The following is a 72,089-nucleotide window of genomic DNA, read 5'->3' on the forward strand; positions in this document are numbered from 1 at the left end:
AGGGTCTTGTTAAATCTCTCCACAAGCCCATTGCATTGTGGATGATTGTGAGAAGTTGGCCTGGTAGGGGATGTTTCCAATTCTGGAACCACCTACTACCTGACCAAACAATCCCCTTATGGTGTCTGGTTGTAAGTCAACCTTATTAGACAAGCTATCCTAGGGGTAGCATGGACTAAGCAGCCTAAAGGCTTAACTTAAGAGGTCGTGTTAAGCGAGCTGTTTTACCACATACAATCCTGTAATACCAAATGAAAGGACACCACACAAGTATATATTATAAAAATATATGTATTTATTACTAAAAACAATCTCCAGTATTCTTTATGAATAAAGGGGCACAAGCGTTAAATCAAAAGCACTGTTTAAACATACAAAGTTGCACAATTATGGATGAGGGTAGGGGCCACTCGAACCATATACTAAACAAGTGGTATAAGAGAGGCCACTCGAACAGTGGTTAGGCCTAGGGCCTAGGGAATCGCTGGGAGCAGTCAGGACAAGCAATGCTGAAGTCGGGAATGGCCCTCGGGATTCGGGAGATGTGCGGAAAGCGCACGCATGCACCAATGTTAACCAATGGTGCGTAAAAGTTGTAAAGTTAAAGTTAAAGGACACTTCCGCTGAACCTAGGAGTACAGAACTTAACACACAGACCCTAGAGGTGTGCACCAGTGTGGGAACACCGGCGGAGCAAAGTTACCTCACCCACAGGAAGCGGGTGCATAGGGTCGAAGTGGCGTCGGGTTTTGACACGCAGGCTCTTGGTGCTTGAAGCTGAAAGGGCTGCAGGCGGGTTGAAGATGAAGTGTCCGGTGGAGTCCAAGGGTGGACTCAAGTAGAAAAGTACCTGAAAGCAGAGGGGACAGAGTCTGGGTCACTCAGCAGTGACCAGGGTGGAACCAGGACGGAACCAGGCAATGTCGGGCGCAATCAGGTGGTCGTCGAGGAGCTTCTCTCCGCTGTCACGTGGGCTCTGGGGCATCTGCGACGTCCAGGAGCAGGTCACGATCTGTCCCACGCAGGCTCTCACCGTCGGTGCAGTCGGCTTCCGGTTTGGAGCAAACAAGCCTTGGTAAGAGCAATCCACGCGGGATCGGAAGATTGCTTCTCACTCGGACCAGGAAGGTCAGAGTCGGGGCTCCTTTTCAGGGGAGCTGGAGTGGATCTGGAGCAACCAGATTCACGAGTCTTTTTCGGTAGTTCGTCGGCACAGGGACCACAAGCCAGCTGGCAAGTGACCGGGCCAACGCGTTGAGCCAAAATGTGCCAAAGGGCCCCACGCAACACTCGTCGAGTGTGGAGGGCTGAACTTTGGCTCAGGAGTAGCTCAGGGTGGGGGCTTCTCAAACCCCGGTGCACAGCTTCGAGGGTCACTCGTGGGCTGCACGGTCAGCGTCTCGTGGTCAATTCAAGATGGCGTGCCCCACGCTTCCGGTCGCCTCCACGGGTCTCAGCTTTGCAGGGACTGTGGATCGGGCTGTTAGAAGCTGGGCAGGCTTGATCTCGTCGATCTCAGTCACTCGAGTTCCAGCGGGAACTGCAACTAAGTAGACGTCGAGGGCTGGATGGTGCCTGCTGCTGCAGGGTGGTCACTCCTTGACCACAAGGGAGATTCTTCGGGCTTCCACGTTGGAGTGGAGGTCCAAGGGTCCAGAGTTTCGTTTCAAATGTTTCTTCCAGGAAATCTGAAGTGCATTGGCACTGCTCCCACTCTTATTCGAATCTGGTGGGCGTGATTACCTGCTAGGTCCCCTCCTATGGGTGGGACCCAGGAAGTGGGTGGATACACCCCCTTCCTTTGATCCAGGCCGCCCTGGCACGAGGGCTGGAGTGCCCCAGAACCGGTTTGGCCGGATTATGCAAGGGGCAGCCTTGTGCGCCCCAAGCAGTGTCTGGTTTCTTTCAAACCTCCCTGCTACAATACACTATCTCCTGTCTGGAGGGCGGTGACACCCTCCTGTGACAGGAAACCCTTTGTCCAGGACCCCCTTGACTGAGTTTCGGTCAGCTCCAGGGGTCCAGACATTTGTCTGTGGCAGAGGCATCCATTTTGTGGATCTTAAGGCCTTTGGAGAAATCAACCGCATTAAAGCAAAGTAACATGTCCTACCCCTCTAGAGGGGTGGAATGCCATCCCCGTAGCCAGAACTGGCGAGGGGATGGTATTCCAAAGCGTATGACACCTTACACGACATGTTTTGATAAAGCCAAACCAAAGTTGCTAAATAACCGCGAGGATTATAAGGCACTTAATAGTATATGGTATGGCATTATCCTGAAACAGCTTAGGGATTTGTTCCCGACGGCTGCAGACAGGCTCAGCTCATGCTAGAGCTCCATCTCACATAAAACCACGCACTCAGCCTCCAGGATTGATGAGGCCTTTCTATAGGAGTGGCTCACAGGTTTACATGTGTCCAGATATAGGTTTAGACATAGGTATACTATATCTAAGCAAGGGGTGTGTACACCACCTTACCCCAGCTGAGTGATCAGCCAGTTGTGTCAATTTAAGAACCAGCCAGGGGTGGCAAAAGATATGCTGCAGCCCCTGGTAGGCCTTAGTGGCTCCTGTGCCCTGTGCACCTATAGTGCATTCTACAGGGGCTGACAAGGAGTCCATTTCCAATTGGTATGTGCCTATAGCACATGTGTCAGTAATTTAGTGAGAGAACAGCAGGCTGGGGGTCTGATCAGCAGGCCCACAGCCTCAGTAGTCGAAAACCAGTGAAGCAAAAAGCAAAAATTTGGGGTGACCATAGGATAGCAGACCCTACTCTCCTACACAACCCCCCCCCAAACGCAGGGACATTAAACTAACCTTGACCAGATAAGTCTTCATGTTCTAAGTGGAAGTACCTGGAGAGACCATCTGCATTACCATGGTCAGTCCCTGGGCGGTGCTCCACTGTAAAGTCCATCCCCTGTAGGGAAATGGACCACCTGAGTAGTTTGGGATTTTCACCCTTCATCTGATTAAGCCACAAGAGGGGCTTATGGTCTGTTTGCACCAGGAAGTGAGTTCCAAACAAGTAGGACCTCAACTTCTTTAATGCCCAAACCACAGCAAAGGCCTCCCTCTCAATGGCTGACCAACGTTTCTCTCGGGGAGTCAGCCTCCTGCTAATGAAAGCAATTGGCTGGTCTTGACCATCTTGATTAAGTTGTGAGAGCACAGCTCCCACCCCCAACTCAGAAGCATCTGTCTGAACAATGAACTGTTTGGAGTAGTCAGGACTCTTTAGGATAGGTGCAGAGCACATGGCCTTCTTCAGGTCTTCAAATGCCTTCTGACAGCTAACTGTCCACTGAACCTTTTTTGGCATCTTCTTGGATGTCAAGTCATTTAATGGTGTCACTATAGACCCATAGTTCTTCACAAACTTCCTGTAATACCCAGTCAGGCCCAAGAAGGCTCTGACTTGTGTCTGGGTAACTGGAGGAGCCCAGTCCTGTATGGCCTGGATTTTGCTCTCCAGTGGCTGGACCTGGCCTCCACCAACTAGGTGGCCCAGGTACACAACCTTACTCTGCCCTATCTGGCACTTTGTGGCCTTGATAGTTAGGCCTGCCTTTTGCAGGGCCTCCAAAACTTTCTTCAGGTGGATCAGGTGATCCTCCCAGGTGGAGCTAAAGACAGCAATATCATCCAGATAAGCTGCACAAAAGTCATCCAACCCAGTAAGGACTTGGTTCACCAACCTTTGGAAAGTGGCAGGTGCATTCTTCAAACCAAAGGGCATTACCACAAACTGATAATGCCCACTAGGGGTAGAGAATGCTGTCTTGGCCTTTGACTCCTCAGCTAGTCTGATTTGCCAGTAGCCAGCTGTCAGATCAAATGTGCCCAGAAACTTGGCAGAAGCCAATCTGTCAATGAGCTCATCTGCTCTTGGAATGGGGTGAGCATCTGTCCTAGTGACAGCATTGAGACCCCTGTAATCCACGCAAAACCTCATTTCTCTCTTTCCATCTTGGGTATGAGGTTTTGGCACCAGGACTACTGGGCTGGCCCATGGGCTCTCAGAGGGCTCAATCACTCCAAGCTCTAACATCTTTTGCACCTCAGCCTTGATGCAGTCTCTGACATGGTCAGGTTGCCTGTAGATCTTATTCTTGACAGGCAGACTGTCACCAGTGTCCACAACATGGGTACCATAGCAAGTGCCTCCAATAACCATCAGAGGCATCCCTTGGCGCTCCACTCTCAAAATAAGTTTAACACGATTCCAAGAATCAATCTTCAAGTAATATTCTGATTTAATGTTTTTCTTATCACATATTTGTTGTATTTTTTTCAAATTTCATTCATCACAAATAAACAGTATATTCGACGGTATCATTATGCACAAATCATAGTCCAATGCATTTCGGGCTATGTGCCCTTCATCCGGGACAAACGCTAGAAGCAAGATGAAAATAAAATCTATAAGTTTCACAAATTCAATAAACAAACTCCGTACCAAACAATCATAAATCATAGTCTCATAGATAATACATGTAATACGCGTGCAGTGCTCCCCTTTGTAATGTGTACATGCAACAAAAAAATCACATATATCTCACTTGTTGTGCGTGTAATCCTATCGCCAGGACATTTATCTGAAAAAGTTAAAACGAACATGAAACCACTGTTCTTTTCCCATCACACCCATAATTGACAAAATATCTGGCACTGTCATTTATTATTTCAACTTACTTGAAATACGCAAAATGCGTTTCTATGCTGTTCGTTCAACAGTTTGCTCTCAGCTCTGGCGCGAAAAGTGTTCAGAAGTGTGTGAGCCAATCACGCTAGGTTTAATAAAAACAGTCTAGATCTAATAGTATGGCTGGTTTCAATACGTTCCGACTAACTGTCACATGCTTCCCAACCGGCCAATCAATGGCAGGCATGGGTTGTTTACATATTTCATTACGAAGGCTTATCTTACCTGTATTATATGCATACATAATGGTATTAAAGTTCGGATATTGAAAAATAATAAATGTGGAACGCTTGGCTCAGGCAACATGACCAATATGACTAAATAATGTTTCACAGATAACATAAAAATTCAATGCGCTCATTAAGCCCAAAGGGCTTACTCGAGTTCAATAGATAAATCCAATGATTTTCTCTTTGTAGAAGAAAACGATTGTTGTTTCTTCCTTCTATTTTTTCTACAGTTTCAAGTACCACAAATTGTAGTTGAGAGATATTGTGGTTGGCCTCTATGAAATGCGTAGCAATGGTAGACTTTAAGCTCTTGGTACGAATATTTGATTTATGTTCATTCAATCTCGTTTTAATTTTCCGTTCAGTTTTTCCGACATATGTTTTGCCACACGGGCACTTCAGCATGTAGATCAAATTCATACTATCACATGTGGCATTCACTTTCAACCTGATTTTGTGTCCTTTCGTGGGATGGGTTATATAATTGCCTCTTATGATACTGTTACAATTCCCACATTGTAAACAAGGGCGGGTGCCTCTGTATTGTTTTTGAACCATTGTGGTATGTTTCAACATTTCCCCAAAGTTTTTGTTTCTAGTGAATGCAAAGATGGGTGGGTTTTGCAAGGATTGTTGGAAATCCGGTTCTGCCTTAAGTATTTTCCAATGATTAATGATAATCTTTTTGAATTTGAAGCTTGAGGTGGAATATTTAGAAACGATTGTCATTCTGTCTTGTACTGTCTTCTGTTTGACTGTTAATAAGTCTTTCCTTTGCATGGTCTCCACTTTGTGTGTAGCTTGCAGTATCAAAGGTTCCGGGTAACCCCTGTTAAGAAATCTCTCTCCCATGTCCTTGATGTTCACTGTGGCTTTTTGGGGGTCTGAAGTAATGCGTTTGGCTCGCATCATTTGTGATACAGGTAAATTTCTTTTCAGTGATTCCTGATGAAAACTGTGATAGTGAAGGGTGTTATTCTTGTCTGTTACTTTCCGGAACATTTCAGTTTCAATTTTTCCATTATTCAGAGTAATTCGAACATCCAGAAAGGTCACTGATTTGGATGAGATCTCCCAGGTGAATTGAATTCTTTCTTCTTGTGTATTCAGCTCGTTTAGAGCTAGTTCCAATAGTTCTGAACTGGCCTTCCATAAAATAAACACATCATCAATATAGCGTACAAATAACTTCAGATTGTCATGCCATTCTGCTTTGCTCAGGATATGTTGGGTTTCGTACATTCTCATGAACAGATTCGCGTAGACCGGGGCTGCGCTGTTTCCCATGCTCGTTCCAATTAACTGTTGGTACCAAGTGTTCTCGTATTTAAAGTAACTGTGATAGAGCGTAAAAATTGTAAGTTCCATTAAGAAAGATTGAAGTCTCCCATCATATTCAGTGGATAAGATAGCCTCTTCCATCGCCTCAATCCCTAGATTGTGCGGGATAGATGTATACAGTGATTTGACATCTGCTGTGCATAATATCAGTGTAGGAAGGTGGCTACCTGACTATGGTTACCCCAGATTTTTTGCCTGTGTTTAGCTGGTTTTTTGACTTAGTTGACCTGGTTCCCTGCTAATCAGGGCCCCAGGCCATCTGCTCTCTCTGTAAAATGGATTCCATGTACCCTAGGTACATACCAATTGGAAATGGACTCCTTGTCAGCCCCTGTAGAATGCACTATAGGTGCACAGGGCACAGGAGCCACTAAGGCCTACCAGGGGCTGCAGCATATCTTTTGCCACCCCTGGCTGGTTCTTAAATTGACACAACTGGCTGATCACTCAGCTGGGGTAAGGTGGTGTACACACCCCTTGCTTAGATATAGTATACCTATGTCTAAACCTATATCTGGACACATGTAAACCTGTGAGCCACTCCTATAGACAGGCCTCACCAATCCTGGAGGCTGGGTGCATGGTTTTTATGTGAGATGGAGCTCTAGCATGAGCTGAGCCTGTCTGCAGCCGTCGGGAACAAATCCCTAAGCTGTTTCAGGATAATGCCATACCATATACTATTAAGTGCCTTATAATCCTCGCGGTTATTTAGCAACTCTGGTTTGGCTTTATCAAAACATGTCGTGTAAGGTGTCATACGCTTTGGAATACCATCCCCTCGCCAGTTCTGGCGACGGGGATGGCATTCCACCCCTCTAGAGGGGTAAGACATGTTACTTCACTTTAATGCGGTTGATTTCTCCAAAGGCCTTAAGATCCACAAAATGGATGCCTCTGCCACAGACAAATGTCTGGACCCCTGGAGCTGACCGAAACCCAGTCAAGGGGGTCCTGGACAAAGGGTTTCCTGTCACAGGAGGGTGTCACCGCCCTCCAGACAGGAGATAGTGTATTGTAGCAGGGAGGTTTGAAAGAAACCAGACACTGCCTGGGGCGCACAAGGCTGCCCCTTGCATAATCCGGCCAAACCGGTTCTGGGGCACTCCAGCCCTCGTGCCAGGGCGGCCTGGATCAAAGGAAGGGGGTGTACCCACCCACTTCCTGGGTCCCACCCATAGGAGGGGACCTAGCAGGTAATCACGCCCACCAGATTCGAATAAGAGTGGGAGCAGTGCCAATGCACATCAGATTTCCTGGAAGAAACATTTGAAATGATATTCTGGACCCTTCGCCCTCCATCTCAACGTGGAAGCCCGAAGAATCTCCCTTGTGGTCAAGGAGTGACCACCCTGCAGCAGCAGGCACCATCCAGCCCTCGACGTCTACTTAGTTGCAGTTCCCGCCGGAACTCGAGCGACTGAGATCGACGAGATCAAGCCTGCCCAGCTTCTAACAGCCCGATCCACCGTCCATGCAAAGCTGAGACCCGTGGAGGCGACCGGAAGCGTGGGGCACGCCATCTTGAAGTGACCACGAGACGCTGACCGTGCAGCCCACGAGTGACCCTCGAAGCTGTACACCGGGGTTTGAGAAGCCCCCACCCTGAGCTACTCCTGAGCCGAAGTTCAGCCCTCCACACTCGACGAGTGCTGCGTGGGGCCCTTTGGCACGATTTGGCTCAACGCGTTGACCCGGTCACTTGCCAGCTGGCTTGTGGTCCCTGTGTCGACGAACTACAAAAGAAGACTCGTGATTCTGGTTGCTCCAGATCCACACCAGCTCCCCTGAAAGGGAGCCCCGACTCTGACCTTCCTGGTCCGAGTAAGACGCCATCTTCCAATCCCGCGTGGATTGCTCTTACCAAGGCTTGTTTGCTCCAAACCGGAAGCCGACTGCACCGACGGTGAGAGCCTGCGTGGGACAGATCGTGACCTGCTCCTGGACGTCGCAGATGCCCCAGAGCCCACGTGACAGCGAAGAGAAGCGCCTCGACGACCACCTGATTGCGCCCGACATTGCCTGGTTCCGTCCTGGTTCCACCCTGGTCACTGCTGAGTGACCCAGACTCTGTCCCCTCTGCTTTCAGGTACTCTACAACTTGAGTCCATCCTTGGACTCCACCGGACACTTCGTCTTCACCCTGCCTGCAGCCCTTTCAGCTTCAAGCATCAAGAGCCTGCGTGTCAAAACCCGACGCCACTTCGACCCTGTGCACCCACTTCCTGTGGGTGAGGTAACTTTGCTCCGCCGGTGTTCCCACACTGGTGCACACCTCTAGGGTCTGTGTGTTAAGTTTTGTTCCTCTAGGTTCAGCGGAAGTGTCCTTAAACTTTAACTATTTGACTTTTACGCACCATTGGTTAACATTGGTGCATGCGTGCGCTTTCCGCACATCTCCCGAATCCCGAGGGCCATTCCCGACTTCAGCATTGCTTGTCCTGACTGCTCCCAGCGATTCCCTAGGCCCTAGGCCTAACCACTGTTCGAGTGGCCTCTCTTATACCACTTGTTTAGTATATGGTTCGAGTGGCCCCCTGCCCTCATCCATAATTGTGCAACTTTGTATGTTTAAACAGTGCTTTTGATTTAACGCTTGTGCCCCTTTATTCATAAAGAATACTGGGGATTGTTTTTAGTAATAAACACATATATTTTTATAATATATACTTGTGTGGTGTCCTTTCATTTGGTATTACAGGATTGTATGTGGTAAAACAGCTCGCTTAACACGACCTCTTAAGTTAAGCCTTTAGGCTGCTTAGTCCATGCTACCCCTAGGATAGCTTGTCTAATAAGGTTGACTTACAACCAGACACCATAAGGGGATTGTTTGGTCAGGTAGTAGGTGGTTCCAGAATTGGAAACATCCCCTACCAGGCCAACTTCTCACATTGGTGAGCAGCGGTGCGGATTTGAGCTTGCTGTTGTTTTACCATTGCAATCTTTATATCAAATTGAAAGATCACATCAAGTACCTCTAGGTACATATAAAATCAAAAGCTTAGCATATTAAGTTCTACTGAACTTAGTAGTTGTAGGTTGAAGGGAGTAGCACACCCCTGACTACAACTCACTAGCAAGGTCCAGTAGGAAAACACTTAGTGTAGGTAAGTGCACCACTTACACCTCACTAGTAACCATGTCTGACACAGGAAAAGCCTCAGGGTCTGCTCCTGTGACAGTTGACCCTACCCAGGCAACTTTTGGATATGACAAACTAACCCGCAGAGACTTGATTGCCTTGTGCAAAGCAAGAGGGTTAAAAAGGGGCAGAAGCCCCACCTGCCTAATCCTGGTAGAAATCCTAGAACAGGATGACTTAGAGAAGGCAAAAGCAGCTTCCCTAGATACAGGAACTGGAGGGAACCCCCCTGTAGTTGATCCCCCTGAAGAGGAGGATGATGATGACTTGGATGAGGACTCAGATGGTGGGGACTCACAAGTACAGGATCAGGGTAGCCAGGTTCCAGTTGGTAGGCTTAGCCAGGCCAACTTGGACCTACTGGGGAATGGAGAGGGCCAGCACCTCCCCAGAACCCAACATATGATTCTCCCAGGCAACAGAAGAGTGAGATCTCCCTCAGGGGACTCTCATCTTTCTAGTGCCTCCAGAGAATCAGAGAGAGGCATGAGTGCTTCTCAAAAAGCTGAGCATAGGGCTAGAATGAGGGCTGTCAGACTCCAGATAGAGAGAGAGGAGGTAGCCCTGAGTCAAGCTAAGCTTACCTTAGCTCAAGCTAAACTTGCCTTGGCAAGAGAGCAGAAATTGTGTGGCTTAGATGCCACTGGTGGCAGCAATATTCCTAAAGAGAAACCCAGGTCCTATGATAGTAGAAACCTGACAAAGATTGTGCCCCCCTTCAAAGAAGGGGATGACATCCACAAATGGATGACTGCTCTTGAGAGAGCCTGCATGGTACAGCAGGTTCCTGAGGAACAGTGGGCAGCAATCTTATGGTACTCCTTTTCAGAGAAAGGGAGGGACAAGCTCCTCACTGTCAGACATGAGGATGCAAACAATTACAAAGTCCTGAAGAGTGTTCTGATAGATGGGTTTGGCTTAACCACTGAACAGTACAGGTTCAAGTTCAGAGACACCCAGAAGACACAGACTCAGGACTGGACTGATTTTGTAGATTGTGCTACTAAGGCTCTGGAGGGTTGGCTACATGGCAGCAAAGTACATGACTTTACAGGATTGTATAATTTGATTATGAGGGAGCAGATCCTAAGTAATTGTCAGAACCAGCTCTTACACCAGCACCTGGTAGACTCTGATCTGACCTCTCCCCAAGAATTGGGAAAGAAGGCAGACAAATGGGTCAGAACCAGGATTAGGCCTAAGAATCAGGACAGTAACCAGAAGAAGGAGTCTACCAAGCCTCAAGATAAGGGTGGGGATAAAAATAAAGAAAAGACTTCCCCAGGGCCCCAAAACTCCAAGGATGGGGGTGGGTCCCAAGACACTTCTTCAACTGAGAAAAAACCCTATTGTTATCCCTGTAAACAGGTGGGGCATTACAAAACAGACAGCTGTTGTCCCAAGAATAACAATAAAGAAAATATACCTCCAAAGCCAGCTTCAACACCTCCTGTTACTGTCAGCAGTAATCCCCCAGGAAGTGGAAGCACACCCAGGAATCTGGGTGGGTTTACTTTTGGAAATCAGGTGGACCCTGGCCTATCCAGGTCCCCATCACCCAATGATCTTGTTTATGAGGCTGGCATGGGGTTTGCCAACTTCTCTGCTTGCCCAAATACTTTGAGCAAGTATAGACAAGAACCCATCATCAATGGTTTAAGAGTTGAAGCTTTTAGAGACACAGGGGCTAGCATCACCATGGTGGCTGATGGCATAGTCCCCTCTAAGCAACTTTTACCTGGTGCCACATACCAGGTAATAAACATTGATGGCATCCAAACAAATCATCCCATGGCAGTAGTAAGTCTCAGCTGGGGAGGTGTCACTGGCCCAAAGAGAGTGGCAGTGTCCCCAAACTTGCCTGTAGACTGTCTACTGGGTAATGATTTAGAAATCTCAGCCTGGGCTGGGGTTGAACAGGAAATCCATTCTAGAATGGTAAATTCCAATGGAAAGGTTAGTGGGGCTGTAATGGCTACAGCCCCAATTCAAGATGTCCTTCCTGAAAAGGTTGGTAGGGCGGAGATACTCCCTGCCCCATCTTTAGCAAAAGCTCTTCCTGAACAGAATAGCAAAGCTGTTATGATAACAGCAGAAACCCAAACTGAGTCTCCTCCTGAAAAGGTTGGTGGGGCTGTGATGGCCACAGCCCAAACTCAAACTGACACGTGTGTTGTGAAACCTGAAATGATGGATAACTCCACACAAACTGAGAGCATGGAGGAGGAAGAGAAATCTCCCCCTCACCAGACTTTAGGACAGGATCAGCCTCCTCAGGGAACTGATCTTACCCCTGATGAAGGAACTGCCCCAGAGGTGGTTGGGCCTAGCCTGACAGAACCTCTGATGTCAGTGGACCCTTCTCAGGTGGGACCCAGTCTGGAGCAGGTAACCTGCCCCTCTCTCCCTTGCCTTAGCCAGCCCAGGGCTGCAGAGGACAAGAAGGACAGTGAGACCCAGAGGGCCCCCTGTCAAATAAAGCACCCCCATCAAAAGATTAGGTGCACCAAAACTAGTAGCCCTAGTAAGGTGAAAACTTTAAAAACTCCTGAGGGAGCCCCCTTAAAAACAGTTAGGGACCTCCCCCAGATGGATTCTGTTGGGCACAGCCAAACCTGGGACCCAAAGGGCCCAAACCTGAACTGTCCCTCCAGCAAGCCAAACAGAGGGACCCAGCCTCCAGCTTTAGGTAGCCAGAGGTTGACCCTGAGAGCACAGTGCAACTCAGTTAAAGAAAGAAAGGCACACCTGGTGGAAGATAATTGGAGGAAGCCAAGCCCTAACTTAGTAGAGCCTAACTTCAATACTCCATATCCAAACCAGCCTTTAACTTTGCATAAACACACCCAAGGTAGTGATTCCCTATGGTGGAGACCCTCTAATACCCAAAGGGTGAGGGACTGCTTAGTGGACCATGAGACAGGGGGTACCCATGCTAGTGCAGGTACTTCCTTATATGGCCACTCAGGCAATATAGGCTTACCTGGCCAAGGATAGCCTTATCTCCTTTCGTTTGGGGGGGGGTTATGTAGGAAGGTGGCTACCTGACTATGGTTACCCCAGATTTTTTGCCTGTGTTTAGCTGGTTTTTTGACTTAGTTGACCTGGTTCCCTGCTAATCAGGGCCCCAGGCCATCTGCTCTCTCTGTAAAATGGATTCCATGTACCCTAGGTACATACCAATTGGAAATGGACTCCTTGTCAGCCCCTGTAGAATGCACTATAGGTGCACAGGGCACAGGAGCCACTAAGGCCTACCAGGGGCTGCAGCATATCTTTTGCCACCCCTGGCTGGTTCTTAAATTGACACAACTGGCTGATCACTCAGCTGGGGTAAGGTGGTGTACACACCCCTTGCTTAGATATAGTATACCTATGTCTAAACCTATATCTGGACACATGTAAACCTGTGAGCCACTCCTATAGACAGGCCTCACCAATCCTGGAGGCTGGGTGCATGGTTTTTATGTGAGATGGAGCTCTAGCATGAGCTGAGCCTGTCTGCAGCCGTCGGGAACAAATCCCTAAGCTGTTTCAGGATAATGCCATACCATATACTATTAAGTGCCTTATAATCCTCGCGGTTATTTAGCAACTCTGGTTTGGCTTTATCAAAACATGTCGTGTAAGGTGTCATACGCTTTGGAATACCATCCCCTCGCCAGTTCTGGCGACGGGGATGGCATTCCACCCCTCTAGAGGGGTAAGACATGTTACTTCACTTTAATGCGGTTGATTTCTCCAAAGGCCTTAAGATCCACAAAATGGATGCCTCTGCCACAGACAAATGTCTGGACCCCTGGAGCTGACCGAAACCCAGTCAAGGGGGTCCTGGACAAAGGGTTTCCTGTCACAGGAGGGTGTCACCGCCCTCCAGACAGGAGATAGTGTATTGTAGCAGGGAGGTTTGAAAGAAACCAGACACTGCCTGGGGCGCACAAGGCTGCCCCTTGCATAATCCGGCCAAACCGGTTCTGGGGCACTCCAGCCCTCGTGCCAGGGCGGCCTGGATCAAAGGAAGGGGGTGTACCCACCCACTTCCTGGGTCCCACCCATAGGAGGGGACCTAGCAGGTAATCACGCCCACCAGATTCGAATAAGAGTGGGAGCAGTGCCAATGCACATCAGATTTCCTGGAAGAAACATTTGAAACGATATTCTGGACCCTTCGCCCTCCATCTCAACGTGGAAGCCCGAAGAATCTCCCTTGTGGTCAAGGAGTGACCACCCTGCAGCAGCAGGCACCATCCAGCCCTCGACGTCTACTTAGTTGCAGTTCCCGCCGGAACTCGAGCGACTGAGATCGACGAGATCAAGCCTGCCCAGCTTCTAACAGCCCGATCCACCGTCCATGCAAAGCTGAGACCCGTGGAGGCGACCGGAAGCGTGGGGCACGCCATCTTGAAGTGACCACGAGACGCTGACCGTGCAGCCCACGAGTGACCCTCGAAGCTGTACACCGGGGTTTGAGAAGCCCCCACCCTGAGCTACTCCTGAGCCGAAGTTCAGCCCTCCACACTCGACGAGTGCTGCGTGGGGCCCTTTGGCACGATTTGGCTCAACGCGTTGACCCGGTCACTTGCCAGCTGGCTTGTGGTCCCTGTGTCGACGAACTACAAAAGAAGACTCGTGATTCTGGTTGCTCCAGATCCACACCAGCTCCCCTGAAAGGGAGCCCCGACTCTGACCTTCCTGGTCCGAGTAAGACGCCATCTTCCAATCCCGCGTGGATTGCTCTTACCAAGGCTTGTTTGCTCCAAACCGGAAGCCGACTGCACCGACGGTGAGAGCCTGCGTGGGACAGATCGTGACCTGCTCCTGGACGTCGCAGATGCCCCAGAGCCCACGTGACAGCGAAGAGAAGCGCCTCGACGACCACCTGATTGCGCCCGACATTGCCTGGTTCCGTCCTGGTTCCACCCTGGTCACTGCTGAGTGACCCAGACTCTGTCCCCTCTGCTTTCAGGTACTCTACAACTTGAGTCCATCCTTGGACTCCACCGGACACTTCGTCTTCACCCTGCCTGCAGCCCTTTCAGCTTCAAGCATCAAGAGCCTGCGTGTCAAAACCCGACGCCACTTCGACCCTGTGCACCCACTTCCTGTGGGTGAGGTAACTTTGCTCCGCCGGTGTTCCCACACTGGTGCACACCTCTAGGGTCTGTGTGTTAAGTTTTGTTCCTCTAGGTTCAGCGGAAGTGTCCTTAAACTTTAACTATTTGACTTTTACGCACCATTGGTTAACATTGGTGCATGCGTGCGCTTTCCGCACATCTCCCGAATCCCGAGGGCCATTCCCGACTTCAGCATTGCTTGTCCTGACTGCTCCCAGCGATTCCCTAGGCCCTAGGCCTAACCACTGTTCGAGTGGCCTCTCTTATACCACTTGTTTAGTATATGGTTCGAGTGGCCCCCTGCCCTCATCCATAATTGTGCAACTTTGTATGTTTAAACAGTGCTTTTGATTTAACGCTTGTGCCCCTTTATTCATAAAGAATACTGGGGATTGTTTTTAGTAATAAACACATATATTTTTATAATATATACTTGTGTGGTGTCCTTTCATTTGGTATTACAGGATTGTATGTGGTAAAACAGCTCGCTTAACACGACCTCTTAAGTTAAGCCTTTAGGCTGCTTAGTCCATGCTACCCCTAGGATAGCTTGTCTAATAAGGTTGACTTACAACCAGACACCATAAGGGGATTGTTTGGTCAGGTAGTAGGTGGTTCCAGAATTGGAAACATCCCCTACCAGGCCAACTTCTCACAATCAGGGATTCATGTTCATCCAGATCTAGAGCACTCAATTTCGACAAAAAATCCGTGGTATCTCGGATATATGTGGCCATTTTTTGAACTGTCGGTTGCATTAGTCTGTCAATGAACTTACCGATGGGTTCATGAAAGCTTTGTCTAGTCGATACAATAGGGCGTAATGGAGGATCAAGTTGGTTCTTGTGTATTTTTGGCGTCATATAGAATGCAGGACTTTTTGGATAAGGAGTTTTCAAAAATTTACTTGTTCTGTCAGTGATAATGCCTTCGTTGACAGCTTTGTCAATCAATTTTGTAAGAATCATATGATATTCATTGGTGGGGTTATATTCAAGTCGTGCATATGTATTAGAATCACTGATATGTTCCTGCACTTTTTGTTTGTACATAGATGTGTTCATAATCACAATTCCTCCTCCTTTGTCAGCTTTGATAAGCATGATGTCTTTATTCGTTGACAGTTTTTTCAGAATATTCAGATCTTTTTTCGTCACATTATTTCTTTGTTTTGTCTGGCAATTGATCTTCAATAAATCTTGTCTCACTAAAGTCTCGAACAGATCGAGTGCTTTGTGGCTCGTAGGTGCCATGAAAGTGCTTCTAGGCCTTAAACCTTTGAGTTGATCTTCATCTTCATTTGGTTGTTTGTCAGGTATTTGACTGAAAAAGTGTCGTAGTCTCAACTTACGCATTAGTTTAAAGAAACTAATTTCTAGTTCTAAAGCATTAGTTCTGGTGGTTGGAACATAGGAAGTACCCTTCTGTAGTAACTTGCGTTCCTGCTCTGTCAGAGTATAGTCAGAGATATTTATGACTAGTTGGTTTTCAGTTGTTTTTTCTTCTCTTTCTCTTTCGTGATCGCTTTTCCCTGTTCTTTGGAGGTCACGCTTCTGGTGAGTGGTCATTCTTTTTCCCCTCCTGAGTCTTCGAGTTCTTGGTGACCCTGTTCTAAAAAAGAAACTTCCGAAACATTAGATGTGATTGATGTTGACGGTTCACTCCCTCTAAGGGGTTCAGTTTGGGGATTCGGTTGTTTCTTCATGCCTTGCTTATTGGTGAAACTTGGTCTGTTAGACATATCACTCCCTGATGAGGATGTATCTGTGTGTGACGCATATGGACGGTTTCTTCTTCGTTGGGCGTACACATCTGCCCATGTGTACACCTCTCCAAGCTTGTAGTCAAGCGTATCACGTCTGAATTTGCGGATCTTTCTTTCATTTATCTCTTGTGTATGTTTTTCAATTTGATCTTTTGCATCTTGTAGGAGAGTATCTAGTTCTTCTGTTGTTAGCATAGATGATAACTCTTCTGTAGTTTCATCTATTTCCTTTTGTAGTTCATTCAGGATTTCCGATAGTTCTACAATGATTAGTAGAATTAAGTCCAGCGAACATTTATTCAGAATAGCATACCATTTATCTCTGAACTTCTGAGAATTTTTACACAGAGAAGGTTTCAAAGCAATGCGTAGTCCCCTAGGTATACGCTGAAGTCTGTGGTACTTGATTAACGTGTTGGCATGTAGTTTTTGGTTAACATGTCTCTTGGATAAATATAAAAGTTGTTTCAGATTCTGTTCTTTAGTCTTATTGGATGATGTCGAGTCAACCTGTTCCCCTATGAGAGAATAGATTTTAGATGCTTCATCTTCTTTAAAGGCGAATGTTTCCGCCCTTGCTTCCGTGCTTTTGGCTATTTCATCATACTGCATTGTGAAAATTTAACTAATGTCAATTCTTCAAATAAGAATAAATGTGTACTTTTAATCAATATAGCGTGCCGACTGGTCGAAGACAAGAAGAAAGGTATACCAAAAGATAGTTGACTTGTCGCACAGCAAGTTTCAATTTCAGTTCAATGTACGTTAATGATAAGTTTGTCTAGGTAAATGAGGTTTGCAGCCCAGGTGTCGCCTCTCGTCTGGGACGACCGATTAAATGAAACCATAGCAAGTGCCTCCAATAACCATCAGAGGCATCCCTTGGCGCTCCACTCTCAAAATAAGTTTAACACGATTCCAAGAATCAATCTTCAAGTAATATTCTGATTTAATGTTTTTCTTATCACATATTTGTTGTATTTTTTTCAAATTTCATTCATCACAAATAAACAGTATATTCGACGGTATCATTATGCACAAATCATAGTCCAATGCATTTCGGGCTATGTGCCCTTCATCCGGGACAAACGCTAGAAGCAAGATGAAAATAAAATCTATAAGTTTCACAAATTCAATAAACAAACTCCGTACCAAACAATCATAAATCATAGTCTCATAGATAATACATGTAATACGCGTGCAGTGCTCCCCTTTGTAATGTGTACATGCAACAAAAAAATCACATATATCTCACTTGTTGTGCGTGTAATCCTATCGCCAGGACATTTATCTGAAAAAGTTAAAACGAACATGAAACCACTGTTCTTTTCCCATCACACCCATAATTGACAAAATATCTGGCACTGTCATTTATTATTTCAACTTACTTGAAATACGCAAAATGCGTTTCTATGCTGTTCGTTCAACAGTTTGCTCTCAGCTCTGGCGCGAAAAGTGTTCAGAAGTGTGTGAGCCAATCACGCTAGGTTTAATAAAAACAGTCTAGATCTAATAGTATGGCTGGTTTCAATACGTTCCGACTAACTGTCACATGCTTCCCAACCGGCCAATCAATGGCAGGCATGGGTTGTTTACATATTTCATTACGAAGGCTTATCTTACCTGTATTATATGCATACATAATGGTATTAAAGTTCGGATATTGAAAAATAATAAATGTGGAACGCTTGGCTCAGGCAACATGACCAATATGACTAAATAATGTTTCACAGATAACATAAAAATTCAATGCGCTCATTAAGCCCAAACGGCTTACTCGAGTTCAATAGATAAATCCAATGATTTTCTCTTTGTAGAAGAAAACGATTGTTGTTTCTTCCTTCTATTTTTTCTACAGTTTCAAGTACCACAAATTGTAGTTGAGAGATATTGTGGTTGGCCTCTATGAAATGCGTAGCAATGGTAGACTTTAAGCTCTTGGTACGAATATTTGATTTATGTTCATTCAATCTCGTTTTAATTTTCCGTTCAGTTTTTCCGACATATGTTTTGCCACACGGGCACTTCAGCATGTAGATCAAATTCATACTATCACATGTGGCATTCACTTTCAACCTGATTTTGTGTCCTTTCGTGGGATGGGTTATATAATTGCCTCTTATGATACTGTTACAATTCCCACATTGTAAACAAGGGCGGGTGCCTCTGTATTGTACAGCAATATCATCCAGATAAGCTGCACAAAAGTCATCCAACCCAGTAAGGACTTGGTTCACCAACCTTTGGAAAGTGGCAGGTGCATTCTTCAAACCAAAGGGCATTACCACAAACTGATAATGCCCACTAGGGGTAGAGAATGCTGTCTTGGCCTTTGACTCCTCAGCTAGTCTGATTTGCCAGTAGCCAGCTGTCAGATCGAATGTGCTCAAAAACTTGGCAGAAGCCAATCTGTCAATGAGCTCATCTGCTCTTGGAATGGGATGAGCATCTGTCCTAGTGACAGCATTGAGACCCCTGTAATCCACGCAAAACCTCATTTCTCTCTTTCCATCTTGGGTATGAGGTTTTGGCACCAGGACTACTGGGCTGGCCCATGGGCTCTCAGAGGGCTCAATCACTCCAAGCTCTAACATCTTTTGCACCTCAGCCTTGATGCAGTCTCTGACATGGTCAGGTTGCCTGTAGATCTTATTCTTGACAGGCAGACTGTCACCAGTGTCCACAACATGGGTACACCAGTCAGTCTGGCTGGGTGTGAGTGAAAACAAATGCCTGTGGGCCTGCAAAACTTGTCTGCAGTCCATCTGTTGCTGGTCAGTGAGGCTGCCTGCCAAGGCTACTCCATCAACTGAACCATCATCAGGGTTCTGGGAAAGCAGGTCTGGGAGAGGGTCACTCTCTTCCTCCTGTTCCCCATCTGTGGCCATGAGCAAGCTCATGTCCTCCCTGTCCACAAATGCTTTCAAGCGATTCACATGGATTACCCTGTGAGGGCTCCTGGGTGTTCCAAAGTCTACCAAGTAGGTGACTTCCCCTTTCTTCTCAATAATAGGATAGGGTCCACTCCATTTGTCTTGGAGTGCTGCTGGAGCCACTGGCTCCAGTACCCATACCTTCTGTCCTGGTTGGAACTCTACCAGCACAGCCTTTTGGTCATGCCAAGCCTTCTGCAATTCTTGGCTGGCCTCCAGGTTTTTGGATGCTCTTTCCATGTACTCAGCCATCCTGGAGCGGAGACCAAGTACATAGTCCACTATGTCTAGTTTGGGCTTTTTGAGAGGTAACTCCCATCCTTCCTTCACCAAACACAATGGGCCCCTTACAGGGTGGCCAAACAAAAGTTCAAAAGGGCTGTAGCCAACCCCCTTTTGTGGGACCTCTCTGTAAGCAAAGAGCAGGCAAGGTAAAAGAATGTCCCATTTCCGCCTGAGCTTCTCTGGTAATCCTTTTATCATGCCTTTAAGGGTCTTGTTAAATCTCTCCACAAGCCCATTGCACTGTGGATGATATGGGGTGGTAAACATATAGTTTACTCCACATTCCTTCCACATTGCTTTCAGATAGCTGGACATAAAATTAGTCCCTCTATCTGATAGTACCTCCTTAGGAAAGCCCACTCTTGAGAAAACTGCAATGAGGGCTTTTGCCACCACAGGTGCTGTGGTGGTCCTTAGGGGAATAGCCTCTGGGTACCTGGTGGCATGATCCACTACCACCAGTATGAATCTGTTCCCAGATGCTGTTTGGGGGTCCATTGGACCCACAATATCAATTCCTACTCTCTCAAAGGGGACCCCCACCACTGGTAGTGGTATTAGGGGGGCCTTTGTTGTGCCACCTGACTTACCACTGGCTTGGCAAGTGACACAGGAGTGACAAAACTCCTTGACATCCTCTGACATGTGAGGCCAGTGAAAGTGTGGAACAAGCCTGTCCCACGTCTTGTTCTGGCCTAAGTGTCCTGCAAGGGGAATATCATGGGCCAAGGTAAGGAGGAATCCCCTAAACTGCAGAGGTATCACCAACCTCCTGGTCATGCCAGGCTTGGGGGTTCTAGCCTCTGAGTAAAGGAGTCCCTCATCCCAATACACAGTATGGGTACCTTGGGCATCCCCTGCAGCCTCAGCAGCAGCCTGCTGTCTGAGGGGTTCAAGGGAAGGGCAATCTAATTGAGCCTGCCTCAGGTCTGCCCTTGAGGGTCCCCCTGTCCCCAGAAACTCAACCTGGTCAGGTTCAAGCTCCTCAGAGACAGTCTCCTCTTGGGCTGCAGAATCAGTTTCCTCTGAAACCTGATCCTCAACCTGGGGCAAGTTGGAAGGCGAGGCCTTTCCTCTCTTGCTCCTTCTCTTGGGTTGTGGCTGGTCTATTGTCTCAAGATCCACCACTGGTTCAGGAAGGCACTTCTTAGCCTGAGCCCTTGTCATGGCAAGGACATGCTCAGAAATCCCTAGCATTTCTGCATGAGTCCTGTACTCCACTTCTGACCATGCTGAGCTTTCAAGGTCATTGCCTAACAGACAGTCTACTGGTAGGTCTGCACTCACCACAACCTTCTTTAGGCCATCAACCCCTCCCCAGGAGAAGTTCACAACTGCCACACTATGGGAGGTAGTGGAGTTGCTGGCGTTGGTTACTAGGTAGCTCTCTCCTAGTACAATCTGTCCAGGGTCCACAAAGTCAGGTGTCACCATGGTGACACTGGCACATGTGTCCCTGTATGCTTGAGCCAGTTTCTCATTTATTAAGGGAGTCTGCCTGTATTTGCCCAGGTTAGTGGGGCTTACTGCAGTGGGCAACTCAATGTCCACATCATACAGGAGAACTGCCTGTGTAGGGACTCTGACTAGGCCAGATCCTACTTCAATACCCAGGGTCAACCCAGCTACACCCTTGGACTGTGTTCCACCACTGCTTACTGTACTTGGGGTTGCAGTTGCTTTAGGAGCTGTAGTGGTGGGAACTGGATTTGCCTTGGTGCACTCACTGCCCCAGTGTGACACTGATTTGCAGGTATTACACCAAGGTGTCTTTGGACCTTTGTTCTTCTTTTTCTTGTTACCATTTTGGGAACCACCCTCCTTACTATTAGTTTGGGGGCCTGAAGACTTCTGGTCTTTTTCTTTATCTTTCTGATTCTGATTACCACCCTTCTGGTCTGTTTTCTTCTGGTCACCACCTTGGTTCTGGGGTTTCTGCTTAATCCTTGTTCTGACCCATTTGTCTGCCTTCTTTCCCAATTCTTGGGGAGAGGTCAGATCAGAGTCAATAAGGTATTGATGCAACAGCTGGTTTGTACAGTTATTAAGGATCTGTTCTCTCATCATAAGATTGTACAATCCTGTATAGTCTGAAACTTTACTTCCCTGCAACCAACCCTCCAAAGCCTTAGTGGAACACTCAACGAAATCAGTCCAGTCTTGAGTCTGTGCTTTCTGGGTGTCTCTGAACAACAACCTGTATTGCTCAGTGGTTAGGCCATACCCTTCAATGAGAGCACTCTTCAAAACAGAGTAGTTTTTGGCATCCTCAGGTCTAACTGTGAGGAGCCTGTCCCTCCCTTTCTCAGAAAAGGAGTACCACAAAATTGCAGCCCACTGATCCTCAGGAACCTGCTGTACCATGCAGGCTCTCTCAAGAGCAGTCATCCATTTGTGGATGTCATCCCCTTCTTTAAAGGGGGGCACAATTTTGGTCAGGTTTCTATTATCATAGGCCCTGTCTTTTTCTCTTGGAAAATTGCTGCCACCAGTGGCATCTAAGCCACTTAATTTCTGCTCTCTTGCCAAGGCAAGTTTAGCTTGAGCTAAGGTGAGTCTAGCTTGACTCAGGGCTACCTCCTCTCTCTCTATCTGGAGTTTGACAGCCCTCATTCTAGCCCTATGCTCAGCTTTCTGAGAAGCACTCATGCCTCTCTCTGAGTCTCTGGAGGCACTAGAAATATGAGAGTCCCCTGAGGGAGATCTCACTCTTCTGTTGCCTGGGAGAATCACATGTTGGGTTCTGGGGAGGGGCAGGCCCTCTCCATTCCCCAGTAGGTCCAAGTTGGCCTGGCTAAGCCTACCAACTGGAACCTGGCTACCCTGATCCTGTACTTCCAAGTCCTCAACCTCTGAGTCCTCATCTTCATCATCCTCTTCCTCTTCAGGGGGATCAACTACAGGGGGGTTCCCTCCATTTCCTGTTTCTAGGGAAGTTTCCTTCACTTTCTCTAAGTCATCCTGTTCTAGGATGTCTACCAGGATTTGGCAGGTGGGGTTTCTGCCCCTTTTTAACCCTCTTGCTTTGCACAAGGCAATCAAGTCTCTGCGGGTTAACTTGTCATATCCAAAAGTTGCCTGGGTAGGGTCAACTGTCACAGGACCAGACCCTGAGGCCTTTCCTGTGTCAGACATGGTTACTAGTGAGGTGTAAGTGGTGCACTTACCTACACTAAGTGTTTTCCTACTGGACCTTGCTAGTGAGTTGTAGTCAGGGGTGTGCTACTCCCTTCAACCTACAACTACTAAGTTCAGTAGAACTTAATATGCTAAGCTTTTGATTTTATATGTACCTAGAGGTACTTGATGTGATCTTTCAATTTGATATAAAGATTGCAATGGTAAAACAACAGCAAGCTCAAATCCGCACCGCTGCTCACCAATGTGAGAAGTTGGCCTGGTAGGGGATGTTTCCAATTCTGGAACCACCTACTACCTGACCAAACAATCCCCTTATGGTGTCTGGTTGTAAGTCAACCTTATTAGACAAGCTATCCTAGGGGTAGCATGGACTAAGCAGCCTAAAGGCTTAACTTAAGAGGTCGTGTTAAGCGAGCTGTTTTACCACATACAATCCTGTAATACCAAATGAAAGGACACCAAACAAGTATATATTATAAAAATATATGTATTTATTACTAAAAACAATCCCCAGTATTCTTTATGAATAAAGGGGCACAAGCGTTAAATCAAAAGCACTGTTTAAACATACAAAGTTGCACAATTATGGATGAGGGTAGGGGCCACTCGAACCATATACTAAACAAGTGGTATAAGAGAGGCCACTCGAACAGTGGTTAGGCCTAGGGCCTAGGGAATCGCTGGGAGCAGTCAGGACAAGCAATGCTGAAGTCGGGAATGGCCCTCGGGATTCGGGAGATGTGCGGAAAGCGCACGCATGCACCAATGTTAACCAATGGTGCGTAAAAGTTGTAAAGTTAAAGTTAAAGGACACTTCCGCTGAACCTAGGAGTACAGAACTTAACGCACAGACCCTAGAGGTGTGCACCAGTGTGGGAACACCGGCGGAGCAAAGTTACCTCACCCACAGGAAGCGGGTGCATAGGGTCGAAGTGGCGTCGGGTTTTGACACGCAGGCTCTTGGTGCTTGAAGCTGAAAGGGCTGCAGGCGGGTTGAAGATGAAGTGTCCGGTGGAGTCCAAGGGTGGACTCAAGTAGAAAAGTACCTGAAAGCAGAGGGGACAGAGTCTGGGTCACTCAGCAGTGACCAGGGTGGATCCAGGACGGAACCAGGCAATGTCGGGCGCAATCAGGTGGTCGTCGAGGAGCTTCTCTCCGCTGTCACGTGGGCTCTGGGGCATCTGCGACGTCCAGGAGCAGGTCACGATCTGTCCCACGCAGGCTCTCACCGTCGGTGCAGTCGGCTTCCGGTTTGGAGCAAACAAGCCTTGGTAAGAGCAATCCACGCGGGATCGGAAGATTGCTTCTCACTCGGACCAGGAAGGTCAGAGTCGGGGCTCCTTTTCAGGGGAGCTGGTGTGGATCTGGAGCAACCAGATTCACGAGTCTTTTTTGGTAGTTCGTCGGCACAGGGACCACAAGCCAGCTGGCAAGTGACCGGGCCAACGCGTTGAGCCAAAATGTGCCAAAGGGCCCCACGCAACACTCGTCGAGTGTGGAGGGCTGAACTTCGGCTCAGGAGTAGCTCAGGGTGGGGGCTTCTCAAACCCCGGTGCACAGCTTCGAGGGTCACTCGTGGGCTGCACGGTCAGCGTCTCGTGGTCAATTCAAGATGGCGTGCCCCACGCTTCCGGTCGCCTCCACGGGTCTCAGCTTTGCAGGGACTGTGGATCGGGCTGTTAGAAGCTGGGCAGGCTTGATCTCGTCGATCTCAGTCACTCGAGTTCCGGCGGGAACTGCAACTAAGTAGACGTCGAGGGCTGGATGGTGCCTGCTGCTGCAGGGTGGTCACTCCTTGACCACAAGGGAGATTCTTCGGGCTTCCACGTTGGAGTGGAGGTCCAAGGGTCCAGAGTTTCGTTTCAAATGTTTCTTCCAGGAAATCTGAAGTGCATTGGCACTGTGTGAGAAGTTGGCCTGGTAGGGGATGTTTCCAATTCTGGAACCACCTACTACCTGACCAAACAATCCCCTTATGGTGTCTGGTTGTAAGTCAACCTTATTAGACAAGCTATCCTAGTGGTAGCATGGACTAAGCAGCCTAAAGGCTTAACTTAAGAGGTCGTGTTAAGCGAGCTGTTTTACCACATACAATCCTGTAATACCAAATGAAAGGACACCACACAAGTATATATTATAAAAATATATGTGTTTATTACTAAAAACAATCCCCAGTATTCTTTATGAATAAAGGGGCACAAGCGTTAAATCAAAAGCACTGTTTAAACATACAAAGTTGCACAATTATGGATGAGGGCAGGGGGCCACTCGAACCATATACTAAACAAGTGGTATAAGAGAGGCCACTCGAACAGTGGTTAGGCCTAGGGCCTAGGGAATCGCTGGGAGCAGTCAGGACAAGCAATGCTGAAGTCGGGAATGGCCCTCGGGATTCGGGAGATGTGCGGAAAGCGCACGCATGCACCAATGTTAACCAATGGTGCGTAAAAGTCAAATAGTTAAAGTTTAAGGACACTTCCGCTGAACCTAGAGGAACAAAACTTAACACACAGACCCTAGAGGTGTGCACCAGTGTGGGAACACCGGCGGAGCAAAGTTACCTCACCCACAGGAAGTGGGTGCACAGGGTCGAAGTGGCGTCGGGTTTTGACACGCAGGCTCTTGGTGCTTGAAGCTGAAAGGGCTGCAGGCAGGGTGAAGACGAAGTGTCCGGTGGAGTCCAAGGGTGGACTCAAGTTGTAGAGTACCTGAAAGCAGAGGGGACAGAGTCTGGGTCACTCAGCAGTGACCAGGGTGGAACCAGGACGGAACCAGGCAATGTCGGGCGCAATCAGGTGGTCGTCGAGGCGCTTCTCTTCGCTGTCACGTGGGCTCTGGGGCATCTGCGACGTCCAGGAGCAGGTCACGATCTGTCCCACGCAGGCTCTCACCGTCGGTGCAGTCGGCTTCCGGTTTGGAGCAAACAAGCCTTGGTAAGAGCAATCCACGCGGGATTGGAAGATGGCGTCTTACTCGGACCAGGAAGGTCAGAGTCGGGGCTCCTTTTCAGGGGAGCTGGTGTGGATCTGGAGCAACCAGATTCACGAGTCTTCTTAGGTAGTTCGTCGGCACAGGGACCACAAGCCAGCTGGCAAGTGACCGGGCCAACGCGTTGAGCCAAATCGTGCCAAAGGGCCCCACGCAGCACTCGTCGAGTGTGGAGGGCTGAACTTCGGCTCAGGAGTAGCTCAGGGTGGGGGCTTCTCAAACCCCGGTGCACAGCTTCGAGGGTCACTCGTGGGCTGCACGGTCAGCGTCTCGTGGTCAGTTCAAGATGGCGTGCCCCACGCTTCCGGTCGCCTCCACGGGTCTCAGCTTTGCATGGACTGTGGATCGGGCTGTTAGAAGCTGGGCAGGCTTGATCTCGTCGATCTCAGTCGCTCGAGTTCCGGCGGGAACTGCAACTAAGTAGACGTCGAGGGCTGGATGGTGCCTGCTGCTGCAGGGTGGTCACTCCTTGACCACAAGGGAGATTCTTCGGGCTTCCACGTTGAGATGGAGGGCGAAGGGTCCAGAATATCGTTTCAAATGTTTCTTCCAGGAAATCTGATGTGCATTGGCACTGCTCCCACTCTTATTCGAATCTGGTGGGCGTGATTACCTGCTAGGTCCCCTCCTATGGGTGGGACCCAGGAAGTGGGTGGATACACCCCCTTCCTTTGATCCAGGCCGCCCTGGCACGAGGGCTGGAGTGCCCCAGAACCGGTTTGGCCGGATTATGCAAGGGGCAGCCTTGTGCGCCCCAGGCAGTGTCTGGTTTCTTTCAAACCTCCCTGCTACAATACACTATCTCCTGTCTGGAGGGCGGTGACACCCTCCTGTGACAGGAAACCCTTTGTCCAGGACCCCCTTGACTGGGTTTCGGTCAGCTCCAGGGGTCCAGACATTTGTCTGTGGCAGAGGCATCCATTTTGTGGATCTTAAGGCCTTTGGAGAAATCAACCGCATTAAAGTGAAGTAACATGTCTTACCCCTCTAGAGGGGTGGAATGCCATCCCCGTCGCCAGAACTGGCGAGGGGATGGTATTCCAAAGCGTATGACACCTTACACGACATGTTTTGATAAAGCCAAACCAGAGTTGCTAAATAACCGCGAGGATTATAAGGCACTTAATAGTATATGGTATGGCATTATCCTGAAACAGCTTAGGGATTTGTTCCCGACGGCTGCAGACAGGCTCAGCTCATGCTAGAGCTCCATCTCACATAAAAACCATGCACCCAGCCTCCAGGATTGGTGAGGCCTGTCTATAGGAGTGGCTCACAGGTTTACATGTGTCCAGATATAGGTTTAGACATAGGTATACTATATCTAAGCAAGGGGTGTGTACACCACCTTACCCCAGCTGAGTGATCAGCCAGTTGTGTCAATTTAAGAACCAGCCAGGGGTGGCAAAAGATATGCTGCAGCCCCTGGTAGGCCTTAGTGGCTCCTGTGCCCTGTGCACCTATAGTGCATTCTACAGGGGCTGACAAGGAGTCCATTTCCAATTGGTATGTGCCTATAGCACATGTGTCATTAATTTAGTGAGAGAACAGCAGGCTGGGGGTCTGATCAGCAGGCCCACAGCCTCAGTAGTCGAAAACCAGTGAAGCAAAAAGCAAAAATTTGGGGTGACCATAGGATAGCAGACCCTACTCTCCTACACAACCCCCCCCCAAACGCAGGGACATTAAACTAACCTTGACCAGATAAGTCTTCATGTTCTAAGTGGAAGTACCTGGAGAGACCATCTGCATTACCATGGTCAGTCCCTGGGCGGTGCTCCACTGTAAAGTCCATCCCCTGTAGGGAAATGGACCACCTGAGCAGTTTGGGATTTTCACCCTTCATCTGATTAAGCCATAAGAGGGGCTTATGGTCTGTTTGCACCAGGAAGTGAGTTCCAAACAAGTAGGACCTCAACTTCTTTAATGCCCAAACCACAGCAAAGGCCTCCCTCTCAATGGCTGACCAACGTTTTTCTCTTGGGGTTAGCCTCCTGCTAATGAAAGCAATTGGCTGGTCTTGACCATCTTGATTAAGTTGTGAGAGTACAGCTCCCACCCCCAACTCAGAAGCATCTGTCTGAACAATGAACTGTTTGGAGTAGTCAGGACTCTTTAGGATAGGTGCAGAGCACATGGCCTTCTTCAGGTCTTCAAATGCCTTCTGACAGCTAACTGTCCACTGAACCTTTTTTGGCATCTTCTTGGATGTCAAGTCATTTAATGGTGTCACTATAGACCCATAGTTTTTCACAAACTTTCTGTAATACCCAGTCAGGCCCAAGAAGGCTCTGACTTGTGTCTGGGTAACTGGAGGAGCCCAGTCCTGTATGGCCTGGATTTTGCTTTCCAGTGGCTGAACCTGGCCTCCACCTACTAGGTGGCCCAGGTATACAACCTTACTCTGCCCTATCTGGCACTTTGTGGCCTTGATAGTTAGGCCTGCCTTTTGCAGGGCCTCCAAAACTTTCTTCAGGTGGATCAGGTGATCCTCCCAGGTGGAGCTAAAGACAGCAATATCATCCAGATAAGCTGCACAAAAGTCATCCAACCCAGTAAGGACTTGGTTCACCAACCTTTGAAAAGTGGCAGGTGCATTCTTCAAACCAAAGGGCATTACCACAAACTGATAATGTCCACTAGGGGTAGAGAATGCTGTTTTGGCTTTTGACTCCTCAGCTAGTCTGATTTGCCAGTAGCCAGCTGTCAGATCAAATGTGCTCAGAAACTTGGCAGAAGCCAATCTGTCAATGAGCTCATCTGCTCTTGGAATGGGGTGAGCATCTGTCCTAGTGACAGCATTGAGACCCCTGTAATCCACGCAAAACCTCATTTCTCTCTTACCATCTTGGGTATGAGGTTTTGGCACCAGGACTACTGGGCTGGCCCATGGGCTCTCTGATGGCTCAATCACTCCAAGCTCCAACATCTTTTGCACCTCAGCCTTGATGCAATCCCTGACATGATCAGGTTGCCTGTAGATCTTATTCTTGACAGGCAGACTGTCACCAGTGTCCACAACATGGGTACACCAGTCAGTTTGGCTGGGTGTGAGTGAAAACATTTGCCTGTGAGCCTGCAAAACTTGTCTGCAGTCCCTCTGTTGCTGGTCAGTGAGGCTGCCTGCCAAGGCTACTCCATCAACTGAACCATCATCAGGGTTCTGGGAAAGCAGGTCTGGGAGAGGGTCACTCTCTTCCTCCTGTTCCCCATCTGTGGCCATGAGCAAGCTCATGTCCTCCCTGTCTACAAATGCTTTCAAGCGATTCACATGGATTACCCTGTGAGGGCTCCTGGGTGTTCCAAAGTCTACCAAGTAGGTGACTTCCCCTTTCTTCTCAATAATAGGATAGGGTCCACTCCATTTGTCTTGGAGTGCTGCTGGAGCCACTGGCTCCAGTACCCATACCTTCTGTCCTGGTTGGAACTCTACCAGTACAGCCTTTTGGTCATGCCAAGCTTTCTGCAATTCTTGGCTGGCCTCCAGGTTTTTGGATGCTCTTTCCATGTACTCAGCCATCCTGGAGCGGAGACCAAGTACATAGTCCACTATGTCTAGTTTGGGCTTTTTGAGAGGTAACTCCCATCCTTCCTTCACCAAACACAATGGACCTCTCACAGGGTGGCCAAACAAAAGTTCAAAAGGGCTGTAGCCAACCCCCTTCTGTGGGACCTCTCTGTAAGCAAAGAGCAGGCAGGGTAAAAGAATGTCCCATTTCCGCCTGAGCTTCTCTGGTAATCCTTTTATCATGCCTTTAAGGGTCTTGTTAAATCTCTCCACAAGCCCATTGCATTGTGGATGATATGGGGTGGTAAACTTGTAGTTTACTCCACATTCCTTCCACATTGCTTTTAGATAGCTGGACATAAAATTTGTCCCTCTATCTGATAGTACCTCCTTAGGAAAGCCCACTCTTGAGAAAACTGCAATGAGGGCTTTTGCCACCACAGGTGCTGTGGTGGTCCTTAGGGGAATAGCCTCTGGGTACCTGGTGGCATGATCCACTACCACCAGTATGAATCTGTTCCCAGATGCTGTTTGGGGGTCCATTGGACCCACAATATCAATTCCAACTCTCTCAAAGGGGACCCCCACCACAGGTAGTGGTATTAGGGGGGCCTTTGTTGTGCCACCTGACTTACCACTGGCTTGGCAAGTGACACAGGAGCGACAAAACTCCTTGACATCCTCTGACATGTGAGGCCAGTGAAAGTGTGGAACAAGTCTGTCCCACGTCTTGTTCTGGCCTAAGTGTCCTGCAAGGGGAATATCATGGGCCAAGGTAAGGAGGAATCCCCTAAACTGCAGAGGTATCACCAACCTCCTGGTCATGCCAGGCTTGGGGGTTCTAGCCTCTGAGTAAAGGAGTCCCTCATCCCAATACACAGTATGGGTACCTTGGGCATCCCCAGCAGCCTCAGCAGCAGCCTGCTGTCTGAGGGGTTCAAGGGAAGGGCAATCTAATTGAGCCTGCCTCAGGTCTGCCCTTGAGGGTCCCCCTGTCCCCAGAAACTCAACCTGGTCAGGTTCAAGCTCCTCAGAGACAGTCTCCTCTTGGACTGCAGAATCAGTTTCCTCTGAAACCTGATCCTCAACCTGGGGCAAGGTGGAAGGCGAGGCCTTTCCTCTCTTCAAAAAATGGGATACAAACAAACTCAGGGCGCTCCTCTTCATATCAGGGAAATGTGTAACTTATATTCTTAGTCAGATTTGGTGCATCTAGAGGAAGGGCGTGTATCCAACACCCCCGTCTTTCTGTACAAAACAGAAATAGAACAGTACTATACGCCCCTGAGCACACAATTAAATTATAATCATTATATCCAGTAGTCCTTGTGCTTCCAATCAATCAGTAAACCACAAATAGTATAGGAATTGTCATCAAATTGTCCTTCCAAGTTTTATTCCAAATGTTCCAAGTAGATCAAGTTCCAATATATATTTCTTCAATACATCAATTCAAATGGTGAAGGTAAGGTTGCCAACACGTGTTTCGTCGTGTGTACATTCCACACATAGACTTCCTCAGGGCTGTAACACAATATACAAAGGCCCTATATTAGAATCATACATATTAATCACTATTGGGAAGGAAGATAAAGTCCCCATCACCTCCGAAAATCCTTATGTGCAACTAATGTGTAGGCTCCAGACCGGAGAAAAATAGGAAAGAAGAAATCCAACAAATAAAGGTCACCAACATAAAGTGTGTACTCTATGTGTCAATAGCAGAAGAATAAGAGTAAAGTGCGGTATAGTATTCACCTTAAAGCAATATATTTGTAATCCTCTCTAAACTTCTGTTCTCCAATCCAGAAAAATTACGGCAAATGTCTGTACAATATAAAAGACAGACATTACTCAGTTATTCTCAAATTATATGTTCAACTGCTCCCTACGTTCCTAGCAGAAGCCCGCATATCCAAATAGCTCCAGTAGTTAAAGGAACAAAATCAAGCGAAAAACATAATTCATATTATCATATGAAAGTCATAATACGTCATATTCAATAATGGACCCGACATTAGTTAGCGTATGTTACTCCAAATCCGGGTGTAAATCAGTAACTCACCCACTATCTAGTGGTGATTCTTTCACCTGAAATATCTTATCATCTCTGTCACAGTCCTGCTAAAACAAAAATATCCTTATGACATAACGAGCATAAACCAACTGTGCATATAACTCATTAATGTAAGCCTAGAAAATAGAACCTCCACTCACCCACTCCAATGCTGTAAATCACTGTGTGCTGGGGCGCTAAAAATTAAATAGCGAAAGTATTCACTATACACATACATAATGCTGGTAGTTGTGACAGTTGTTATAAACTTAGTACGTTCTCACCTATGTGTCACAACAATAACGCCCGGTCCCCAGACGAATCCGTATCATTCAATAATGTCATTTACGTGTACCAATTTTAAGTAGTCAAGGACCTTCAAAAAGACAAGAAAATAATCGGAGAAAATCTGTAAGTGATAGACTCTTAGGTATCATAAGTAGATACTCTAAAATACTACCCCCACATAATTATCTTACCGAGGGTAGTCTGAATTAGTGGAACCTCATCACCGTCCCGACCTAAAAAACACGAAGGAAGCCATTAAGGACCAGGCATCCTACCTAAGTCATACACGCATTACAAACCCTGTTACGGACTCGAAACACAAAGGCACTCACCCGTAATACAGCGGCAAGTGTCCTCGCTGCGCTCCGGCGTTAGCTGTGAGCGCCATCTAGAAATGCCAAGTTATAGGCTAAAGCATAGTCGCCATATTGTAATGGTGTCGCGCTATAGCTGTGAGCGCCATCTTGAAATGCCTAGATATAGTCTAAAGCATAGTCGCCATCTTTTAATGGTGTACTCGCGCTAAAGTCAATCTCAATATTATTATTACAAAATTCTCTTACCATATCTATGCAATCCAATATAGAGAGATGATATTATTTATGTTAACGCGTCCTCCGTGTCATATAGTTATCAATTAATCGTTGGGTGACAATAAAAGTAATGTGCCACCGCAAATATTATAAGCGTGTCCTGTATAATTGTTGTAGACAGAAATTCCGATCTTTCTTATTGAAAATAATAGGATTCTACCTAATCTTGTCGCTATCACCTACATGTTGTCAATTCATATCCACCGATGCATAGGGTGAGTGGAGAACGAGGCGCAAGTCAGTAGCCTCGATAAGTCTAAAAAATCCTATGGTTGTTCAATTAGATAACAAATCTAACCACTGCCAATGCATAAGGAAATAACGGACGCGTTCCATAGTCGAGTCCAAGCCAAAGTAAAATAATTAAACACCTTGTGTAGCCAAGTGTACTATGGGATACCATAAATAAAGAAAGAAAAGGTGTACAGGCAGATTACCCACCAACAGAAGGAAAGACAATTTCCTATTGTAACAGTTATCTAACTATACATTCCGTAACATACACTGAAACATATCAGTAAAACATAATATTTGCTTGCAAAGTTCAGAGGAAAGTAAAGATCCTCTCGGCAGAAAATATCTACAGTTGAGAGAAATACATAAGACTAATATTAGGATCCCAACATTTCTCAACCCATACATTGTCTAGTACATAGAAACAGACACAGTGCATAACATATTTCTTCTCTAATAGTATCACATACATATTATCCTATATGAAGCCAGAATCCTCAACATGGACAATGTTAATCCTGCCCCAAGTAATATTGATACTCATTGTCAATATTCAAACCCCTACTTACTGCCCGAAGCTTCATAATCCAGATTACCTCTCTTCTTCTTAACTTGAGTTGTCTGTTACCACCTCTAGGGTCTACTGCAACATGATCTATTCCATGGTAACTGAATTGGTGTTGTTCCTGTTTATCATGATGTTGTACACTATGGGCTGCAATAGGGTATCTGGTGTCCCCATTCTTCCACGCTCGGAAATGCTCTACCATTCTATCCCTCAGTCTCCTAATGGTGCTACCCACATATATCTGACCGCATGAGCAGGCAATGACATATATAACATAAGTCGTGTCACAGTTGATGAATACATCGATGGCATATGTGTCTGAGCCATTGTAGCTGAATCGTAGTACTTTCTTCTCTGCCCATCTGCATGAGTTACAACGCCCACATTTATGGAAGCCCTTCCTCAGATCATCAAACCACACTTCTCTCCTTGTTTTGATGGGATAACTTGGGCTTAAATCGCTGGCTAGTGTTCTGCCCTTCCTGTACGTAATAGAGGGTTTGGTAGTTATGAATGGCAGTAAATCCTTATCCGCCTTTAGTAGGTGCCAATGTCTGTTAATGATAGAATACAATATACTGGACTCAGTATTATATTGTGTGATCAGCCTCACTTTATCTATACGATCACCAATTGTCTCTTTACTAGCTAGAGTATGCTGCCTCTGTAGATTCTTAGCCCTCCTCCTAGCCTTGCCAATTATTCCTCTGTTATAACCTCTTGCCATGAATCTATTTGACATGTCCTGTAAATTATGTTCAAAGTCCTCGTCTTCCGAGCAATTCCTCCTTGCTCTGGTCATCTCTGAATAGGGAATAGATCTTTTCTGACAGTTTGGATGACAGCTAGTTGCATATAACACCGCATTGCAACTCGTATCTTTCCTGAACATCCTAGAGCAGAGTCCCATATCCTTCACAAATAGTTCAACATCTAAGAATTCTATTCTCTTCATATCAAATTTGGTAGTAAACCGTAAATTAACATCATTCCCATTTAGGTAGTCAAAGAAACAATGTAAGTCAGCAAGCGAACCAGTCCAGATCATGAGACAGTCGTCGATATATCTGCCCCAGTATTGGATATATTCTATCCATCTCTGTCCCCGATGGCCCCAGATCCACTCCGCCTCAAACCACCCCATAAAGAGGTTAGCAAAAGACGGAGCGAATCTGGAACCCATCGCGGTCCCAAGGCGCTGTCTGTACCATCTCTGATCAAATAAGAACACATTATTCTTCAAGACAATATCAGTCATGTCTAACAGCATCCCCGTGTGTTCAAACAACTCTACTGATCTCTTGTTGAGAAAGGTCTCTATTGCTGTAATACCAAGGGAATGTTCAATGTTAGAGTAGAGAGAAACCACGTCTAATGTTACCAAGTACATCCCTTCCTCCCATGTCACATCCGACATAATATTGAGCACATGCTTTGTGTCCTGAATATAAGAGGGCAACGATTGTACATATGGTCTTAAAAATACATCAATATACTGTGAGATCTTTTCAGTGGGTCCACCTATCCCTGAGATAATCGGTCTCCCTGGTGGGTGGTCTCTGTTTTTGTGGATTTTAGGCAACGTATACATACAGGGCGCTCTAGGTGTCGAGACAATCAAATAGTTATATTCATCATTATCCAAAAGAGTCAGGTCATACCACTTCTTGAGGTTGATATTAATACTGGTTTTTAATTTGTCTAAGGGGTTCCCATTAAGTACCTCATAATAACGAGAGTCATTTAATTGAGTATAAATCTCTGCATTGTACTTAGTGGTATCCATGACGACAATATTACCACCTTTATCCGCCATACGAATGGTGATGTCGTCATTATCTCTCAAGGTCCTCAGTGCCGCCCTCTCTGAGCTAGTCAAGTTATCTGGCTTTCTTTGATGTCCGCTCCTAGAGCCCCTATCAATCAATTTATCTATATCCAATTCCACCATCCTGTGAAAAGTATCTATTGTATTGCCTGTACTCAGTTGTGGTGTCCACTTAGATTTTAGTTTCAAGCCACTACTCTCACTCATAAATCTATTGATTTCAAGGTCGTCCAATAGCTTGGCCATCGTGATAGGATCATGTTCGTTTTCTGTTAGTGAAAGTAGTAGTTTGGTTGCATTCGCTCCCTCTATACTCAGATCACTAAGGGTCTGTGAGTATTCAGAACTTATAGCTTTAATAGGTACATGCACAAAATGTTTCTTGATTTTCAACAATCTCACAAACTTATATACATCAATTTTAGCATGATACCAATCTGACGATACATTCGGACAGAAACCAAGACCCTTTTTCAACAAAGAGATCATATCATCAGTGAGAATCAAATTTGACAAATTAATAATCTCCAATTCCCAATTCGGTACATTGGGACTCTGAATTAATCTTTCCACGACCTGAGTCTCATTCCTCTTCTTGGAGCCTGCTGACCCCTTGCCCCTGGATCCTCGTCTTGTCTTGACAGTCCCCCACCTCTGCCTTTGAAGGTACTGTCCCGATTCCCTATTCTTACCCGTTTCACTTCCTCTAAAAAATTATTGCTGTTGTCCTCCACAACTCCATCAGCCTGCAATGCACCTCCCACCTCCTCACTCTCACTGCTAGCCAGCGAGGATAATTCCGTCTCACTCGCACTAGCAGTGGCAGTTGACTTCTGTTTAGATCCCCGGGATTGTTGAATCAGATAATCAAAACGTTTTGCAAAGGTGAAAACGCGGCCTGCTTTATAATCCCTTTCATCCCGTTGTAATTTACGTGCCTTCCTACGTTTAATGTCAGCCTGAAGATCGTTTAAATAATTATCAAGAATAGTATAATTCTTGACAGTAGCCTCAGGCATATTGAGTTCCTTAATCTCCTCCTCAAGTTTATGTATTTCCTCCAGTAATTTCTTGATTTTACGATCCGCATTTTCAATTAGTAAATTCATCAAATTCCTGGAGGATGAGGTTAGTTCCTTTTCCCATCTGTCTAATAGGTCTAATTCCAGGTCTTCGTAGGTAGGCATAATCTGAGATCTGAGACCCCTAGGTATTCTGTTGAGGATCAGATACTGCTTAAGGGTGGCCGCGTCCCACCATTTATTCAGTTCTTGTTTCTTAAGATATTCTAATCTCTTAAATTTCTCCTTAAGTCCCACATTCTTAGTAGGTTGTTGCACATTTGTGGGCTTACTGGTTCTACCAGTCTGTAAATTATTAAACAAATCTTGTGCTTCCTGATCTCTATTCATATTGCTGCTTCCCAATGGGTCTGCACCTGAATTGACAATATAACTTCAAAAAATGGGATACAAACAAACTCAGGGCGCTCCTCTTAATATCAGGGAAATGTGTAACTTATATTCTTAGTCAGATTTGGTGCATCTAGAGGAAGGGCGTGTATCCAACACCCCCGTCTTTCTGTACAAAACAGAAATAGAACAGTACTATACGCCCCTGAGCACACAATTAAATTATAATCATTATATCCAGTAGTCCTTGTGCTTCCAATCAATCAGTAAACCACAAATAGTATAGGAATTGTCATCAAATTGTCCTTCCAAGTTTTATTCCAAATGTTCCAAGTAGATCAAGTTCCAATATATATTTCTTCAATACATCAATTCAAATGGTGAAGGTAAGGTTGCCAACACGTGTTTCGTCGTGTGTACATTCCACACATAGACTTCCTCAGGGCTGTAACACAATATACAAAGGCCCTATATTAGAATCATACATATTAATCACTATTGGGAAGGAAGATAAAGTCCCCATCACCTCCGAAAATCCTTATGTGCAACTAATGTGTAGGCTCCAGACCGGAGAAAAATAGGAAAGAAGAAATCCAACAAATAAAGGTCACCAACATAAAGTGTGTACTCTATGTGTCAATAGCAGAAGAATAAGAGTAAAGTGCGGTATAGTATTCACCTTAAAGCAATATATTTGTAATCCTCTCTAAACTTCTGTTCTCCAATCCAGAAAAATTACGGCAAATGTCTGTACAATATAAAAGACAGACATTACTCAGTTATTCTCAAATTATATGTTCAACTGCTCCCTACGTTCCTAGCAGAAGCCCGCATATCCAAATAGCTCCAGTAGTTAAAGGAACAAAATCAAGCGAAAAACATAATTCATATTATCATATGAAAGTCATAATACGTCATATTCAATAATGGACCCGACATTAGTTAGCGTATGTTACTCCAAATCCGGGTGTAAATCAGTAACTCACCCACTATCTAGTGGTGATTCTTTCACCTGAAATATCTTATCATCTCTGTCACAGTCCTGCTAAAACAAAAATATCCTTATGACATAACGAGCATAAACCAACTGTGCATATAACTCATTAATGTAAGCCTAGAAAATAGAACCTCCACTCACCCACTCCAATGCTGTAAATCACTGTGTGCTGGGGCGCTAAAAATTAAATAGCGAAAGTATTCACTATACACATACATAATGCTGGTAGTTGTGACAGTTGTTATAAACTTAGTACGTTCTCACCTATGTGTCACAACAATAACGCCCGGTCCCCAGACGAATCCGTATCATTCAATAATGTCATTTACGTGTACCAATTTTAAGTAGTCAAGGACCTTCAAAAAGACAAGAAAATAATCGGAGAAAATCTGTAAGTGATAGACTCTTAGGTATCATAAGTAGATACTCTAAAATACTACCCCCACATAATTATCTTACCGAGGGTAGTCTGAATTAGTGGAACCTCATCACCGTCCCGACCTAAAAAACACGAAGGAAGCCATTAAGGACCAGGCATCCTACCTAAGTCATACACGCATTACAAACCCTGTTACGGACTCGAAACACAAAGGCACTCACCCGTAATACAGCGGCAAGTGTCCTCGCTGCGCTCCGGCGTTAGCTGTGAGCGCCATCTAGAAATGCCAAGTTATACACACTTTATGTTGGTGACCTTTATTTGTTGGATTTCTTCTTTCCTATTTTTCTCCGGTCTGGAGCCTACACATTAGTTGCACATAAGGATTTTCGGAGGTGATGGGGACTTTATCTTCCTTCCCAATAGTGATTAATATGTATGATTCTAATATAGGGCCTTTGTATATTGTGTTACAGCCCTGAGGAAGTCTATGTGTGGAATGTACACACGACGAAACACGTGTTGGCAACCTTACCTTCACCATTTGAATTGATGTATTGAAGAAATATATATTGGAACTTGATCTACTTGGAACATTTGGAATAAAACTTGGAAGGACAATTTGATGACAATTCCTATACTATTTGTGGTTTACTGATTGATTGGAAGCACAAGGACTACTGGATATAATGATTATAATTTAATTGTGTGCTCAGGGGCGTATAGTACTGTTCTATTTCTGTTTTGTACAGAAAGACGGGGGTGTTGGATACACGCCCTTCCTCTAGATGCACCAAATCTGACTAAGAATATAAGTTACACATTTCCCTGATATTAAGAGGAGCGCCCTGAGTTTGTTTGTATCCCATTTTTTGAAGTTATATTGTCAATTCAGGTGCAGACCCATTGGGAAGCAGCAATATGAATAGAGATCAGGAAGCACAAGATTTGTTTAATAATTTACAGACTGGTAGAACCAGTAAGCCCACAAATGTGCAACAACCTACTAAGAATGTGGGACTTAAGGAGAAATTTAAGAGATTAGAATATCTTAAGAAACAAGAACTGAATAAATGGTGGGACGCGGCCACCCTTAAGCAGTATCTGATCCTCAACAGAATACCTAGGGGTCTCAGATCTCAGATTATGCCTACCTACGAAGACCTGGAATTAGACCTATTAGACAGATGGGAAAAGGAACTAACCTCATCCTCCAGGAATTTGATGAATTTACTAATTGAAAATGCGGATCGTAAAATCAAGAAATTACTGGAGGAAATACATAAACTTGAGGAGGAGATTAAGGAACTCAATATGCCTGAGGCTACTGTCAAGAATTATACTATTCTTGATAATTATTTAAACGATCTTCAGGCTGACATTAAACGTAGGAAGGCACGTAAATTACAACGGGATGAAAGGGATTATAAAGCAGGCCGCGTTTTCACCTTTGCAAAACGTTTTGATTATCTGATTCAACAATCCCGGGGATCTAAACAGAAGTCAACTGCCACTGCTAGTGCGAGTGAGACGGAATTATCCTCGCTGGCTAGCAGTGAGAGTGAGGAGGTGGGAGGTGCATTGCAGGCTGATGGAGTTGTGGAGGACAACAGCAATAATTTTTTAGAGGAAGTGAAACGGGTAAGAATAGGGAATCGGGACAGTACCTTCAAAGGCAGAGGTGGGGGACTGTCAAGACAAGACGAGGATCCAGGGGCAAGGGGTCAGCAGGCTCCAAGAAGAGGAATGAGACTCAGGTCGTGGAAAGATTAATTCAGAGTCCCAATGTACCGAATTGGGAATTGGAGATTATTAATTTGTCAAATTTGATTCTCACTGATGATATGATCTCTTTGTTGAAAAAGGGTCTTGGTTTCTGTCCGAATGTATCGTCAGATTGGTATCATGCTAAAATTGATGTATATAAGTTTGTGAGATTGTTGAAAATCAAGAAACATTTTGTGCATGTACCTATTAAAGCTATAAGTTCTGAATACTCACAGACCCTTAGTGATCTGAGTATAGAGGGAGCGAATGCAACCAAACTACTACTTTCACTAACAGAAAACGAACATGATCCTATCACGATGGCCAAGCTATTGGACGACCTTGAAATCAATAGATTTATGAGTGAGAGTAGTGGCTTGAAACTAAAATCTAAGTGGACACCACAACTGAGTACAGGCAATACAATAGATACTTTTCACAGGATGGTGGAATTGGATATAGATAAATTGATTGATAGGGGCTCTAGGAGCGGACATCAAAGAAAGCCAGATAACTTGACTAGCTCAGAGAGGGCGGCACTGAGGACCTTGAGAGATAATGACGACATCACCATTCGTATGGCGGATAAAGGTGGTAATATTGTCGTCATGGATACCACTAAGTACAATGCAGAGATTTATACTCAATTAAATGACTCTCGTTATTATGAGGTACTTAATGGGAACCCCTTAGACAAATTAAAAACCAGTATTAATATCAACCTCAAGAAGTGGTATGACCTGACTCTTTTGGATAATGATGAATATAACTATTTGATTGTCTCGACACCTAGAGCGCCCTGTATGTATACGTTGCCTAAAATCCACAAAAACAGAGACCACCCACCAGGGAGACCGATTATCTCAGGGATAGGTGGACCCACTGAAAAGATCTCACAGTATATTGATGTATTTTTAAGACCATATGTACAATCGTTGCCCTCTTATATTCAGGACACAAAGCATGTGCTCAATATTATGTCGGATGTGACATGGGAGGAAGGGATGTACTTGGTAACATTAGACGTGGTTTCTCTCTACTCTAACATTGAACATTCCCTTGGTATTACAGCAATAGAGACCTTTCTCAACAAGAGATCAGTAGAGTTGTTTGAACACACGGGGATGCTGTTAGACATGACTGATATTGTCTTGAAGAATAATGTGTTCTTATTTGATCAGAGATGGTACAGACAGCGCCTTGGGACCGCGATGGGTTCCAGATTCGCTCCGTCTTTTGCTAACCTCTTTATGGGGTGGTTTGAGGCGGAGTGGATCTGGGGCCATCGGGGACAGAGATGGATAGAATATATCCAATACTGGGGCAGATATATCGACGACTGTCTCATGATCTGGACTGGTTCGCTTGCTGACTTACATTGTTTCTTTGACTACCTAAATGGGAATGATGTTAATTTACGGTTTACTACCAAATTTGATATGAAGAGAATAGAATTCTTAGATGTTGAACTATTTGTGAAGGATATGGGACTCTGCTCTAGGATGTTCAGGAAAGATACGAGTTGCAATGCGGTGTTATATGCAACTAGCTGTCATCCAAACTGTCAGAAAAGATCTATTCCCTATTCAGAGATGACCAGAGCAAGGAGGAATTGCTCGGAAGACGAGGACTTTGAACATAATTTACAGGACATGTCAAATAGATTCATGGCAAGAGGTTATAACAGAGGAATAATTGGCAAGGCTAGGAGGAGGGCTAAGAATCTACAGAGGCAGCATACTCTAGCTAGTAAAGAGACAATTGGTGATCGTATAGATAAAGTGAGGCTGATCACACAATATAATACTGAGTCCAGTATATTGTATTCTATCATTAACAGACATTGGCACCTACTAAAGGCGGATAAGGATTTACTGCCATTCATAACTACCAAACCCTCTATTACGTACAGGAAGGGCAGAACACTAGCCAGCGATTTAAGCCCAAGTTATCCCATCAAAACAAGGAGAGAAGTGTGGTTTGATGATCTGAGGAAGGGCTTCCATAAATGTGGGCGTTGTAACTCATGCAGATGGGCAGAGAAGAAAGTACTACGATTCAGCTACAATGGCTCAGACACATATGCCATCGATGTATTCATCAACTGTGACACGACTTATGTTATATATGTCATTGCCTGCTCATGCGGTCAGATATATGTGGGTAGCACCATTAGGAGACTGAGGGATAGAATGGTAGAGCATTTCCGAGCGTGGAAGAATGGGGACACCAGATACCCTATTGCAGCCCATAGTGTACAACATCATGATAAACAGGAACAACACCAATTCAGTTACCATGGAATAGATCATGTTGCAGTAGACCCTAGAGGTGGTAACAGACAACTCAAGTTAAGAAGAAGAGAGGTAATCTGGATTATGAAGCTTCGGGCAGTAAGTAGGGGTTTGAATATTGACAATGAGTATCAATATTACTTGGGGCAGGATTAACATTGTCCATGTTGAGGATTCTGGCTTCATATAGGATAATATGTATGTGATACTATTAGAGAAGAAATATGTTATGCACTGTGTCTGTTTCTATGTACTAGACAATGTATGGGTTGAGAAATGTTGGGATCCTAATATTAGTCTTATGTATTTCTCTCAACTGTAGATATTTTCTGCCGAGAGGATCTTTACTTTCCTCTGAACTTTGCAAGCAAATATTATGTTTTACTGATATGTTTCAGTGTATGTTACGGAATGTATAGTTAGATAACTGTTACAATAGGAAATTGTCTTTCCTTCTGTTGGTGGGTAATCTGCCTGTACACCTTTTCTTTCTTTATTTATGGTATCCCATAGTACACTTGGCTACACAAGGTGTTTAATTATTTTACTTTGGCTTGGACTCGACTATGGAACGCGTCCGTTATTTCCTTATGCATTGGCAGTGGTTAGATTTGTTATCTAATTGAACAACCATAGGATTTTTTAGACTTATCGAGGCTACTGACTTGCGCCTCGTTCTCCACTCACCCTATGCATCGGTGGATATGAATTGACAACATGTAGGTGATAGCGACAAGATTAGGTAGAATCCTATTATTTTCAATAAGAAAGATCGGAATTTCTGTCTACAACAATTATACAGGACACGCTTATAATATTTGCGGTGGCACATTACTTTTATTGTCACCCAACGATTAATTGATAACTATATGACACGGAGGACGCGTTAACATAAATAATATCATCTCTCTATATTGGATTGCATAGATATGGTAAGAGAATTTTGTAATAATAATATTGAGATTGACTTTAGCGCGAGTACACCATTAAAAGATGGCGACTATGCTTTAGACTATATCTAGGCATTTCAAGATGGCGCTCACAGCTATAGCGCGACACCATTACAATATGGCGACTATGCTTTAGCCTATAACTTGGCATTTCTAGATGGCGCTCACAGCTAACGCCGGAGCGCAGCGAGGACACTTGCCGCTGTATTACGGGTGAGTGCCTTTGTGTTTCGAGTCCGTAACAGGGTTTGTAATGCGTGTATGACTTAGGTAGGATGCCTGGTCCTTAATGGCTTCCTTCGTGTTTTTTAGGTCGGGACGGTGATGAGGTTCCACTAATTCAGACTACCCTCGGTAAGATAATTATGTGGGGGTAGTATTTTAGAGTATCTACTTATGATACCTAAGAGTCTATCACTTACAGATTTTCTCCGATTATTTTCTTGTCTTTTTGAAGGTCCTTGACTACTTAAAATTGGTACACGTAAATGACATTATTGAATGATACGGATTCGTCTGGGGACCGGGCGTTATTGTTGTGACACATAGGTGAGAACGTACTAAGTTTATAACAACTGTCACAACTACCAGCATTATGTATGTGTATAGTGAATACTTTCGCTATTTAATTTTTAGCGCCCCAGCACACAGTGATTTACAGCATTGGAGTGGGTGAGTGGAGGTTCTATTTTCTAGGCTTACATTAATGAGTTATATGCACAGTTGGTTTATGCTCGTTATGTCATAAGGATATTTTTGTTTTAGCAGGACTGTGACAGAGATGATAAGATATTTCAGGTGAAAGAATCACCACTAGATAGTGGGTGAGTTACTGATTTACACCCGGATTTGGAGTAACATACGCTAACTAATGTCGGGTCCATTATTGAATATGACGTATTATGACTTTCATATGATAATATGAATTATGTTTTTCGCTTGATTTTGTTCCTTTAACTACTGGAGCTATTTGGATATGCGGGCTTCTGCTAGGAACGTAGGGAGCAGTTGAACATATAATTTGAGAATAACTGAGTAATGTCTGTCTTTTATATTGTACAGACATTTGCCGTAATTTTTCTGGATTGGAGAACAGAAGTTTAGAGAGGATTACAAATATATTGCTTTAAGGTGAATACTATACCGCACTTTACTCTTATTCTTCTGCTATTGACACATAGAGTACACACTTTATGTTGGTGACCTTTATTTGTTGGATTTCTTCTTTCCTATTTTTCTCCGGTCTGGAGCCTACACATTAGTTGCACATAAGGATTTTCGGAGGTGATGGGGACTTTATCTTCCTTCCCAATAGTGATTAATATGTATGATTCTAATATAGGGCCTTTGTATATTGTGTTACAGCCCTGAGGAAGTCTATGTGTGGAATGTACACACGACGAAACACGTGTTGGCAACCTTACCTTCACCATTTGAATTGATGTATTGAAGAAATATATATTGGAACTTGATCTACTTGGAACATTTGGAATAAAACTTGGAAGGACAATTTGATGACAATTCCTATACTATTTGTGGTTTACTGATTGATTGGAAGCACAAGGACTACTGGATATAATGATTATAATTTAATTGTGTGCTCAGGGGCGTATAGTGCCTTTCCTCTCTTGCTCCTTCTCTTGGGTTGTGGCTGGTCTATTGTCTCAAGATCCACCACTGGTTCAGGAAGGCACTTCTTAGCCTGAGCCCTTGTCATGGCAAGGACATGCTCTGAAATCCCTAGCATTTCTGCATGAGTCCTGTACTCCACTTCTGACCATGCTGAGCTTTCAAGGTCATTGCCTAACAGACAGTCTACTGGTAGGTCTGCACTCACCACAACTTTCTTTAGGCCATCAACCCCTCCCCAGGAGAAGTTCACAACTGCCACACTATGGGAGGTAGTGGAGTTGCTTGCATTGGTTACTAGGTAGCTCTCTCCTAGTACAATCTGTCCAGGGTCCACAAAGCCAGGGGTCACCATGGTGACACTAGCACATGTGTCCCTGTAAGCTTGAGCCAGTTTCTCATTTATTAAGGGAGTCTGCCTGTATTTGCCCAGGTTAGTGGGGCTTACTGCAGTGGGCAACTCAATGTCCACATCATACAGGAGAACTGCCTGTGTAGGGACTCTGACTAGGCCAGATCCTACTTCAATACCCAGGGTCAACCCAGCTACACCCTTGGACTGTGTTCCACCACTGCTTACTGTACTTGGGGTTGCAGTTGCTTTAGGAGCTGTAGTGGTGGGAACTGGATTTGCCTTGGTGCACTCACTGCCCCAGTGTGAAACTGATTTGCAGGTATTACACCAAGGTGTCTTTGGACCTTTGTTCTTCTTCTTCTTGTTACCATTTTGGGAACCACCCTCCTTACTATTAGTTTGGGGGCCTGAAGACTTCTGGTCTTTTTCTTTATCTTTCTGATTCTGATTACCACCCTTCTGGTCTGTTTTCTTCTGGTCACCACCTTGGTTCTGGGGTTTCTGCTTAATCCTTGTTCTGACCCATTTGTCTGCCTTCTTTCCCAATTCTTGGGGAGAGGTCAGATCAGAGTCAATAAGGTATTGATGCAACAGCTGGTTTGTACAGTTATTAAGGATCTGTTCTCTCATCATAAGATTGTACAATCCTGTATAGTCTGAAACTTTACTTCCCTGTAACCAACCCTCCAAAGCCTTAGTGGCACACTCCACAAAATCAGTCCAGTCTTGAGTCTGTGCTTTCTGGGTGTCTCTGAACAACAACCTGTATTGCTCAGTGGTTAGGCCATACCCTTCAATGAGAGCACTCTTCAAAACAGAGTAGTTTTTGGCATCCTCAGGTCTAACTGTGAGGAGCCTGTCCCTCCCTTTCTCAGAAAAGGAGTACCACAAAATTGCAGCCCACTGATTCTCAGGAACCTGCTGTACCATGCAGGCTCTCTCAAGAGCAGTCATCCATTTGTGGATGTCATCCCCTTCTTTAAAGGGGGGCACAATCTTGGTCAGGTTTCTATTATCATAGGCCCTGTCTTTTTCTCTTGGAAAATTGCTGCCACCAGTGACATCTAAGCCACTTAATTTCTGCTCTCTTGCCAAGGCAAGTTTAGCTTGAGCTAAGGTAAGCTTAGCTTGACTCAGGGCTACCTCCTCTCTCTCTATCTGGAGTCTGACAGCCCTCATTCTAGCCCTATGCTCAGCTTTCTGAGAAGCACTCATGCCTCTCTCTGATTCTCTGGAGGCACTAGAAAGATGAGAGTCCCCTGAGGGAGATCTCACTCTTCTGTTGCCTGGGAGAATCATTTGTTGGGATCTGGGGAGGTGCTGGCCCTCTCCATTTCCCAGTAGGTCCAAGTTGGCCTGGCTAAGCCTACCAACTGGAACCTGGCTACCCTGATCCTGTACTTCTAAGTCCCCAGCATCTGAGTCCTCATCCAAGTCATCATCATCCTCCTCTTCAGGGGGATCAACTGCAGGGGGGTTCCCTCCAGTTCCTGTATCTAGGGAAGCTGCTTTTGCCTTCTCTAAGTCATCCTGTTCTAGGAGTTCTACCAGAATTAGGCAGGTGGGGCTTCTGCCCCTTTTTAACCCTCTTGCTTTGCACAAGACAATCAAGTCTCTGCGGGTTAGTTTGTCATATCCAGAAGTTGCCTGGGTAGGGTCAACTGTCACAGGACTAGACCCTGAGGCCTTTCCTGTGTCGGACATGGTTACTAGTGAGGTGTAAGTGGTGCACTTACCTACACTAAGTGTTTTCCTACTGGACCTTGCTAGTGAGTTGTAGTCAGGGGTGTGCTACTCCCTTCAACCTACAACTACTAAGTTCAGTAGAACTTAATATGCTAAGCTTTTGATTTTATATGTACCTAGAGGTACTTGATGTGATCTTTCAATTTGATATAAAGATTGCAATGGTAAAACAACAGCAAGCTCAAATCCGCACCGCTGCTCACCAATGTGAGAAGTTGGCCTGGTAGGGGATGTTTCCAATTCTGGAACCACCTACTACCTGACCAAACAATCCCCTTATGGTGTCTGGTTGTAAGTCAACCTTATTAGACAAGCTATCCTAGTGGTAGCATGGACTAAGCAGCCTAAAGGCTTAACTTAAGAGGTCGTGTTAAGCGAGCTGTTTTACCACATACAATCCTGTAATACCAAATGAAAGGACACCACACAAGTATATATTATAAAAATATATGTGTTTATTACTAAAAACAATCCCCAGTATTCTTTATGAATAAAGGGGCACAAGCGTTAAATCAAAAGCACTGTTTAAACATACAAAGTTGCACAATTATGGATGAGGGCAGGGGGCCACTCGAACCATATACTAAACAAGTGGTATAAGAGAGGCCACTCGAACAGTGGTTAGGCCTAGGGCCTAGGGAATCGCTGGGAGCAGTCAGGACAAGCAATGCTGAAGTCGGGAATGGCCCTCGGGATTCGGGAGATGTGCGGAAAGCGCACGCATGCACCAATGTTAACCAATGGTGCGTAAAAGTCAAATAGTTAAAGTTTAAGGACACTTCCGCTGAACCTAGAGGAACAAAACTTAACACACAGACCCTAGAGGTGTGCACCAGTGTGGGAACACCGGCGGAGCAAAGTTACCTCACCCACAGGAAGTGGGTGCACAGGGTCGAAGTGGCGTCGGGTTTTGACACGCAGGCTCTTGGTGCTTGAAGCTGAAAGGGCTGCAGGCAGGGTGAAGACGAAGTGTCCGGTGGAGTCCAAGGGTGGACTCAAGTTGTAGAGTACCTGAAAGCAGAGGGGACAGAGTCTGGGTCACTCAGCAGTGACCAGGGTGGAACCAGGACGGAACCAGGCAATGTCGGGCGCAATCAGGTGGTCGTCGAGGCGCTTCTCTTCGCTGTCACGTGGGCTCTGGGGCATCTGCGACGTCCAGGAGCAGGTCACGATCTGTCCCACGCAGGCTCTCACCGTCGGTGCAGTCGGCTTCCGGTTTGGAGCAAACAAGCCTTGGTAAGAGCAATCCACGCGGGATTGGAAGATGGCGTCTTACTCGGACCAGGAAGGTCAGAGTCGGGGCTCCTTTTCAGGGGAGCTGGTGTGGATCTGGAGCAACCAGATTCACGAGTCTTCTTAGGTAGTTCGTCGGCACAGGGACCACAAGCCAGCTGGCAAGTGACCGGGCCAACGCGTTGAGCCAAATCGTGCCAAAGGGCCCCACGCAGCACTCGTCGAGTGTGGAGGGCTGAACTTCGGCTCAGGAGTAGCTCAGGGTGGGGGCTTCTCAAACCCCGGTGCACAGCTTCGAGGGTCACTCGTGGGCTGCACGGTCAGCGTCTCGTGGTCAGTTCAAGATGGCGTGCCCCACGCTTCCGGTCGCCTCCACGGGTCTCAGCTTTGCATGGACTGTGGATCGGGCTGTTAGAAGCTGGGCAGGCTTGATCTCGTCGATCTCAGTCGCTCGAGTTCCGGCGGGAACTGCAACTAAGTAGACGTCGAGGGCTGGATGGTGCCTGCTGCTGCAGGGTGGTCACTCCTTGACCACAAGGGAGATTCTTCGGGCTTCCACGTTGAGATGGAGGGCGAAGGGTCCAGAATATCGTTTCAAATGTTTCTTCCAGGAAATCTGATGTGCATTGGCACTGCTCCCACTCTTATTCGAATCTGGTGGGCGTGATTACCTGCTAGGTCCCCTCCTATGGGTGGGACCCAGGAAGTGGGTGGATACACCCCCTTCCTTTGATCCAGGCCGCCCTGGCACGAGGGCTGGAGTGCCCCAGAACCGGTTTGGCCGGATTATGCAAGGGGCAGCCTTGTGCGCCCCAGGCAGTGTCTGGTTTCTTTCAAACCTCCCTGCTACAATACACTATCTCCTGTCTGGAGGGCGGTGACACCCTCCTGTGACAGGAAACCCTTTGTCCAGGACCCCCTTGACTGGGTTTCGGTCAGCTCCAGGGGTCCAGACATTTGTCTGTGGCAGAGGCATCCATTTTGTGGATCTTAAGGCCTTTGGAGAAATCAACCGCATTAAAGTGAAGTAACATGTCTTACCCCTCTAGAGGGGTGGAATGCCATCCCCGTCGCCAGAACTGGCGAGGGGATGGTATTCCAAAGCGTATGACACCTTACACGACATGTTTTGATAAAGCCAAACCAGAGTTGCTAAATAACCGCGAGGATTATAAGGCACTTAATAGTATATGGTATGGCATTATCCTGAAACAGCTTAGGGATTTGTTCCCGACGGCTGCAGACAGGCTCAGCTCATGCTAGAGCTCCATCTCACATAAAAACCATGCACCCAGCCTCCAGGATTGGTGAGGCCTGTCTATAGGAGTGGCTCACAGGTTTACATGTGTCCAGATATAGGTTTAGACATAGGTATACTATATCTAAGCAAGGGGTGTGTACACCACCTTACCCCAGCTGAGTGATCAGCCAGTTGTGTCAATTTAAGAACCAGCCAGGGGTGGCAAAAGATATGCTGCAGCCCCTGGTAGGCCTTAGTGGCTCCTGTGCCCTGTGCACCTATAGTGCATTCTACAGGGGCTGACAAGGAGTCCATTTCCAATTGGTATGTGCCTATAGCACATGTGTCATTAATTTAGTGAGAGAACAGCAGGCTGGGGGTCTGATCAGCAGGCCCACAGCCTCAGTAGTCGAAAACCAGTGAAGCAAAAAGCAAAAATTTGGGGTGACCATAGGATAGCAGACCCTACTCTCCTACACACTGCTCCCACTCTTATTCGAATCTGGTGGGCGTTATTACCTGCTAGGTCCCCTCCTATGGGTGGGACCCAGGAAGTGGGTGGATACACCCCCTTCCTTTGATCCAGGCCGCCCTGGCACGAGGGCTGGAGTGCCCCAGAACCGGTTTGGCCGGATTATGCAAGGGGCAGCCTTGTGCGCCCCAAGCAGTGTCTGGTTTCTTTCAAACCTCCCTGCTACAATACACTATCTCCTGTCTGGAGGGCGGTGACACCCTCCTGTGACAGGAAACCCTTTGTCCAGGACCCCCTTGACTGAGTTTCGGTCAGCTCCAGGGGTCCAGACATTTGTCTGTGGCAGAGGCATCCATTTTGTGGATCTTAAGGCCTTTGGAGAAATCAACCGCATTAAAGCAAAGTAACATGTCCTACCCCTCTAGAGGGGTGGAATGCCATCCCCGTCGCCAGAACTGGCGAGGGGATGGTATTCCAAAGCGTATGACACCTTACACGACATGTTTTGATAAAGCCAAACCAAAGTTGCTAAATAACCGCGAGGATTATAAGGCACTTAATAGTATATGGTATGGCATTATCCTGAAACAGCTTAGGGATTTGTTCCCGACGGCTGCAGACAGGCTCAGCTCATGCTAGAGCTCCATCTCACATAAAACCACGCACTCAGCCTCCAGGATTGATGAGGCCTTTCTATAGGAGTGGCTCACAGGTTTACATGTGTCCAGATATAGGTTTAGACATAGGTATACTATATCTAAGCAAGGGGTGTGTACACCACCTTACCCCAGCTGAGTGATCAGCCAGTTGTGTCAATTTAAGAACCAGCCAGGGGTGGCAAAAGATATGCTGCAGCCCCTGGTAGGCCTTAGTGGCTCCTGTGCCCTGTGCACCTATAGTGCATTCAACAGGGGCTGACAAGGAGTCCATTTCCAATTGGTATGTGCCTATAGCACATGTGTCAGTAATTTAGTGAGAGAACAGCAGGCTGGGGGTCTGATCAGCAGGCCCACAGCCTCAGTAGTCGAAAACCAGTGAAGCAAAAAGCAAAAATTTGGGGTGACCATAGGATAGCAGACCCTACTCTCCTACAATGATATGGGGTGGTAAACTTATAGTTTACTCCACATTCCTTCCACATTGCTTTCAGATAGCTAGACATAAAATTCGTGCCTCTATCTGATAGTACCTCCTTAGGAAAGCCCACTCTTGAGAAAACTGCAATGAGGGCCTTTGCCACCACAGGGGCTGTGGTGGTCCTTAGGGGAATAGCCTCTGGATACCTGGTGGCATGATCCACTACCACCAGTATGAATCTGTTCCCAGATGCTGTTTGGGGGTCCATTGGACCCACAATATCAATTCCAACTCTTTCAAAGGGAACTCCCACCACAGGTAGTGGTATTAGGGGGGCCTTTGTTGTGCCACCTGACTTACCACTGGCTTGGCAAGTGACACAGGAGCGACAAAACTCCTTGACATCCTCTGACATGTGAGGCCAGTGAAAGTGTGAAACAAGCCTGTCCCACGTCTTGTTCTGGCCTAAGTGTCCTGCAAGGGGAATATCATGGGCCAAGGTAAGGAGGAACCCCCTAAACTGCAGAGGTATAACCAACCTCCTGGTCATGCCAGGCTTGGGGGCTCTAGCCTCTGAGTAAAGGAGTCCATCATCCCAATACACAGTATGGGTACCTTGGGCATCCCCAGCAGCCTCAGCAGCAGCCTGCTGTCTGAGGGGTTCAAGGGAAGGGCAATCTAATTGAGCCTGCCTCAGGTCTGCCCTTGAGGGTCCCCCTGTCCCCAGAAACTCAACCTGGTCAGGTTCAAGCTCCTCAGAGACAGTCTCCTCTTGGACTGCAGAATCAGTTTCCTCTGAAACCTGATCCTCAACCTGGGGCAAGGTGGAAGGCTGAGCCTTTCCTCTCTTGCTCCTTCTCTTGGGTTGTGGCTGGTCTATTGTTTCAAGATCCACCACTGGTTCAGGAAGGCACTTCTTAGCCTGAGCCCTTGTCATGGCAAGGACATGCTCTGAAATCCCTAGCATTTCTGCATGAGTCCTGTACTCCACTTCTGACCATGCTGAGCTTTCAAGGTCATTTCCTAACAGACAGTCTACTGGTAGGTCTGCACTCACCACAACCTTCTTTAGGCCATCAACCCCTCCCCAGGAGAAGTTCACAACTGCCACACTATGGGAAGTAGTGGAGTTGCTTGCATTGGTTACTAGGTAGCTCTCACCTAGTACAATCTGTCCAGGGTCCACAAAGTCAGGTGTCACCATTGTGACACTGGCACATGTGTCCCTGTAAGCTTGAGCCAGTTTCTCATTAATTAAGGGAGTCTGTCTGTATTTGCCCAGGTTACTGGGGCTTACTGCAGTGGGCAACTCAATGTCCACATCATACAGGAGAACTGCCTGTGTAGGGATTCTGACTAGGCCAGATCCTACTTCAATACCCAGGGTCAACCCAGCTACACCCTTGGACTGTGTTCCACCACTGCTTACTGTACTTGGGGTTGCAGTTGCTTTAGGAGCTGGAGTGGTGGGGACTGGATTTGCCTTGGTGCATTCACTGCCCCAGTGTGAAACTGATTTGCAGGTATTACACCAAGGTGTCTTTGGACCTTTGTTCTTCTTCTTCTTGTTTCCATTTTGGGAACCACCCTCCTTACTATTAGTTTGGGGGCCTGAAGACTTCTGGTCTTTTTCTTTATCTTTCTGATTACCACCCTTCTGGTCTGTTTTCTTCTGGTCACCACCTTGGTTCTGGGGTTTCTGCTTAATCCTTGTTCTGACCCATTTGTCCGCCTTCTTTCCCAATTCTTGGGGAGAGGTCAGATCAGAGTCAATAAGGTATTGATGCAACAGCTGGTTTGTACAGTTATTAAGGATCTGTTCTCTCATTATAAGATTGTACAATCCTGTATAGTCTGAAACTTTACTTCCCCGCAACCAACCCTCCAAAGCCTTAGTGGCACACTCAACGAAATCAGTCCAGTCTTGAGTCTGTGCTTTTTGGGTGTCTCTGAACAACAACCTGTATTGCTCAGTGGTTAGGCCAAGCCCTTCAATAAGAGCACTCTTCAAAACAGAGTCATTTTTGTCATCCGCAGGTCTAACTGTGAGGAGCCTGTCCCTCCCTTTCTCAGAAAAGGAGTACCATAAAATTGCAGCCCACTGATCTTGAGGAACCTGCTGTACCATGCAGGCTCTCTCCAGAGCAGTCATCCATTTGTGGATGTCATCCCCTTCTTTAAAGGGGGGCACAATTTTTGTCAGGTTTCTATTGTCATAGCCCCTGTCTTTTTCTCTTGGAAAATTGCTGCCACCAGTGGCATCTAAGCCACTTAATTTCTGCTCTCTTGCCAAGGTAAATCTAGCTTGAGCCAAGGTAAGTTTAGCTTGAGCCAGGGCTACCTCCTCCCTCTCTATTTGGAGTCTGACAGCCCTCATTCTGGCCCTATGCTCAGTCTTTTGAGAGGCAGTCATACCTCTCTCAGATTCTCTGGAGGCACTAGAAATATGAGAGTCCCCTGAGGGAGATCTCACTCTTCTGTTGCCTGGGAGAATAAGACTGTGGGATCTGGGGAGGTGCTGGCCCTCTCCATTTCCCAGTAGGTCTAAGTTGGCCTGGTTAAGCCTGGCAACTAGGACCTGGCTACCCCTCTGATCCTGATCTTCGGTGTCCTCAACATCTGAGTCCTCCTCCCCCTCCTCTCCATCTTCCTCCTGAGGGGTGTCAGTTACAGGGGGTTTCTCTCCACTTCCTGACTGTAAGGGAATTCCATTCACCTTCTCTAAGTCATCCTGTTCTAGGATGTCTATCAGGATTTGGCAGGTGGGACTTCTGCCCCTTTTTAACCCTCTTGATTTGCACAAGGCAATCAAGTCCCTTCGGGTTAGTTTGTCATAGCTGGAAGTTGCCTGGGTAAGGTCAACTGTCACAGGAGCAGACCCTGAGGCTTTTCCTGTGTCAGACATGACTCTAGTGTGGTGTAAGTGATGCACCTACCTACACTAAGTGTTTTCCTACTGTACCTTACTAGTGAGTTGTAGTCAGGGTGTGCTAATCCCTTCAACCTACAACTACTAAGTTCAGTAGAACTTAATATGCTAAGCTTTTGATTTTATATGTACCTAGAGGTACTTGATGTGATCTTTCAATTTGATACAAAGATTGCAATGGTAAAACAACAGCAAGCTCAAATCCGCACCGCTGCTCACCAATGTGAGAAGTTGGCCTGGTAGGGGATGTTTCCAATTCTGGAACCACCTACTACCTGACCAAACAATCCCTTATGGTGTCTGGTTGTAAGTCAACCTTATTAGACAAGCTATCCTAGGGGTAGCATGGACTAAGCAGCCTAAAGGCTTAACTTAAGAGGTCGTGTTAAGCGAGCTGTTTTACCACATACAATCCTGTAATATCAAATGAAAGGACACCACACAAGTATATATTATAAAAATATATGTGTTTATTACTAAAAACAATCCCCAGTATTCTTTATGAATAAAGGGGCACAAGCGTTAAATCAAAAGCACTGTTTAAACATACAAAGTTGCACAATTATGGATGAGGGCAGGGGGCCACTCAAACCATATACTAAACAAGTGGTATAAGAGAGGCCACTCGAGCAGTGGTTAGGCCTAGGGCCTAGGGAATCGCTGGGAGCAGTCAGGACAAGCAATGCTGAAGTCGGGAATGGCCCTCGGGATTCGGGAGAGGTGCGGGAAGCGCACGCACGCACCAATGTTAACCAATGGTGCATAAAAAGTTGTAAAGTTAAAGTTAAAGGACACTTCCGCTGAACCTAGAGGAACAAAACTTAACACACAGACCCTAGAGGTGTGCACCAGTGTGGGAACACCGGCGGAGCAAAGTTACCTCACCCACAGGAAGTGGGTGCACAGGGTCGAAGTGGCGTCGGGTTCTGACACGCAGGCTCTTGGTGCTTGGAGCTGAAAGGGCTGCAGGCGGGTTAAAGATGAAGTGTCCGGTGGAGTCCAAGGGTGGACTCAAGTTGAAGAGTACCTGAAAGCAGAGGGGACAGAGTCTGGGTCACTCAGCAGTGACCAGGGTGGAACCAGGACGGAACCAGGCAATGTCGGGCGCAATCAGGTGGTCGTCGAGGAGCTTCTCTCCGCTGTCACGTGGGCTCTGGGGCATCTGCGACGTCCAGGAGCAGGTCACGATCTGTCCCACGCAGGCTCTCACCGTCGGTGCAGTCGGCTTCAAGTTTGGAGCAAACAAGCCTTGGCAAGAGCGATCCACGCGGGATCAGAAGATTGCTTCTCACTCGGACCAGGAAGGTCAGAGTCGGGGCTCCTTTTCAGGGGAGCTGGTGTGGATCTGGAGCAACCAGATTCACGAGTCTTCTTAGTCGTTTCGTTGGCACAGGGACCACTAGCCAGCTGGCAAGTGACCGGGCCAACGCGTTGAGCCAAATAGAGCCAAAGGGCCCCACGCAGCACTCGTCGAGTGTGGAGGGCTGAACTTCGGCTCAGGAGCAGCTCAGGGTGGGGGCTTCTCAAACCCCGGTGCACAGCTTCGAGGATCACTCGTGGGCTGCACGGTCAGCGTCTCGTGGTCAATTCAAGATGGCGTGCCCCACGCTTCCGGTCGCCTCCACGGGTCTCAGCTTTGCAGGGACTGTGGATCGGGCTGTTAGAAGGCAGGCAGGCTTGATCTCGTCAATCTCAGTCGCTCGAGTTCCGGCGGGAACTGCAACTAAGTAGACGTCGAGGGCTGGATGGTGCCTGCTGCTGCAGGGTGGTCACTCCTTGACCACAAGGGAGATTCTTCGGGCTTCCACGTTGAGATGGAGGGCGAAGGGTCCAGAATTTTGTTTCAAATGTTTCTTCCAGGAAATCTGATGTGCATTGGCACTGCTCCCACTCTTATTCGAATCTGGGGGGCGTGATTACCTGCTAGGTCCCCTCCTATGGGTGGGACCCAGGAAGTGGGTGGATACACCCCCTTCCTTGGATCCAGGCCGCCCTGGCACGAGGGCTGGAGTGCCCCAGAACCGGTTTGGCCGGATTATGCAAGGGGCAGCCTTGTGCGCCCCAAGCAGTGTCTGGTTTCTTTCAAACCTCCCTGCTACAATCCACTATCTCCTGTCTGGAGGGCGGTGACACCCTCCTGTGACAGGAAACCCTTTGTCCAGGACCCATTTGGTTGAGTTTCGGTCAACTGCAGGGGTCCAGACATTTATCTGTGGCAGAGGCATCCATTTTGTGGATCTTAAGGTCTTTGGAGAAATTAACCGCATTTAAGTGAAGTAACATGTCTTACCCCTCTAGAGGGGTGGAATGCCATCCCCGTCACAAGAACTGGCGAGGGGATGGTATTCCAAATCGTATGACACCTTACACGACATGTTTTGATAAAGCCAAACCAAAGTTGCTATTTAACCGCGAGGATTATAAGGCACTTAAGAGTATATGGTATGGCATTATCCTGAAACAGCTTAGGGAGTTGTTCCCGACAGCTGCAGACAGGCTCAGCTCATGCTAGAGCTCCATCTCACATAAAACCACGCACTCTGCCTCCAGGATTGATGAGGCCTTCCATAGGAGTGGCTCACAGGTTTACATGTGTCCAGATATAGGTTTAGACATAGGTATACTATATCTAAGCAAGGGGTGTGTACACCACCTTACCCCAGCTGAGTGATCAGCCAGTTGTGTCAATTTAAGAACCAGCCAGGGGTGGCAAAAGATAGGCTGCAGCCCCTGGTAGGCCTTGGTGGCCCCTATGCCCTGGGCACCTATAGTGCATTATACAGGGGCTGACAAGGAGTCCATTTCCAATTGGTATGTGCCTATAGCACATGTGTGAGAAGTTGGCCTGGTAGGAGATGTTTCCAATTCTGGAACCACCTACTACCTGACCAAACAATCCCTTATGGTGTCTGGTTGTAAGTCAACCTTATTAGACAAGCTATCCTAGGGTAGCATGGACTAAGCAGCCTAAAGGCTTAACTTAAGAGGTCGTGTTAAGCGAGCTGTTTTACCACATACAATCCTGTAATACCAAATGAAAGGACACCACACAAGTATATATTATAAAAATATATGTGTTTATTACTAAAAACAATCCCCAGTATTCTTTATGAATAAAGGGGCACAAGCGTTAAATCAAAAGCACTGTTTAAACATACAAAGTTGCACAATTATGGATGAGGGCAGGGGGCCACTCAAACCATATACTAAACAAGTGGTATAAGAGATGCCACTCGAGCAGTGGTTAGGCCTAGGGCCTAGGGAATCGCTGGGAGCAGTCAGGACAAGCAATGCTGAAGTCGGGAATGGCCCTCGGGATTCGGGAGATGTGCGGAAAGCGCACGCATGCACCAATGTTAACCAATGGTGCGTAAAAGTTGTAAAGTTAAAGTTAAAGGACACTTCCGCTGAACCTAGAGGAACAAAACTTAACACACAGACCCTAGAGGTGTGCACCAGTGTGGGAACACCGGCGGAGCAAAGTTACCTCACCCACAGGAAGTGGGTGCACAGGGTCGAAGTGGCGTCGGGTTTTGACACGCTGGCTCTTGGTGCTTGAAGCTGAAAGGGCTGCAGGCGGGTTAAAGATGAAGTGTCCGGTGGAGTCCAAGGGTGGACTCAAGTTGTAGAGTACCTGAAAGCAGAGGGGACAGAGTCTGGGTCACTCAGCAGTGACCAGGGTGGAACCAGGACGGAACCAGGCAATGTTGGGCGCAATCAGGTGGTCGTCGAGGAGCTTCTCTCCGCTGTCACGTGGGCTCTGGGGCATCTGCGACGTCCAGGAGCAGGTCACGATCTGTCCCACGCAGGCTCTCACCGTCGGTGCAGTCGGCTTCAAGTTTGGAGCAAACAAGCCTTGGCAAGAGCAATCCACGCGGGATCAGAAGATTGCTTCTCACTCGGACCAGGAAGGTCAGAGTCGGGGCTCCTTTTCAGGGGAGCTGGTGTGGATCTGGAGCAACCAGATTCACGAGTCTTCTTAGGTAGTTCGTCGGCACAGGGACCACAAGCCAGCTGGCAAGTGACCGGGCCAACGCGTTGAGCCAAATCGTGCCAAAGGGCCCCACGCAGCACTCGTCGAGTGTGGAGGGCTGAACTTCGGCTCAGGAGTAGCTCAGGGTGGGGGCTTCTCAAACCCCGGTGCACAGCTTCGAGGATCACTCGTGGGCTGCACGGTCAGCGTCTCGTGGTCAATTCAAGATGGCGTGCCCCACGCTTCCGGTCGCCTCCACGGGTCTCAGCTTTGCAGGGACTGTGGATCGGGCTATTAGAAGCTGGGCAGGCTTGATCTCGTCGATCTCAGTCGCTCGAGTTCCGGCGGGAACTGCAACTAAGTAGACGTCGAGGGCTGGATGGTGCCTGCTGCTGCAGGGTGGTCACTCCTTGACCACAAGGGAGATTCTTCGGGCTTCCACGTTGAAATGGAGGGCGAAGGGTCCAGAATATCGTTTCAAATGTTTCTTCCAGGAAATCTGATGTGCCTTGGCACTGCTCCCACTCTTATTCGAATCTGGGGGGCGTGATTACCTGCTAGGTCCCCTCCTATGGGTGGGACACAGGAAGTGGGTGGATACACCCCCTTCCTTTGATCCAGGCCGCCCTGGCACGAGGGCTGGAGTGCCCCAGAACCGGTTTGGCCGGATTATGCAAGGGGCAGCCTTGTGCGCCCCAAGCAGTGTCTGGTTTCTTTCAAACCTCCCTGCTACAATACACTATCTCCTGTCTGGAGGGCGGTGACACCCTCCTGTGACAGGAAACCCTTTGTCCAGGACCCCCTTGACTGAGTTTCGGTCAGCTCCAGGGGTCCAGACATTTGTCTGTGGCAGAGGCATCCATTTTGTGGATCTTAAGGTCTTTGGAGAAATCAACCGCATTAAAGTAAAGTAACATGTCTTACCCCTCTAGAGGGGTGGAATGCCATCCCCGTCGCCAGAACTGGCGAGGGGATGGTATTCCAAAGCGTATGACACCTTACACGACATGTTTTGATAAAGCCAAACCAAAGTTGCTAAATAACCGCGAGGATTATAAGGCACTTAATAGTATATGGTATGGCATTGTAGGAGAGTAGGGTCTGCTATCCTATGGTCACCCCAAATTTTTGCTTTTTGCTTCACTGGTTTTCGACTACTGAGGCTGTGGGCCTGCTGATCAGACCCCCAGCCTGCTGTTCTCTCACTAAATTACTGACACATGTGCTATAGGCACATACCAATTGGAAATGGACTCCTTGTCAGCCCCTGTAGAATGCACTATAGGTGCACAGGGCACAGGAGCCACTAAGGCCTACCAGGGGCTGCAGCATATCTTTTGCCACCCCTGGCTGGTTCTTAAATTGACACAACTGGCTGATCACTCAGCTGGGGTAAGGTGGTGTACACACCCCTTGCTTAGATATAGTATACCTATGTCTAAACCTATATCTGGACACATGTAAACCTGTGAGCCACTCCTATAGAAAGGCCTCATCAATCCTGGAGGCTGAGTGCGTGGTTTTATGTGAGATGGAGCTCTAGCATGAGCTGAGCCTGTCTGCAGCCGTCGGGAACAAATCCCTAAGCTGTTTCAGGATAATGCCATACCATATACTATTAAGTGCCTTATAATCCTCGCGGTTATTTAGCAACTTTGGTTTGGCTTTATCAAAACATGTCGTGTAAGGTGTCATACGCTTTGGAATACCATCCCCTCGCCAGTTCTGGCGACGGGGATGGCATTCCACCCCTCTAGAGGGGTAAGACATGTTACTTTGCTTTAATGCGGTTGATTTCTCCAAAGACCTTAAGATCCACAAAATGGATGCCTCTGCCACAGACAAATGTCTGGACCCCTGGAGCTGACCGAAACTCAGTCAAGGGGGTCCTGGACAAAGGGTTTCCTGTCACAGGAGGGTGTCACCGCCCTCCAGACAGGAGATAGTGTATTGTAGCAGGGAGGTTTGAAAGAAACCAGACACTGCTTGGGGCGCACAAGGCTGCCCCTTGCATAATCCGGCCAAACCGGTTCTGGGGCACTCCAGCCCTCGTGCCAGGGCGGCCTGGATCAAAGGAAGGGGGTGTATCCACCCACTTCCTGGGTCCCACCTGTGAGAAGTTGGCCTGGTAGGGGATGTTTCCAATTCTGGAACCACCTACTACCTGACCAAACAATCCCCTTATGGTGTCTGGTTGTAAGTCAACCTTATTAGACAAGCTATCCTAGTGGTAGCATGGACTAAGCAGCCTAAAGGCTTAACTTAAGAGGTCGTGTTAAGCGAGCTGTTTTACCACATACAATCCTGTAATACCAAATGAAAGGACACCACACAAGTATATATTATAAAAATATATGTGTTTATTACTAAAAACAATCCCCAGTATTCTTTATGAATAAAGGGGCACAAGCGTTAAATCAAAAGCACTGTTTAAACATACAAGTTGCACAATTATGGATGAGGGCAGGGGGCCACTCGAACCATATACTAAACAAGTGGTATAAGAGAGGCCACTCGAACAGTGGTTAGGCCTAGGGCCTAGGGAATCGCTGGGAGCAGTCAGGACAAGCAATGCTGAAGTCGGGAATGGCCCTCGGGATTCGGGAGATGTGCGGAAAGCGCACGCATGCACCAATGTTAACCAATGGTGCGTAAAAGTCAAATAGTTAAAGTTTAAGGACACTTCCGCTGAACCTAGAGGAACAAAACTTAACACACAGACCCTAGAGGTGTGCACCAGTGTGGGAACACCGGCGGAGCAAAGTTACCTCACCCACAGGAAGTGGGTGCACAGGGTCGAAGTGGCGTCGGGTTTTGACACGCAGGCTCTTGGTGCTTGAAGCTGAAAGGGCTGCAGGCAGGGTGAAGACGAAGTGTCCGGTGGAGTCCAAGGGTGGACTCAAGTTGTAGAGTACCTGAAAGCAGAGGGGACAGAGTCTGGGTCACTCAGCAGTGACCAGGGTGGAACCAGGACGGAACCAGGCAATGTCGGGCGCAATCAGGTGGTCGTCGAGGCGCTTCTCTTCGCTGTCACGTGGGCTCTGGGGCATCTGCGACGTCCAGGAGCAGGTCACGATCTGTCCCACGCAGGCTCTCACCGTCGGTGCAGTCGGCTTCCGGTTTGGAGCAAACAAGCCTTGGTAAGAGCAATCCACGCGGGATTGGAAGATGGCGTCTTACTCGGACCAGGAAGGTCAGAGTCGGGGCTCCCTTTCAGGGGAGCTGGTGTGCATCTGGAGCAACCAGAATCACGAGTCTTCTTTTGTAGTTCGTCGGCACAGGGACCACAAGCCAGCTGGCAAGTGACCGGGCCAACGCGTTGAGCCAAATCGTGCCAAAGGGCCCCACGCAGCACTCGTCGAGTGTGGAGGGCTGAACTTCGGCTCAGGAGTAGCTCAGGGTGGGGGCTTCTCAAACCCCGGTGTACAGCTTCGAGGGTCACTCGTGGGCTGCACGGTCAGCGTCTCGTGGTCACTTCAAGATGGCGTGCCCCACGCTTCCGGTCGCCTCCACGGGTCTCAGCTTTGCAGGGACTGTGGATCGGGCTGTTAGAAGCTGGGCAGGCTTGATCTCGTCGATCTCAGTCGCTCGAGTTCCGGCGGGAACTGCAACTAAGTAGACGTCGAGGGCTGGATGGTGCCTGCTGCTGCAGGGTGGTCACTCCTTGACCACAAGGGAGATTCTTCGGGCTTCCACGTTGAGATGGAGGGCGAAGGGTCCAGAATATCGTTTCAAATGTTTCTTCCAGGAAATCTGATGTGCATTGGCACTGCTCCCACTCTTATTCGAATCTGGTGGGCGTGATTACCTGCTAGGTCCCCTCCTATGGGTGGGACCCAGGAAGTGGGTGGATACACCCCCTTCCTTTGATCCAGGCCGCCCTGGCACGAGGGCTGGAGTGCCCCAGAACCGGTTTGGCCGGATTATGCAAGGGGCAGCCTTGTGCGCCCCAGGCAGTGTCTGGTTTCTTTCAAACCTCCCTGCTACAATACACTATCTCCTGTCTGGAGGGCGGTGACACCCTCCTGTGACAGGAAACCCTTTGTCCAGGACCCCCTTGACTGGGTTTCGGTCAGCTCCAGGGGTCCAGACATTTGTCTGTGGCAGAGGCATCCATTTTGTGGATCTTAAGGCCTTTGGAGAAATCAACCGCATTAAAGTGAAGTAACATGTCTTACCCCTCTAGAGGGGTGGAATGCCATCCCCGTCGCCAGAACTGGCGAGGGGATGGTATTCCAAAGCGTATGACACCTTACACGACATGTTTTGATAAAGCCAAACCAGAGTTGCTAAATAACCGCGAGGATTATAAGGCACTTAATAGTATATGGTATGGCATTATCCTGAAACAGCTTAGGGATTTGTTCCCGACGGCTGCAGACAGGCTCAGCTCATGCTAGAGCTCCATCTCACATAAAAACCATGCACCCAGCCTCCAGGATTGGTGAGGCCTGTCTATAGGAGTGGCTCATAGGTTTACATGTGTCCAGATATAGGTTTAGACATAGGTATACTATATCTAAGCAAGGGGTGTGTACACCACCTTACCCCAGCTGAGTGATCAGCCAGTTGTGTCAATTTAAGAACCAGCCAGGGGTGGCAAAAGATATGCTGCAGCCCCTGGTAGGCCTTAGTGGCTCCTGTGCCCTGTGCACCTATAGTGCATTCTACAGGGGCTGACAAGGAGTCCATTTCCAATTGGTATGTGCCTATAGCACATGTGTCATTAATTTAGTGAGAGAACAGCAGGCTGGGGGTCTGATCAGCAGGCCCACAGCCTCAGTAGTCGAAAACCAGTGAAGCAAAAAGCAAAAATTTGGGGTGACCATAGGATAGCAGACCCTACTCTCCTACACAACCCCCCCCCAAACGCAGGGACATTAAACTAACCTTGACCAGATAAGTCTTCATGTTCTAAGTGGAAGTACCTGGAGAGACCATCTGCATTACCATGGTCAGTCCCTGGGCGGTGCTCCACTGTAAAGTCCATCCCCTGTAGGGAAATGGACCACCTGAGCAGTTTGGGATTTTCACCCTTCATCTGATTAAGCCATAAGAGGGGCTTATGGTCTGTTTGCACCAGGAAGTGAGTTCCAAACAAGTAGGACCTCAACTTCTTTAATGCCCAAACCACAGCAAAGGCCTCCCTCTCAATGGCTGACCAACGTTTTTCTCTTGGGGTTAGCCTCCTGCTAATGAAAGCAATTGGCTGGTCTTGACCATCTTGATTAAGTTGTGAGAGTACAGCTCCCACCCCCAACTCAGAAGCATCTGTCTGAACAATGAACTGTTTGGAGTAGTCAGGACTCTTTAGGATAGGTGCAGAGCACATGGCCTTCTTCAGGTCTTCAAATGCCTTCTGACAGCTAACTGTCCACTGAACCTTTTTTGGCATCTTCTTGGATGTCAAGTCATTTAATGGTGTCACTATAGACCCATAGTTTTTCACAAACTTTCTGTAATACCCAGTCAGGCCCAAGAAGGCTCTGACTTGTGTCTGGGTAACTGGAGGAGCCCAGTCCTGTATGGCCTGGATTTTGCTTTCCAGTGGCTGAACCTGGCCTCCACCTACTAGGTGGCCCAGGTATACAACCTTACTCTGCCCTATCTGGCACTTTGTGGCCTTGATAGTTAGGCCTGCCTTTTGCAGGGCCTCCAAAACTTTCTTCAGGTGGATCAGGTGATCCTCCCAGGTGGAGCTAAAGACAGCAATATCATCCAGATAAGCTGCACAAAAGTCATCCAACCCAGTAAGGACTTGGTTCACCAACCTTTGAAAAGTGGCAGGTGCATTCTTCAAACCAAAGGGCATTACCACAAACTGATAATGTCCACTAGGGGTAGAGAATGCTGTTTTGGCTTTTGACTCCTCAGCTAGTCTGATTTGCCAGTAGCCAGCTGTCAGATCAAATGTGCTCAGAAACTTGGCAGAAGCCAATCTGTCAATGAGCTCATCTGCTCTTGGAATGGGGTGAGCATCTGTCCTAGTGACAGCATTGAGACCCCTGTAATCCACGCAAAACCTCATTTCTCTCTTACCATCTTGGGTATGAGGTTTTGGCACCAGGACTACTGGGCTGGCCCATGGGCTCTCTGATGGCTCCATCACTCCAAGCTCCAACATCTTTTGCACCTCAGCCTTGATGCAATCCCTGACATGATCAGGTTGCCTGTAGATCTTATTCTTGACAGGCAGACTGTCACCAGTGTCCACAACATGGGTACACCAGTCAGTTTGGCTGGGTGTGAGTGAAAACATTTGCCTGTGAGCCTGCAAAACTTGTCTGCAGTCCCTCTGTTGCTGGTCAGTGAGGCTGCCTGCCAAGGCTACTCCATCAACTGAACCATCATCAGGGTTCTGGGAAAGCAGGTCTGGGAGAGGGTCACTCTCTTCCTCCTGTTCCCCATCTGTGGCCATGAGCAAGCTCATGTCCTCCCTGTCTACAAATGCTTTCAAGCGATTCACATGGATTACCCTGTGAGGGCTCCTGGGTGTTCCAAAGTCTACCAAGTAGGTGACTTCCCCTTTCTTCTCAATAATAGGATAGGGTCCACTCCATTTGTCTTGGAGTGCTGCTGGAGCCACTGGCTCCAGTACCCATACCTTCTGTCCTGGTTGGAACTCTACCAGTACAGCCTTTTGGTCATGCCAAGCTTTCTGCAATTCTTGGCTGGCCTCCAGGTTTTTGGATGCTCTTTCCATGTACTCAGCCATCCTGGAGCGGAGACCAAGTACATAGTCCACTATGTCTAGTTTGGGCTTTTTGAGAGGTAACTCCCATCCTTCCTTCACCAAACACAATGGACCTCTCACAGGGTGGCCAAACAAAAGTTCAAAAGGGCTGTAGCCAACCCCCTTCTGTGGGACCTCTCTGTAAGCAAAGAGCAGGCAGGGTAAAAGAATGTCCCATTTCCGCCTGAGCTTCTCTGGTAATCCTTTTATCATGCCTTTAAGGGTCTTGTTAAATCTCTCCACAAGCCCATTGCATTGTGGATGATATGGGGTGGTAAACTTATAGTTTACTCCACATTCCTTCCACATTGCTTTTAGATAGCTGGACATAAAATTTGTCCCTCTATCTGATAGTACCTCCTTAGGAAAGCCCACTCTTGAGAAAACTGCAATGAGGGCTTTTGCCACCACAGGTGCTGTGGTGGTCCTTAGGGGAATAGCCTCTGGGTACCTGGTGGCATGATCCACTACCACCAGTATGAATCTGTTCCCAGATGCTGTTTGGGGGTCCATTGGACCCACAATATCAATTCCAACTCTCTCAAAGGGGACCCCCACCACAGGTAGTGGTATTAGGGGGGCCTTTGTTGTGCCACCTGACTTACCACTGGCTTGGCAAGTGACACAGGAGCGACAAAACTCCTTGACATCCTCTGACATGTGAGGCCAGTGAAAGTGTGGAACAAGCCTGTCCCACGTCTTGTTCTGGCCTAAGTGTCCTGCAAGGGGAATATCATGGGCCAAGGTAAGGAGGAATCCCCTAAACTGCAGAGGTATCACCAACCTCCTGGTCATGCCAGGCTTGGGGGTTCTAGCCTCTGAGTAAAGGAGTCCCTCATCCCAATACACAGTATGGGTACCTTGGGCATCCCCAGCAGCCTCAGCAGCAGCCTGCTGTCTGAGGGGTTCAAGGGAAGGGCAATCTAATTGAGCCTGCCTCAGGTCTGCCCTTGAGGGTCCCCCTGTCCCCAGAAACTCAACCTGGTCAGGTTCAAGCTCCTCAGAGACAGTCTCCTCTTGGACTGCAGAATCAGTTTCCTCTGAAACCTGATCCTCAACCTGGGGCAAGGTGGAAGGCGAGGCCTTTCCTCTCTTGCTCCTTCTCTTGGGTTGTGGCTGGTCTATTGTCTCAAGATCCACCACTGGTTCAGGAAGGCACTTCTTAGCCTGAGCCCTTGTCATGGCAAGGACATGCTCTGAAATCCCTAGCATTTCTGCATGAGTCCTGTACTCCACTTCTGACCATGCTGAGCTTTCAAGGTCATTGCCTAACAGACAGTCTACTGGTAGGTCTGCACTCACCACAACCTTCTTTAGGCCATCAACCCCTCCCCAGGAGAAGTTCACAACTGCCACACTATGGGAGGTAGTGGAGTTGCTTGCATTGGTTACTAGGTAGCTCTCTCCTAGTACAATCTGTCCAGGGTCCACAAAGCCAGGGGTCACCATGGTGACACTAGCACATGTGTCCCTGTAAGCTTGAGCCAGTTTCTCATTTATTAAGGGAGTCTGCCTGTATTTGCCCAGGTTAGTGGGGCTTACTGCAGTGGGCAACTCAATGTCCACATCATACAGGAGAACTGCCTGTGTAGGGACTCTGACTAGGCCAGATCCTACTTCAATACCCAGGGTCAACCCAGCTACACCCTTGGACTGTGTTCCACCACTGCTTACTGTACTTGGGGTTGCAGTTGCTTTAGGAGCTGTAGTGGTGGGAACTGGATTTGCCTTGGTGCACTCACTGCCCCAGTGTGAAACTGATTTGCAGGTATTACACCAAGGTGTCTTTGGACCTTTGTTCTTCTTCTTCTTGTTACCATTTTGGGAACCACCCTCCTTACTATTAGTTTGGGGGCCTGAAGACTTCTGGTCTTTTTCTTTATCTTTCTGATTCTGATTACCACCCTTCTGGTCTGTTTTCTTCTGGTCACCACCTTGGTTCTGGGGTTTCTGCTTAATCCTTGTTCTGACCCATTTGTCTGCCTTCTTTCCCAATTCTTGGGGAGAGGTCAGATCAGAGTCAATAAGGTATTGATGCAACAGCTGGTTTGTACAGTTATTAAGGATCTGTTCTCTCATCATAAGATTGTACAATCCTGTATAGTCTGAAACTTTACTGCCCTGTAACCAACCCTCCAAAGCCTTAGTGGCACACTCCACAAAATCAGTCCAGTCTTGAGTCTGTGCTTTCTGGGTGTCTCTGAACAACAACCTGTATTGCTCAGTGGTTAGGCCATACCCTTCAATGAGAGCACTCTTCAAAACAGAGTAGTTTTTGGCATCCTCAGGTCTAACTGTGAGGAGCCTGTCTCTCCCTTTCTCAGAAAAGGAGTACCACAAAATTGCAGCCCACTGGTTCTCAGGAACCTGCTGTACCATGCAGGCTCTCTCAAGAGCAGTCATCCATTTGTGGATGTCATCCCCTTCTTTAAAGGGGGGCACAATCTTGGTCAGGTTTCTATTGTCATAGGCCCTGTCTTTTTCTCTTGGAAAATTGCTGCCACCAGTGACATCTAAGCCACTTAATTTCTGCTCTCTTGCCAAGGCAAGTTTAGCTTGAGCTAAGGTAAGCTTAGCTTGACTCAGGGCTACCTCCTCTCTCTCTATCTGGAGTCTGACAGCCCTCATTCTAGCCCTATGCTCAGCTTTTTGAGAAGCACTCATGCCTCTCTCTGATTCTCTGGAGGCACTAGAAAGATGAGAGTCCCCTGAGGGAGATCTCACTCTTCTGTTGCCTGGGAGAATCATTTGTTGGGTTCTGGGGAGGTGCTGGCCCTCTCCATTTCCCAGTAGGTCCAAGTTGGCCTGGCTAAGCCTACCAATTGGAACCTGGCTACCCTGATCCTGTACTTCTAAGTCCCCAGCATCTGAGTCCTCATCCAAGTCATCATCATCCTCCTCTTCAGGGGGATCAACTGCAGGGGGGTTCCCTCCAGTTCCTGTATCTAGGGAAGCTGCTTTTGCCTTCTCTAAGTCATCCTGTTCTAGGAGTTCTACCAGGATTAGGCAGGTGGGGCTTCTGCCCCTTTTTAACCCTCTTGCTTTGCACAAGACAATCAAGTCTCTGCGGGTTAGTTTGTCATATCCAGAAGTTGCCTGGGTAGGGTCAACTGTCACAGGACTAGACCCTGAGGCCTTTCCTGTGTCGGACATGGTTACTAGTGAGGTGTAAGTGGTGCACTTACCTACACTAAGTGTTTTCCTACTGGACCTTGCTAGTGAGTTGTAGTCAGGGGTGTGCTACTCCCTTCAACCTACAACTACTAAGTTCAGTAGAACTTAATATGCTAAGCTTTTGATTTTATATGTACCTAGAGGTACTTGATGTGATCTTTCAATTTGATATAAAGATTGCAATGGTAAAACAACAGCAAGCTCAAATCCGCACCGCTGCTCACCAATGTGAGAAGTTGGCCTGGTAGGGGATGTTTCCAATTCTGGAACCACCTACTACCTGACCAAACAATCCCCTTATGGTGTCTGGTTGTAAGTCAACCTTATTAGACAAGCTATCCTAGTGGTAGCATGGACTAAGCAGCCTAAAGGCTTAACTTAAGAGGTCGTGTTAAGCGAGCTGTTTTACCACATACAATCCTGTAATACCAAATGAAAGGACACCACACAAGTATATATTATAAAAATATATGTGTTTATTACTAAAAACAATCCCCAGTATTCTTTATGAATAAAGGGGCACAAGCGTTAAATCAAAAGCACTGTTTAAACATACAAGTTGCACAATTATGGATGAGGGCAGGGGGCCACTCGAACCATATACTAAACAAGTGGTATAAGAGAGGCCACTCGAACAGTGGTTAGGCCTAGGGCCTAGGGAATCGCTGGGAGCAGTCAGGACAAGCAATGCTGAAGTCGGGAATGGCCCTCGGGATTCGGGAGATGTGCGGAAAGCGCACGCATGCACCAATGTTAACCAATGGTGCGTAAAAGTCAAATAGTTAAAGTTTAAGGACACTTCCGCTGAACCTAGAGGAACAAAACTTAACACACAGACCCTAGAGGTGTGCACCAGTGTGGGAACACCGGCGGAGCAAAGTTACCTCACCCACAGGAAGTGGGTGCACAGGGTCGAAGTGGCGTCGGGTTTTGACACGCAGGCTCTTGGTGCTTGAAGCTGAAAGGGCTGCAGGCAGGGTGAAGACGAAGTGTCCGGTGGAGTCCAAGGGTGGACTCAAGTTGTAGAGTACCTGAAAGCAGAGGGGACAGAGTCTGGGTCACTCAGCAGTGACCAGGGTGGAACCAGGACGGAACCAGGCAATGTCGGGCGCAATCAGGTGGTCGTCGAGGCGCTTCTCTTCGCTGTCACGTGGGCTCTGGGGCATCTGCGACGTCCAGGAGCAGGTCACGATCTGTCCCACGCAGGCTCTCACCGTCGGTGCAGTCGGCTTCCGGTTTGGAGCAAACAAGCCTTGGTAAGAGCAATCCACGCGGGATTGGAAGATGGCGTCTTACTCGGACCAGGAAGGTCAGAGTCGGGGCTCCCTTTCAGGGGAGCTGGTGTGGATCTGGAGCAACCAGAATCACGAGTCTTCTTTTGTAGTTCGTCGGCACAGGGACCACAAGCCAGCTGGCAAGTGACCGGGCCAACGCGTTGAGCCAAATCGTGCCAAAGGGCCCCACGCAGCACTCGTCGAGTGTGGAGGGCTGAACTTCGGCTCAGGAGTAGCTCAGGGTGGGGGCTTCTCAAACCCCGGTGTACAGCTTCGAGGGTCACTCGTGGGCTGCACGGTCAGCGTCTCGTGGTCACTTCAAGATGGCGTGCCCCACGCTTCCGGTCGCCTCCACGGGTCTCAGCTTTGCAGGGACTGTGGATCGGGCTGTTAGAAGCTGGGCAGGCTTGATCTCGTCGATCTCAGTCGCTCGAGTTCCGGCGGGAACTGCAACTAAGTAGACGTCGAGGGCTGGATGGTGCCTGCTGCTGCAGGGTGGTCACTCCTTGACCACAAGGGAGATTCTTCGGGCTTCCACGTTGAGATGGAGGGCGAAGGGTCCAGAATATCGTTTCAAATGTTTCTTCCAGGAAATCTGATGTGCATTGGCACTGCTCCCACTCTTATTCGAATCTGGTGGGCGTGATTACCTGCTAGGTCCCCTCCTATGGGTGGGACCCAGGAAGTGGGTGGATACACCCCCTTCCTTTGATCCAGGCCGCCCTGGCACGAGGGCTGGAGTGCCCCAGAACCGGTTTGGCCGGATTATGCAAGGGGCAGCCTTGTGCGCCCCAGGCAGTGTCTGGTTTCTTTCAAACCTCCCTGCTACAATACACTATCTCCTGTCTGGAGGGCGGTGACACCCTCCTGTGACAGGAAACCCTTTGTCCAGGACCCCCTTGACTGGGTTTCGGTCAGCTCCAGGGGTCCAGACATTTGTCTGTGGCAGAGGCATCCATTTTGTGGATCTTAAGGCCTTTGGAGAAATCAACCGCATTAAAGTGAAGTAACATGTCTTACCCCTCTAGAGGGGTGGAATGCCATCCCCGTCGCCAGAACTGGCGAGGGGATGGTATTCCAAAGCGTATGACACCTTACACGACATGTTTTGATAAAGCCAAACCAGAGTTGCTAAATAACCGCGAGGATTATAAGGCACTTAATAGTATATGGTATGGCATTATCCTGAAACAGCTTAGGGATTTGTTCCCGACGGCTGCAGACAGGCTCAGCTCATGCTAGAGCTCCATCTCACATAAAAACCATGCACCCAGCCTCCAGGATTGGTGAGGCCTGTCTATAGGAGTGGCTCATAGGTTTACATGTGTCCAGATATAGGTTTAGACATAGGTATACTATATCTAAGCAAGGGGTGTGTACACCACCTTACCCCAGCTGAGTGATCAGCCAGTTGTGTCAATTTAAGAACCAGCCAGGGGTGGCAAAAGATATGCTGCAGCCCCTGGTAGGCCTTAGTGGCTCCTGTGCCCTGTGCACCTATAGTGCATTCTACAGGGGCTGACAAGGAGTCCATTTCCAATTGGTATGTGCCTATAGCACATGTGTCATTAATTTAGTGAGAGAACAGCAGGCTGGGGGTCTGATCAGCAGGCCCACAGCCTCAGTAGTCGAAAACCAGTGAAGCAAAAAGCAAAAATTTGGGGTGACCATAGGATAGCAGACCCTACTCTCCTACACCACCCATAGGAGGGGACCTAGCAGGTAATCACGCCCACCAGATTCGAATAAGAGTGGGAGCAGTGCCAATGCACATCAGATTACCTGGAAGAAACATTAGAAACGAAACTCTGGACCCTTGGACTCCCATTTCAACTTGGAAGCCCGAAGAATCTCCCTTGTGGTCAAGGAGTGACCACCCTGCAGCAGCAGGCACCATCCAGCCCTCGACGTCTACTTAGTTGCAGTTCCCGCCGGAACTCGAGCGACTGAGATCGACGAGATCAAGCCTGCCCAGCTTCTAACAGCCCGATCCACAGTCCCTGCAAAGCTGAGACCCGTGGACGTGACCGGAAGCGTGGGGCACGCCATCTTGAATTGACCACGAGACGCTGACCGTGCAGCCCACGAGTGATCCTCGAAGCTGTGCACCGGGGTTTGAGAAGCCCCTACCCTGAGCTACTCCTGAGCCGAAGTTCAGCCCTCCACACTCGACGAGTGCTGCGTGGGGCCCTTTGGCACATTTTGGCTCAACGCGTTGGCCCGGTCACTTGCCAGCTGGCTTGTGGTCCCTGTGCCGACGAACTACAAAGGAAGACTTGTGATTCTGGTTGCTCCAGACCCACACCAGCTCCCCTGAAGAGGAGCCCCGACTCTGACCTTCCTGGTCCGAGTGAGAAGCAATCTCCCGATCCCGCGTGGATTGCTCTTACCAAGGCTTGTTTGCTCCAAACCGGAAGCCGACTGCACCGACGGTGAGAGCCTGCGTGGGACAGATCGTGACCTGCTCCTGGACATCGCAGATGCCCCAGAGCCCACGTGACAGCGGAGAGAAGCTCCTCGACGACCACCTGATTGCGCCCGACATTGCCTGGTTCCGTCCTGGTTCCACCCTGGTCACTGCTGAGTGACCCAGACTCTGTCCCCTCTGCTTTCAGGTACTTTTCTACTTGAGTCCACCCTTGGACTCCACCGGACACTTCATCTTCAACCCGCCTGCAGCCCTTTCAGCTTCAAGCACCAAGAGCCTGCGTGTCAAAACCCGACGCCACTTCGACCCTGTGCACCCACTTCCTGTGGGTGAGGTAACTTTGCTCCGCCGGTGTTCCCACACTGGTGCACACCTCTAGGGTCTGTGTGTTAAGTTTTGTTCCTCTAGGTTCAGCGGAAGTGTCCTTTAACTTTAACTTTACAACTTTTACGCACCATTGGTTAACATTGGTGCATGCGTGCGCTTTCCGCACATCTCACGAATCCCGAGGGCCATTCCCGACTTCAGCATTGCTTGTCCTGACTGCTCCCAGCGATTCCCTAGGCCCTAGGCCTAACCACTGTTCGAGTGGCCTCTCTTATACCACTTGTTTAGTATATGGTTCGAGTGGCCCCCTGCCCTCATCCATAATTGTGCAACTTTGTATGTTTAAACAGTGCTTTTGATTTAACGCTTGTGCCCCTTTATTCATAAAGAATACTGGGGATTGTTTTTAGTAATAAATACATATATTTTTATAATATATACTTGTGTGGTGTCCTTTCATTTGGTATTACAGGATTGTATGTGGTAAAACAGCTCGCTTAACACGACCTCTTAAGTTAAGCCTTTAGGCTGCTTAGTCCATGCTACCCCTAGGATAGCTTGTCTAATAAGGTTGACTTACAACCAGACACCATAAGGGATTGTTTGGTCAGGTAGTAGGTGGTTCCAGAATTGGAAACATCCCCTACCAGGCCAACTTCTCACATTGGTGAGCAGCGGTGCGGATTTGAGCTTGCTGTTGTTTTACCATTGCAATCTTTATATCAAATTGAAAGATCACATCAAGTACCTCTAGGTACATATAAAATCAAAAGCTTAGCATATTAAGTTCTACTGAACTTAGTAGTTGTAGGTTGAAGGGAGTAGCACACCCCTGACTACAACTCACTAGCAAGGTCCAGTAGGAAAACACTTAGTGTAGGTAAGTGCACCACTTACACCTCACTAGTAACCATGTCTGACACAGGAAAGGCCTCAGGGTTTAGTCCTGTGACAGTTGACCCTACCCAGGC

This window comes from Lissotriton helveticus (genome assembly GCF_964261635.1).
Source record: "Lissotriton helveticus chromosome 1_1 unlocalized genomic scaffold, aLisHel1.1 SUPER_1_unloc_24, whole genome shotgun sequence".
Classification (NCBI taxonomy): domain Eukaryota; kingdom Metazoa; phylum Chordata; class Amphibia; order Caudata; family Salamandridae; genus Lissotriton; species Lissotriton helveticus.